Source organism: Xyrauchen texanus, chromosome 8 (genome assembly GCF_025860055.1).
Source record: "Xyrauchen texanus isolate HMW12.3.18 chromosome 8, RBS_HiC_50CHRs, whole genome shotgun sequence".
NCBI lineage: Eukaryota > Metazoa > Chordata > Actinopteri > Cypriniformes > Catostomidae > Xyrauchen > Xyrauchen texanus.
The window spans coordinates 13666595-13738683 of NC_068283.1; the positions used below are offsets into that span (position 1 = coordinate 13666595).

Below are 72089 nucleotides of genomic sequence, written 5' to 3' on the forward strand. Positions count from 1 at the left end.
ACAATGAAAACATAATATGTGCTATTAATATTGTATTAATTATTAGAGTAATTAATAATAATAACATTTATTAAAGGGCACCTATTATGGAATTTTGAAAATTACATTTCATGTAGTGTGTAACATAGATTTAAGTGAACAAAAACATCCTGCAAAGTTTTATAAATGAAAGTTCACCGTAAAAAAGTTATTGTCTCTCTAAAGTAGGAGTCGACTCTGAGTCAATGTAATGAATCGTTTTTCCAATGAGTCATTTTCCTTTTCGTTGTGATGTCAAGACGAAAAATGATGAAATTGGCCGCACCCACTCATTGCGCGCGCAGACACCAGGGAAAACTTGAAAACATCATGTTGACTGTCGACAACAAGACGCTGTGTTCTGAAGTGCATATCAAAAGCGACCTTTTTTCACTGCCCAGGGACGAGCATGTGAAGAATCAGTGGCTAGAGTTTATATTTACAACTATACCACACAAGTATAGCCCGAACCTTGTGCTGTGTTCGCGTCATTTTAATGACGATTGTTTTACGAACATGAATGCTTTCAAGTGTGGATTCATGAGCCGGTTGATACTGAAGGAAGGTTTAGTACCAAGTTTATTTGGATCAGCTTCCTCCTCCGAATCACAACCTGTAAGTATTATTAATAATTGTTGCTTTTATGTGTTTTTTAACATGCTTAATAAGTATTTGTGTGTGTTGTGTAAGTTACGCTCAGTGCAGCTTCTAGGTCTCCAATGTCAATTTTTTTGAAATATGTGAAATGTTTGTCGATGTTATTGGAGTTGTCATAAAGAATAGAGCAATAACTTGTAGTAATGCAGGGCTTTATCAATATGTTTATGCGTTGGGCTAACGCAAACAATAACTGATTGGGTGTTTACCACTGAACTTTGGGCTATGATCGCTAACACAATTCAACTCAAATTCCTTCTCTGATTTTGATTTTTTTACTACAAAGCAGTGATGGGCGTTCCGTTTCCGACAATCTCTGCACAGAGTATACCAATCACAACTGACTGGGTAAACTGTAAAACTGTTGTTGGGGACTCCCAAAACAATATTAGGAACATGCCATAAATGCCATAATAGGTGCCCTTTAATATTGTTATTATTGTTTATGCTATTTTATTTATGCAAAATTGATCTGTAAAGTTTTAAATGCTTCACATTCTTCTCTTGAGAACGCTGTTGCTTCCTGTTGAAAGCATTCTTTACACTATTGTTTAGAAACCCACCAAATCTTATCATTTATCAGGACACCGGATATTAAAGTACTGATAACTGATTAAGTAGAAAAGTGTGAATATCTGTAAAAAAAAAAGAATTGGTCAATCTGTAATAAAGTGGAAGTAGCATGTGTTATTAAGATATGTATGGTAAGACATACACTACACGTTTCCTCATGGATAATAGCAGAACCTTTTACTGATGCATTGTAGAGACCAAGCCCTTGTGAATTATAAACCTGCCCTTACATGCAGATTAAATTTCAAGAAGGCGATTAGCAATGGGCAAGGCTCAGCAGGGAATGACACATACATCAAAGCATGTGCAGTCAAGAAACACCACGAGATTAATGTTTCGCTGAACTTCCACGAATAACCAATAAACAGTGAACATCCGTAAACAGTTCTTGGGCTCTTAACAGGACAGGGGGAAGGGTGAGTGCTGTAGAGTAAGACCATGAGACTCTGCAGCTGATACTCTCTTTTAAGCAGCCCAGTGGGGTGGAGCCGCTGTGGCCTGGCCCTTTTCTCCTTTGGGACGTTCTGCCTGTGCAAACAAACAGACCCCCGGGCCTCTGGTCTAATGGGAACCAGACATACCCCAGTTCCAAGGCCCAGCAAACTCCCCTCTTTTTCACACAAATACACACGCAGAATCATCATGGGCTCCAGCTGAGGGACGCAGTCCAATTATCCCAAACAGACCTGAAACTATTCCCTTTCTGCTTTCCCACATTGCAGATCTACATGGTGTTCCACCTTTCAAGGCCACGACTCAGCCTTGTGACCTCTCCACAACCAAATGCACGTAGAGGCAGAGGCTTCATGCCCATTTAAACTGATGGCGCACATGCCCCATGAGAGTTTTGAGCCAAGTCTATTTTGAGCACGCACTTAGCCCTTACAATTACTTAAAAAAGAGACTGATAATAAAATTGACTGAAAATGCTGTTGCAGAAATTATATATTGTGGTTATGTGGATAACATGAAACCTAATAGGTTTTCATCACCTCCAAGATGTCCATGACCAAATGTCATGACCTCTTGTCGTACGTTTGGTCACGAGACACGATGAAAACAAATGAGGTTTGATGTTGTCGTCGTATGTGGCATATTTGATTTTAGCTTTATTAATGGTTTCATTTGAGAGTGAATAACAACTTAAATGTTATTTTTTTCATCACATAAAGTGATTAAATGAATTTAGAAGATTTTGAATATAGTGCATTAGTCATGTCATGTACATTTACAGTGGTTATATGTAGATTTTTAATTAATTTTTTTGTCACTATTCACGTTTATTACGTGCAAAGTGAAGCCATTCAAAAAAATCACCTATTTTTTGTGTTTAGGCCACACCCACATATTTTCATTGAGTGTCCAATTGGTAATGAAGATCATTGTAGAAACACTCAGTTTCGGTGGAGGAAAATGCCATAAACATAGCTAAATCAACATAATAATGTGGATAAGGCCTTTTTTCATCAAGAACCACAAAAAAGGAATTATTTAGCAAAATGTACAGGCTGCTTTTTTCCATACAATTACATAATATGCTGTGATGCATGGTGGGCTTTGTTTGTTTGTTTGTTTTTACTTAACATATATATAATTAACAATGAAGTTATTATTAACAATGGGGTACTGACAAGTATAATTCTCAATAATTACACCAATAAGGCAAATAAAAAGAGGCAGTGTGATCTTCTGATACTAACAAGTCATTGTAGTAGCAGTATATCGTGAACTTAAACTTGTAGCAAATGCTGAGACATTTCAAGTGATTAGATCACAATTTACATAATTAATCAGATTTACCTTTTAAGTACATCCATGTTTTTTAAGAAATATAAGCTCTCCGATCAAGGTCATCATACATTTTCTCAAAACTTTTGCATGACGTTTGGCTCAGTTGCAATTTTGCTTGGTTTATATATATATATATATATATATATATATATATATATATATATATATATATATATATATATATATATATATATATATACTGTATATTAGCTGTAAAACTGTACCTTTGGTTTTACAATTCTCAATGTATCATTTGTGATTGTGATCATTTATTCTGTTTAATTACCTATAAACACATGCATCTTCAACTTCAGGTGATTTCATGTCCCAGCAGTCGATTTTTATTAAAACAAACAGATTTAAACTTTTTTCTTTTTGCTAAATGAAGGTAACATTAAAGCTGACTTGGAAACTTTTTACCAGGCCTTCATCATTTATTTTTGATATTTTTCAAATGCATTTTATGTATTGATGTTATTGTTTCAGTCCTGTCCCAAACTATAATAAACTATGAAAATCCCTGAAAAGATACTAACTATTACTTGTTTAAAACAATGGTAATATAAACAAAGAGTGAAATAAACATAAACCCTTTTCAATATTTGTTTGCAAATGATTTCTTCAGTTTTTCATAAATTATGAATGATCATTTCCACCACACCAAACAATTTTGACTATAATAAAGTTATTTTAAAAGTTAGTACACCATTTGTGTCAGTGAAGAGCATGCTTGAAATGAAATATGAGACAAGTGGTTTAAAGAAAACAAAGAAAAATTAAGCTAAATATCACTTGAGAGCAGAACATTTTCAGCCAGATCTCATGTAATTTATGTGAACAGGACAACATTTTTGAAATTCAAAATGTACCCGCTGTATAACACATTTGGCTGCAGGTTTCTAGTGAAATGTCCAGCTGGGGGCGCCAAAGGCGAGTAAAATGGTTTTTCAATTGGTCGTAATTTCCATTCAAGATTTTGGAAGAGTGTGACAAATGTTATTTGATTGTTTTTCTGTAGGATATATAAATTGTTAGCTGGAATGATGTGTTGGAAATGACACTGTGGTGGGAGTTTTGACGACTTTCAGAAAAAATGACAAAAAGGACTTGAATCTCCTGTGATGCATGGATATACATTGTTGGACATTGTTAGTAGACATATTTAGAATAGATTAAAAATGTTTTAAGAAGACTTTACATTTTAGAAGTTCATATTGCTTAAAGTTCCCAAAGTTGAAGAAACACACACACACACACACACACACACACACACACACATAGCCTACCACAAAAAACAGAATTAAAAACTGCATGTTTGTTTCCTGTGGTCATGTCTTATCTCACAAAGCCATCATCTCTGCTATGAACTGTATGAGTCATTATAAACTAAGCAAACTTTCTATATCTACCCATTCAAACACTATGTCCTTCCCTTCATCTCATCTCTAATGATTCATCTATTTAGTTCCTGTGTCTTACTTTCTCCTTATTGTTCAGCCATCTCTTTTTCCATCTGAATTTTCACTCAAACTCTCACATTTTTCTTCTCTGCCCCCACAACTTTCTGTCTTTCGTGTTTCTCTCTCCTTTTTTCCATCCCTCTTCCCCATGTTACATGTTTCAGTTTTTCTCACTCAGCTAAACTGTGCCATAATAAGTGCTATTGTGTTTGTCCTTGAGCCAATGCCACTGTTACATTCCTAGTATGGAGGAGGCAATATGAGAGGGACTTTTAGCAGCTGCAGATAATGAGTCGAGCAGCAATCTAAAGTCTGCTCTGGATGCCTTGGGTACAGGGCAACACAGTCCATCACGAATCTAGATTATTCAGTGTTGGATGAGATGAGCTGAATGTTCTCATTGTAGAGATTGTGGGTTATCCATGAATGTCTATTCAGTTTTTGCACTAGATTTTATATGAATGGCCTGTTTCACAATAGCCTAAATCAGAGGAAATCGAGATGGAAAGTTCACCAAAAAAACAATATGCCCACACATCTGCATTTTTATGCATGGAGAGTGTTTTTTTTTTTGTTTCTCAGACAGAAAGTTTTTCAATCCATCACACGTTCTACTCATTCTAAGTGTTTTCACTGATTTTTGGTCGCCAGCCCACGTTTTAGTTTCATTATTTCTCATACTGTGTGTGGTAAGACTGTGGTAAGGTATGGCGTGCCACTGTGTGTATGAATATCCATTTCAAACAGTGCATGGTTTCTAAGAAAAAGCTGTGGATAATTTCTAAAACATATTGAGGACTTGAGGTCTAATTTCTACCCAATATGCCGTGAGATCATGTCTTTTCATTGTCTCTCCTATATCTAAGCACAGGCCAGTCCCAACAAGCTCAGATAGATTCTCTCTCTCTCTCTCTTTCTCTTTCTCTTTCTCTCACTTGCTTTCTTTCTCTGCTTTTCTCCTTGACAGTAAAGTGGTGCATATTCTGGCCGGGTATGATTTTTTTTTCTTTTGAAGCATGGTGGGAGTGGCTTAACCTAGACTCACCCTTCTGGGGAAAAGTGTGTATTTGTGTGTGTTTGTGTGCATGGTTTCTGCAGTGTCAGCGGAAAGGCTGACAGAAACTTGCCTGCCTGTAAGTGTCAAAACCCTTGAACAGAAGGCAGGTGTCTGTGTTAGTTCCTGTCTTAATTCAAGTTATGTTTGTGCAAGTATGTAAAATGTAACCTTAGAGTTTTGATATTAGTTGCCTCATTGATCTGTCGTAAAATTATTTTATCATAAATGATTTTTAGTTCATGGCTCAAGCTGATAGGTCCTTTGGACATGTAATCTGTTAACCAGTGCTCTCTCTTTGTCTGACATTTATATTGCCTCAGTTATTTGCAAGTAAGCCGATTTTACTGCAGTACACTATGATAGTTTTCTCTCTAAAACTGTCCTCCTCCCCAGCACCACATGTCTAGATCTGCTTCAAGAAATGTGTGTCTCCATGTGTGTTTAATTGTGTGGCAGCAGCAACATGTCCGTGTAAATTCCAGCAGGAGTAAGTCATCATAATTGCGCAAGTCTTAATAATTACGCAGCAGCAGCTTTAGATCTAGTCTGCCAAGACCAAACCTGCTGAATTGTCATACCCATTATAACACCTTGTGTTGTAAACTTGAAAAATAGACAGTTGCAGACAGCATATAGAGTTAGGAAGGCATAAAGGCATGGTCGAATACAATGTTTGCGTAAAATCACCTTGTCTACTAAGATGACTTCATCTGATCTTTTTGGAAGGCTTCGTAGATATATCCCTGTATAAAAAGGGCATCTGATGGAACGGCAAGGTTAGTTCGATTTCAGAGACAGAGTTACTTTATTTTTCAGGTTGATCCAGATAATGCACATTTATGTTCCAGACCAATAAGACGAGGCACTACTTTTACCAAAAAGGCGATTAGCTCTTTTGACAAAAATTTTTTTTATTCTCACATACAGTTAGTTGTCAAACACATTTAAAACAGGGGCAGGATGTGCTTAATTCATAGTGACTTGTAGCCGTTTTACTTTTACTTGATTGTTGTAACATGTCATCATTAAAATTTGGACCATGTTGTTCAGTGGCCAGATGCTCCTTTGATTAAAATGAAAGTGTTTAGAGTCCAGAAAAACAAAACAAAAATGTACACCTGAATTGCAGCTGTAAAGCGAGAGAGCTGCATCCATACTGTAGGATATCCATGCTGTGGGATCAGGGCTGGACTGGTAATCTGGCATACCGGGCATTTTCCCGGTGGGCTGACGCACTTTTGGGCCAATCAGGGGCGGAATGTCTATAGGGAGAACTGAGTGGGCCAGTGGCTCGGCCACGAAACGTGCCGAATGGTCCGCAATAAGCAACAATGAGCCGCCACGTTATGCAAAACGGACATGCTCAACAGTTGGGCCAGTTGCCATGTAAAATTCTGGGCTGATTTCTCTTCCCAGTCCCGCCCTGTGTAGGATATATAAAATTTGATTTCTGGAAACTAAACGATATTGTAAATTTGATAGGTAGAGTCTAGCTATCAGATTATTTAATTACAGGCTCTAAAAGTGACCTTAGGTCGATCCCATTATAATGCATGAAGCTACGCAATCACGTGCATGCACTGTTTACGGCTTACAGTGTTTATTGATTATTATGGGAGTGACCAAATTCTACATGATCCGGTAATGACACCTCATTGTTAACTTTCAGTTTTTGTATATACTGTATCTAATTAGTTCTGTTTTAGCTTGACTTAAAAAAATATACGCTTGTCATTTTCTTTTAACAGTTCTAGGTTGTAAAAATGCAGTTACTGGAAATGCTTCAGGACCAGACATGCGCAGTTGCATTGTAATTACTTTGTTATTGTTAACGTCTTTGAAAAGGACAGTGTTTTGTTTCAGATGAGTACACATCTTTGCCTCTCCTGATCTTAATGACTATTTGCGATTGTGCAATAGTGCCACACCAGTAATTCCTCCTTCAGATAAATATGTATTTGGCTTGACATGATATTTGTTTCAAAGCCTTTTACAAAACACTTTGCTTTGTTGGACTTGGAATGTAGTCTTTATCATTGCAATGTAATGTTAAGACAACTTTATATCTCAGTTAGCAACCTTAAAAAAATAAGCAGTTTGGATGCATAAAGGGGAAAATACAGCTTAAGGGAGTGTTTAATAAAAGTTTACTTTTGAGTTGGGGTGTTTTAAATTTCTTTCAAATTGAGTTCCAATGAATCGGACAAGAAAAGGTCTCATTCATGCAATGCAGATAAATACAAATAGTGTGCATGTGTGTGTGTGTAGGTGTGCCTCTCTCTTTCTCCATCTCTCTCTGTTTGTATGTTTTTGCAACCATAGGAGGCTATATATACAGGCTTGCCTCTTTGACAAAAATGAATGGCATGTCCCAATACTTCAGCTGGGACACAAACAACTAGATCAGTTTCGAATCAGTGTGAGTTTACTCATCCCTCAATTCAATTTGAGGCAATGGAACCCTGGCAGAAACAAATGCAACACAAACAAATAGTCTCAATCGTTGGTGGTAACAGGCAATGAAGCTCTAAGTTAGACTCTCAGTTTCTCTCATCAGCATCCTGTTAAACCAGACATGCTCCATCAGTGCAGTGTGAATACGCAGTATTATTTGTTCAGAACAACGCCTGTGGAGAATACAACTCCATGATTTAATCACATCATGATAGCATTTGTCTTCAGGCCTTCCTTTGTCATTTAACTCTCACAGAAGACTCAACCACGTCTGATTGCTGCCACATATGCAGATGCTACAGGCCCAGTGCTGGAATAATTTTCTTTGTGAGGTGAAGAAAAAGGAATTAGAATACAACACTGATGATGTGGCAAAAGTGAGGAACAACAGAGATGGGGGTTTTGTTAATAATTCACCAACACCCCAACTTATTTCCCAATGATCTAACCCCCCGAACCCCAACAGCTGAAATATTCAGGGGAGTGTGGAATTACTTTCACAAGGAGAACTTGAACCCCTTGACTTCCTGCCCAGTGATGAGGTCACTAGTCTCTGAGGGAGTGTCTGAGAAATGCCTCCTGGTCAATAACAGCCCAGCCAAGGCCAGAGAAGAGCGGGGGCTTGGACGGGGACTGGTATTGTTGGAGAGACACTTGGGAAGGAGAGAGAGGGATGGAAGGGGAGTAGTAGTGTGATTGAACTGGGCATGCTAAGGGGTGTCTGGAGTTGATGGTGTGGACCATATCATCCAGGCGCTGTCTCCACCATACTCTGGGCACTTAGCCCAAACACAGTGTGATTCTACATTATGGTGTGTTTCTGCTCTCTTATAGTTATAGTTCGCTGAAAAATTTGGTTTCTGTAATCATTTATTCACCTTCATGTGTTTCTAAACCTGTCTGACTTTCTTTCTTCAATGGAACTCAAATGGAGAAATTTGGAAAAATTTACTGATAATTTTTTTTTCAATGCTGTTACAATTAAGTATGCATAAGCACCATCAAATTATCATAAAAGCTCTATATAAGTCTTTGTGCTATATTACAAGTCTTCTAAAGCCATAAAATAGCTTTGTGTGAGAAACAGACTGAAATTTCAGTTCGCTCTTTACAAAAAGCTATTGTTTGAATATAGAAGACTTGGATTGTATTTGCTTGGACTACTTTAATGATAATTTTATGATGCCTTTGTGTCCTTTTTAAAGCTTGTCAGCTCAAGTCCCCATTAATCTTCAAAACGTTTTGGGGGTATGCACAGGATAAAAAATGTCATTCAAGTTTGGAACAAAATGAGGGTGAGTAAATGATCACAGAAGGTTCATTTTTTTGGTGAACTATTTCTTTAAACCAACAAGGGGTGTGGGGGTTTGCACAGCAGGGAACTGGAGAAAATCTTCAGTAACAGCAAGTGTGAGACCAAGTGGTGACTGACAAGAGTTGCAATCTTCCGCTATCACAGATGGGTCCCTGAATGATGGTTCACAGGAGGAAGGATCCATATTGCTGATGGATGGGCAGAGATAATAAACAATGTCGCTGCTGTATCTTGCTATTCTCCCTCAGGCTTGGGCTTTGTTGCAGATGGTGCTGGACACTTAGAGTGAAAAAAGGCAAGAATACTAAGCCTTTTGACAAATCTAAACCAGATGAAGCCCATATCTCTTGTATGAATGCTAGCAGTGTAACTATCAATGAAACAAGGCCAGTTACAGAATCACTCTGGGGATGCTGTATGGGGCAGCCTGCTTTTTGGCCCCATCGCAGCTGGGCTGATGTAGTTTGAGGATGAAGGCTGAGCACCTGGCACACTATGCCAGAGGCTGGCTTGTCTTAGCTGGGGGCGAGTCGCCCATACAAAGCCATCTTGTTGAAGCACATGGTCCAGATGGAACAACTCTGTTTGCCAAGGATACCGCTTTCCACTTCCTTCACCACAATAAAATCCAGTCTTCAAACAACTCATTAGAACAAAGTCCTACACAGACTATTTTTTTTCTTTTACGCTTTCGTATCTCTTCATTTCTTTTGTACGCTCACTGCCTCTCATGATTGCATGTTCAACCTCACACTATTTCAGACTTGTGGTTCAATGGAATAATGACGCTCTGCTGGTTGGGAGAGAGAGAGAGAGAGATTTGAAGTAACACACACACACACACAATCCCTCTCTCCCCATGAGATAGGCCTTCTCTCTCACCCCTGGGCAATAATAGACTAATGCTTTCCAGATGCTGTATTCACTGGCCATACCCAACAGTGGAAGTACCCCTCTCCCGGGACACTTAACGAGGCCCTGGGGGCCTTTGAGAGAGAAAGGTTTGAGTCTGTACTCCCCCCACCCCATCCTTTCCCTTTTTACACACTCATCTCCCACCACAATCAAGCGCTACTGAGCATTGATCAGCAAGCATGAAGGTCAAAGGACAGAAAGCAAAATTCTTTTCTCAATCTGGTTCAACTTTCGTCCAATTCTCATGCCATTCACACACAAAACTATGAAGTACCTTTTAGGACAGAGAGGGAATTTATTTTTGGAAACTGTTTTTTGTTCCTCTCAAGTTTTCTGTTCCCTCTCAATAGTTTGTGTTCCCTCACAATATGTTTTACATTGCCTTGCAATACTGTGCGTTCTCTCACAATACATTTTGCATTCCCTTGAGATAGTTTGCATTTCCTCATAAAAAGTTTTGCGTTCCCTTGCAATCGTTCCGTACAAAACCCATAAGAGGTGTAGATGTAATTGAAATTATTTTAAAAGCCTTATTAATGCCATTTCAACAGGAAAGATCTCTAATCACTAGATAAACTCATGGGAATGTGACCTGACCACATGAACTGTTTGTTTTATTAAGGGTCCAAGAAGGGTAGGTACAGATTTCTGAGCTGTGCAAAGTGTTTAGCTGCCAGCAGCTCATATTTCAGGGCTCAGATGGTGTCCATTTGCCTTAAATTCCTCCAATTCCAGAGTCAGTAACTTTTAAAAGGCTCCTTTTATTGGCCACAGCCAAAAACTGATTATCTCGATGACCATGGCTGAGTTGTTGGTGATGGATGCTGCTCTGTGTTATATCCTCCACTGCTTTCTATGGTCCTTCTCTGGGCTGTATCAGAGGCAAGTGCTGCTTCTTCCCCAAGATAGAATCCACATTATCTCCCAAGAGCAGGTTGGCTTGTCCTGACTTTTTCCCTTAGGAGAGAGAGAGAGAGAGAGAGAGAGAGAGAGAGAGAGAGAGAGAGAGAGAGAGAGAGAGAGAGAGAGAGAGAGAGATCGAGACAGTGTGTTCTCACAGGAAGAAGAGAGGGTGGGATTTAGTGTGTGAGTCTGAGAAAAACAGGCCTGTTGGCTTTAATCTTTGCCTCAGCGCAGAGCTGGAAAGGGATGCTGGGGAACAACAAACTTTCAGCCTGTTGGCATAGCATGTTAATCCTTCTGATAAAACAATTGATTCTTGAGATAATGTATAAAACATGTTTAAAATCTTAGTTTTTATTTTTTAATACTAAATTAATTTGAAATGGATATATTCGTTGACAAAGGTCTCAGCTAATGAACCTTGTAAGGGAACAGTAAATAAAACACCTTTTTTATTTACTTTTAATCACTAATTTGTGTCAGCTCCATCTGACACTCAAAAGCATGCAATTTAATTTTATCCATCCAACAAGTGTGTAATGTCTTTAATTATCTAATAATGGTGGTCAGTAAAGGATATCATTTCTTTCCTGTTTTCACACTATTCTGAAAATTCTGATTGAGTTGACAAAATGTAATATTTGCAGGGTTGGGACTGTTATTTTTAAAAATGTATTCCCCTACAGATGACAGAATACATGCAGTAAAATGTAATTTGTAACGTATTTCATTAGATTAGTATCAGTAATGTATTCTAAATACTTTGGATTACTTCTTCTGCACTGGTTGATTTTTTCACTTGTTTTGACTATAAACTCTGTCAGTACAGTAAGACAAAATACACATATTAAAAATACATTCTCTGAAAAACCTAAATATCTTATGCAGTGTTGTTTCTAAAACAAGATCAATCAAATTTCCCTTGTTTTAAGGATTTTTAGATATTTGTACAAAAGGAAAACAATAAAAAAAATATTATCAAGAATATGATTTTTGCACTAATATCAAAAGTCTTACTAGAAAGAAAGAAATTATGATCCAGCGTGAATTTTCCTGATAAAAAAATATGGTCGCACCTGGTAACATGTGCATGTAAAATGGCTAGAAATAGCATTTTAGCTTAGCGTAAAGCTGACATTTTACACAAGGTTTATTTCAATTTCTTCTGCTCCAAACTTACCTTAAACTTACTCCTCTATCTGCTCATATGAATGTAACACATCATAAGAAAGTGTTTCACTGCTGTTCAAATGCACTTTAAATCGCATCATTTATATGTATAAATGTTTTCCATCTGAAAGGACTAAATATTAAATGAAACAATTGACAATAAAATGCAAAGTAATCTGTTCAGTAATCAAAATACTTTTTTTAATGTAACTGTATTCTAATTACCAATGATTTAAACTGTAACTGTAGTGGAATACAGTTACTTATATTTTGTATATTAAATACATAATCCCATTACATGTATTCTGTTACTCCCCAACCCTGAATATTTGTCCATCTTAACCATGTGTTGTACGCTGGATCCATTTAGTTGTTTTTTTTTTTTCCTCAGTTGAAGCTGCCTCTTTAAATATCTTAAACTAAAATGTCAAAATGATTCCACAATTCTAACAGAAATTATCATAATGGCAATGACGGATTTGACATGTTGAAGCTGTGATCACAGAGACTTAAAATGTAAAAAATTGAAAATGTACCAGACCACGTGTCCTACTGTTACATCCACCATGAGCAGGAAAGGGTCCTCAGAGTTATAGCTGACCATGACATTTTAAAAAATCTGATGGAGAAACTATTAAAAAATTAATGCCCTGAGCATAAACATTTCCTTTAGATTTAATATTTGTATTATTATGAATTTCTTGATTTTTAACATAAATAGGACTTTTGTATATATTACATGTTTTGTCTCTTATCTCAAGAATCAGTGAAAAAATAGGATGAATAAAAGCAGATATATTCTTCATACAGACATATCAATATTTTTTTTTCTTAAAGGCCTAGTTCACCCTAAAATGAGATCACCTACTATACCTCTGTAGAGGTCATACAATACTTTTCATTCAAATTTAAAGCAGAAAAAAGTCATCATTTTGTTTTTCATCCCATTTTCCACCCTCTCTCTGACACTAAGAATTAAACAGACCATTATTGCCACCCCAACCTTTAATAACAGCCTCTTTGCAAAACCTGCATTACACTGTGAATAGCTTGTTAAAAATAAACGTTCTTATCTTTCGCTTGTTAAAAATAAACTTTCAACACTCCTTTCTAACATTATTATTCTTCTGAAGAATATGATTAGTGGCAGGTGTGACACACAGGCAGGAACATTACAAGGTTTGGTGGACTTTCACACATTTAATTCTATTATTATTAATTCATCACTCTTGAACTTCTTTATATGAAAAGACAAGAGTAAAACTGTACTCCTCTGGTGGCACATCTTTCAAATGAAATGGCAATATAAAAGGCAGCAATACTGCACTAATACAAAGAGATGGGCCATCTACATCTGCATACTACAATAATGTGTCCAAAAGAGGAGATAAAAAGACCACACAAAAACAGAAGTTCTGAGGTGTATGACTCAGGCTTGGATCGAGAACTGGAAAAGCCTCTGGATGAAGCAACTCTGTGAGAGTATGTCCATCTGCAACACATATGAGTTTAAAATATTGAGAAAAACAGCTCAACATGTTTAGCATCCTGAGACACATCCTCCTTAATAAGGCATTTAATTCCTGTTTTGGGTAAAACTTATCCATATTTCCACATTCAGGTATAATCTGTTTAGACTACAGTAGATAGCATGCAGACTTCAATATTTACATTTACATTTATGCATTTGGCAGACGCTTTTATCCAAAGAGACTTACAGTGCACTTATTACAGGGACAATACCCCCGGAGCAACCTGGAGTAAAGTGCCTTGCTCAAGGACACAATGGTGGTGGCCGTGGAGCTCAAACCAGTGACCTTCTGATTAACAGATATGTGCTTTAGCCCACTACACCACCACCACTCTCAATATGTACTGGAAACAGCCAAGATCTCTAATGTGAGTACTGTGAGTCCATTGTATTTCTTACTGAACACTCATGAGTTAAAAAGAGAATTGGTAGCTAAAACCTGAAAATGCTTATCATTGTGAATCACTAAGGATGATAGAAACGAATTGTGAATCAGGTCTCTGCATCATTAAGGTAGACCAAAGAAACAATAAAGACATGAAAAACTCACAGTAAAGACCTGAACAAGTCTGTGTGACAATGCTAATTATGTCCTCATGAGCCTGACCACACTTTCACAACCAGAATGGTCATCTGAGGTTCTTGTGGTTGCCGTAGCTGATGTTTTCTAAATCCTGGAGAGACTGTTAGAGGTTTGGATCAGGCTTCACTATTGGACAAACCGCCTGTTAGCAAAAGCCAAACAAACCAAATGACAGAAAGTTCATTCTTCTGTGGAAAAAGCTACCCTACTGTAGCTATGTTACTCAACTACACATACCAGTAACTGCAAGAGCATTGAGCGTTAGCTTTATAAAGCCGCCATCTTGTGTTGTGAAAATGTATTGCAATATTTTGAACAATAGGCTATTCAACCTAAAGTTCCTTATCATTATTGAGGCATCGAATGACTCAGCTTCTGCTATTTAGCTCTTCTAACGCAAATTTACGTTATATCCTCAATGTGCAATTTACTAAGGTCAGGACAGTCACTAAAATTCATAAGGCTGGGGATAATATTTTTGGACTCCTGTACATCAGTATGTTGAGAAGAATAGTTTACATGTTTTATTACGATTACAAAGGCAGCATCGCTTACCATGTTCTTCTTATGCTATACTATTCACATTTATTAGAATTTAGGAACAATATTGTAGGAAATTACATACAAATTATAATAATAATTATTATTATTTCGATTTTCTGAAGAAAATGTGAATGGTGCCTGCCTGTGCAAAAGTCGCCACCATTATACTATCTGTTCTAGTTTTCCTGGGTGTTGCAATGTGGTTACTGAGTTGTTCTTTCTTTAAAACCCCTATGTATGAATACTCGTATGTTGATGCTTTGCTATAGCAAGCACCAAAAAGTCGATGTTACAAGATTTGTATTGTTACACTCTGAATGTTTAAGTCTAATTATACTAAGGATGCAACAACACGATGTTGTTTTAAAGGGATAGTACACCAAAAATGAAAATTCTCTCATCATTTACTTGCCCTCATGCCATCCCAGATGTGTTTGACATTCTTTCTTCTGCAGAACACAAACAAAGATTTTTAGAAGAATATTTCAGCTCTGTAGGTCCATACAATCCAAGTGAATGGTGATCAGACCTTTGTAGCTCCAAAAATGAGATAAAGGAAACATAAAATAATCCATACGACTACAGTGTTTTAATCAATATCTTCAGAAGTTATATAATAAGTGTGGGTGAGAAACAGAACAATATGTAAGTTCCCTTTTACTCTAAATCTCCCAACTTTCAGATGTGAAAGTGAAACTAAACAGGCACCACATGTGACTTTCAGATGTAAAAGTGAAAGCGGAGATTTAGAGTAAGAAAAGGGCTTAAAATATTTCTGGTTCTCACCCGCACCTATTATAGTATATTTTTTTTTATATAATATAGTATATATTCATATATCAAACATAGAAAAGGTACTTCTATAGAATAGTTTGAGCATTATTTTAATCCAGGAAAACAAAGAGAGACTGTAAGGTCTTCGTGACCTTGCTGAGAGAAATCTGGGCACTCAGCCATGACAGAAAATTACTCTTCAGGGCACTGAACGGTACAGCCAATAGCCAAGTTATCTTGTTAGATTGTTATATTCTTTTTACTTTGAAAGTATACTGTACTTTCATAAGACATTTTTTATTTTTTTAAATAAGCTAAGTGTTCAGAATCCAATATTAAAAAGAAGCCGGAGAGTCTGTGAAATAACGGTGGCGAACAAAAATAATAGAAAAGCACGCTCATTGGTTAAAATGCCTATGAGGTAATGTGTGAAAACAGAAGTGTATAAACAAGTAAGCTTTGTATGAGATGATAGATGCTAGGTGATCAACTGGCATCCCGGCTTTGTTGCTTTGTTCAATAAAGTCTAATCTTTGATGTCTAGAACTCCTGGACTTTGAGAGTTTTCTTGCTAAGAGGGAAAGGCACTATTCCACGACACTATTATATCAGTTCAGAAGACATGGACTTATGGTATATTATAAGTCTTATGGATTACTTTTATTTTTACTTTATGTGATTTTTTGGAGCTACAAAGGTCTGGACAGCATTCACTTGTATTGTATGGACCTACAGAGCTGAAATAGACTTCTAAAAATCTTTATTTGTGTTCTGCAGAAGAAAGAAATTCATAAAAGTAAACACTTGCCAAAAATTGTGTGAGTAAAAAGAAAAGCACTTACAAAAGTACTGTGATATTGGCATGTACTTCAAAGAATGCCATGTTTTGTTTTTTTTGGACGTATGCCATAGAAATACCAAGTGCCCATGGGCATAACTCATATGAAAATTACTCATCATTTATCTTTTTTTCAGATAAATATCAAGATTGTATTATCTCCCAGCCCTATTGATAACATTGCATTAATCTGTCACAGCAGCCCAGTAATCTCAGTGACAGATAGTTAAATTACAGGCTACGTTATAGACATGCAGAATCTAGTAAGCAGAAATATGAAATTTACCTCGATATGTTTCTGCAACAGGGCGAAGGGCAGGGCTGGGTCGTGATTCTGCACACCCAGCCCCTAATCAGGCTAATCAAGCCTCAGAGAGGGATAAAGGCCGACTGGAAGCTGCAGTGTGACAGAGAGAGAGAGATTTACGGACAGCTGCCCGACACCGTTCTGTGTTTGTCTTTTTGTTTCAATTTTAAATTAAACTATTATTTATATTGTCAAGCCGGTTCTCGCCGCCTCCTTTCCATTAATCCCTTTACAGTTTCTTCAAATTAGAGGCAGGATTAATGCTGATATCTGGCTTGAGCAAGTTAAACTCATATGACACGATCAAGCAATTGGCCTTTTTCACTGAAAAAATCCCTTTCAGGTGCGGCCGTGATGTTCGGATGTTGAAATGTGTTTGAGGCATCATAACAGTTGGCGCCAGATCTGCAGCTGCCATTCAAGTTTTTTACGTGCGATTTGATTTGAGTCACGAGACTCTCCCTAGCCAATCAGGTTGATAGATAAAAATAAAAATCAAGACAAGGAAGTAGCGAACACAGACGGTGGGAAAATAGCACAGTAAAAGTACAGTTACATCACTTGTACTCAAGTAAAAGTATACCATTTTTAAACTACTTAAAGTACAATTATTGGTAAAAAGTAGTTCATAACAGTAACGTGAGTATTTGTAATTCGTTACCTTACACCCCTGGATATACATGACAAGTGACTGAGAACACTGCATTTATACTCCCCTGAGTTAATCTCCCCAGTTTGTCTACGGTCTGCTCCAGACGTGCAAGATAAGTGACTGTGAAACCCGAGTTGACTGCATACTTACCTGTTTGAAACTTACCTGTTATACTATGAGCCTCTTTGAATGCTAAGGAAACATGTCTTTGAGAAATCTGAAAATACTTTGTGTTTGAATTACTAACCTGCTCCTCTGTTTATGAACGTGACTCACCTTTCACCATGTCTGAAGTCGAAGTTACCTGTTTGGGCATGTGTTAAGTTGAAAGTTATCATTCATGTCTTCTGCCTTGGTTCACTGTGTTATCATAGACCGTCTACATAGACTTTGTACTGTACCTGAATGCTTGCTTACCTGCTTTTCCTGTGTCCACTATAATAAACTCCCGCATCTGGGTTCATCTCAAGCTCCTGAGCTGGCATGTCATTACAGCTGTATTTCCTTCTATTTTATTTCTTTATTTTTATAATTTATATTTGATTATTGTATAGCACATTGGCCAATAGTTTGTTTTTAATCATACTTATTACTTTAATTATGTTATAATTGTTTTTTAGTTTTTTTATACGGAAAACATTGCCCAAATTTTCCTGTATTGTAGCATTGTTCTTTCGGTTATGTGGTGAAAAGCCTTTTCTTAATTTAGGGAAGTGTCCCTATCGAACACAATTGTGCTTTATTGGGTGGAAAGGAAACTGAAATGTCATGGCATTCCCCAGCTTTCAGTTCACTGTACTCAAGAGTTTGAGGAATCCCACCAGAACAGGCCTATGCATTACAGAAGGGGATTTTATAATTTTTTTTCGTCCAGCGTGGGTGCTGCTCCTCCTTGGAAGTTTTTCCAATAGAGCTTGGGTTCATACTAGAAATCATGTGATCTCTCAGCAAGCCCACTTTATTTGTGTGCAGCCAAGCTCTTTAACATTTTAAAGTAGGGAAGGAGTAGAACCAAAAGCATCTAAATCAAAACTGTGCTCGTTCAAAAGAAAATATCGTTTGAACTATTAATTCACTTTGACATTCGCTGCATGGAAAGATAGTTTAAGCTTAGGCCAGTTGCAAAATAACTGAATCCAGTCCATCTTTTGCAGCATGTCAGCTGCCTTTATCCTTTCCCCCACAGAATTTGAGTGTTGCACAATGCAAAAACTCTTTAAAGCTATAATCTTTGAAGAAATAACTGAGTTTGAGTCTGTCAATGAAGCATATTGTCTCCATTATATTATCCTAGATAGCAGCTATGTAATGTGCAAATTGCAGGGGTGTAATTGCACATGAATTATACTTAAAGGGAGAGTTTAATCCAACATAAAAGTTGAATGAAGAAAGATGCATTAAAGGGGTAATGACATTTCATTTGACATATGAGTTCATTGTACTATAAAAACATACTGCATGTTTCAGAACAGAAAATGGGCCTGTCATGGGAGATTCATCTACAGCAAAGGGGACTTACACAGGACACCATGTGTATATCTGGATTTAAGTAGTTTTCTAAATAAACATGCACTAGAAAACGTCTTTCTTTTTATCATGCCTCTCGCAGTGCTTTTAAAAGATGCAATGTCAAGTTATATCTCTAAAAAAGGAGACCCCCATTCGTTCACCTTGCTATTTGCTGCCTTGATATTGAGCTGTTATGAAGGCATCCTGGACCCCTTTTGCACCCACCTGTGCTGTTTTTAATGGTTAGTCTTTTGTAAACATGCACTATATGGACATCTTTGTTTGTTTTAATGTATTTCGGGCAATGCGCGCTGCGTTTTATTAGCGGTACAAGTGCAACTTTATAACCACATCTCATTCTGCTGTTGCCACTGACTGGGTGAAACACATGCCGTTAAGATACCAACATATCTAGTGATCTATCGCTCTGTTTTACTGCACTCCCAGTACAAAACACTTATACAGTATACACCAGTTATTAGAACACGTGAGAGGTTCTATCCCATGCAGAAGTCACCCCTGGAGTGTTGTAGGTGGTTTCCAGGGGATTACTACTTATTACAAATGTGTTCTATGTGTATTATAGCATGTTGATATATGGTTCCTATGGTATTCTGAGTGGTTGCTAGTCTTTACGTCATTTGTAAATCTGATCGCTTCGAAAAGTAACAGTTAGCACAACTCTTTATTACAAACTGCACAATTCTGGAAGTATACATCAAAAGTTAAAATCAGCTCATATCTGTCTGTGCTTACTGAAATTTGTGTGAACATATTCACGTCAGCTCTATCTCGCAGCCATGATAAAATAGTTTCATTGTAGCCACCAGTGACAGTGTTTGAATCTGTCATTCATCTTAACGTTTTTTTGTCCCAAAATAATTTTTTGTGTTATCTTCAAGTCCTAAAAATAAGGAATCATACAGTTTGAAAAGTTGGAATGTATAAATGTAGGACTTCATAAACAACAACAACAACAACACTACATGGAAAATAACAGAGCAGAGGCATGCAAAGCTGTGGAAAACAAAATGCTGAAACCGTTGGTGGCTGTTTGGGACTGAAAAGTACACTTTATCAGTACTTTTGATCAGTTGTCATAGAATGTCCTTCAAACAGCTTAAAGGAGTAGAATAATTTTGTCCTTAAGGTTATCTCTCTATTTTTGTTATAACCTAACTCAGTGTAGTTGGTGTTTCATTATGCATAAACCCCCTTTCTGGATATCAAAGAACACAAATAAATGGGTCTTGCACAATATATTCCTAATCTGACTCTAATCAGATTTCTCATTCTGTTTAGGGGCCATATCATGAGGAATCATATTTTCTTGATATTTTGTCACATACAGTCAAGAGGTCATTGTACTATTAAAACATATTGTATGTTTTAGAACTCAAAACTTCCTCTCCACTCCAAATAGAGCATTTATGTTTCTCTGTAAAAACGAGTCATCCTGAAGTAATTTGTCCCATATTGATGTAGGAACGGGATGTTCATCTGAATATCCCGCCTCCACAGCACATGACAAGCTTCTGAGGTACTCCAACACTGAAAGTTCTACTATTGTTACTGTGATTTGCTTTTAACATCAAAAAGTTTAAGATGTCAAGTAAGGTCCCCAGACGAGGTTATGTTCCTGGATGTGGAAAAACTGCTTCTCTGAATAGCCTTCTAAAGGACCCTAACAATAGGAATGAGTGGCTTAAATTATTTAAAGGAAGTTTCTTAACACGTTACTATGGGACTGACCTAAGCTCTAAAGTATGTAATATCATAAAGGGGAGTGCACATTTTATTAATTCTACCCCAAACCAAAAACTCAGCCCTAAATCTAACCAATCAGTGGAATGAAAATAAAAATGTAATCTTAGAAGAAAAATGGAACCTCCGAATTGCAAACGCAATCACGTCCTGTTTTCAATGTGGGATGAGATGCCAGGTCTCCTTCGCAGCTGAAGCAACAGGCTTCCAGTTGTGTGACAGGAGAAAGTAAATGTGTTTGAGCCGATGCAAAAATGTGTAATGGGAGACAGCGCCTGTCAGAAACTTGGCAAGATGGGGCTGCTACCAGGGTACGAGAACATTCAAAAGCAACATGCCGACTTCCCATGTGACATGCTGCCTTGCTATTGACATTCTCATTGCACTAGACATGGACTAAAAGCCACAAAATTCACATTTTAAACTTGATTACTCATCAGTGAAGCTTGACATTCACTGACTTTTTCATCTTAAGAAAAACACTTCTGCATGTATGTGTGTTCAAGTGTGTATTTTCTGTATTGTTTTATATATTGATGTTAAAATAGGTTTTAAAACATGGTTATGATAAACCATAGACGATACAATGCAGTAAAAACCTACATTTCAATTGACAGCTTATAAAGATTGTAAGGTTTTGAAGGTGCCCCACTCCACTGAGTACAGACATAGGAAGCTCAGTTCTTTAGTGATAACTGATCCTCTCCTACATTCTCAGAGGATTTTGTGCTTTCTGAATTCCTCTTATCAGGATCTAGCCAACCATCCTCTCTTCTGGATTCTTGAGTAATCCACAGCAAGTCTTTAGACCTTGCTGGAACTTGTTTGGTAGTGCTTGTGTCCCTTTATTAGGTTTTGTTAATCAGTTTTATTAGTCACAAATTGACAATGGATTAGCAAACAATTCTGTAATTGCATGTCTGGCCAGCACTGATTTTCCATTACCAAAGCACAAACATCACAAGTTGGAAAATCTTTGTGTAAATAGGGTAGATTGAGTACAGGTTTAAGACTTTTGCGGGCGGTGGCACTGGACCCACTCTGACATGCCTCGGGGAAGCTGAGAGACTAACTGCTCCAGTACCACCATGTCGACCACTTCCACGACGTCGCGGGTTCCCCCCACCAGCAGCCATTTCTGGCAGGCGTCACAGAGCTGTTGCGTAAACGCGAACGGCCAGCCGTCCTTCCCGAAGCTTAACGAGCGGAATAACTGTTGACTCTGCTCCGGGGTCCGACCTCCCCGTTGCTGGATGGCTTTCTTCAGGTGGCTATAGTCCAGGAGGCTGGCGGCGGGAAGTTGTTGTGCCGCCAGCTGCGCCTCCCCAGAAAGGGGCAATAGGCTGGCCGCCCACTGATCGGGAGGCCAACTCCATACCTCCTCTGTTTTCTCGAACAGGTTGAGGAAGGCCTCCGGATCATCGCTTGGCCCCATTTTCGCGAGGGCAAGTGGTGGGGTGGGATCCGAGGAGGACGCAGCACCAGCCCCCTCCCTGGCGATCAGGCTCCGCTGCGCTTGCCGGTCCTCGGCTTGTGCCTGGAGCAAGGCTTGGAAGCGTTGTTCTTGCTCCCGGCGAACCTCCAAGAGGGCATGGTATTGTGTCTGCTGGATGCTGGTGAGAGCGTTGATGACTTCGGCCAGCGGTGAAGACTCCATAGCGCGGCTCTCCTCCAAACCCGGGTTCTCGGCACCACTGTGAACTGGTTTGGTTGGGCTGATGGAGGAGTCAGGAGACAATGAAGCAGGTTCAAGGTCAGTACTTTAATTTGCACTTCTGTTTGTACACACGACGGTAACCGTCGCTATAATGTAAATAATACAGGTTGCACACTCTGGCTGTCGTGCTTTCTGGACACTCTCTCCCCCTCTCTCGACACTTGGCGTTCCTTAAATGTCTCTCTCCATATCACTATAACAAGACACAGGTGTTAGAGGTAATTACAAACCAGGTGACAAGCCTTACCGCTCTCTCTCTCTCCCGCAGACTGACAAACGACCACGCCCCCCATGCCACAGTCTGTCTGTCAGTCTATCTATCTATCAATCTGTCTGTCTATCTATCTATCTATATCTCTCTCTGTCTGTCTGTCTGTCTATCTATCTGTATGTCTGTCTGTCCACTATCTATATGTCTGTCTGTCTCTCTGTCTACTATCTATCTATCTATCTATCTATCTATCTATCTATCTGTCTGTCTGTCTGTCTGTCTGTCTATCTGTCTATCTGTATGTCTGTCTGTCTGTCTGTCTGTCTAATATCTATCTATCTATCTATCTATCTATCTATCTATCTATCTATCTATCTATCTATCTGTCTATCTATCTGTCTGTCTATCTATCTATCTATCAATCTGTCTGTCTGTCTATCTATATCTCTGTCTGTCTATCTATCTATCTATCTATCTATCTATCTATCTATCTATCTATCTATATGTCTGTCTGTCTGTCTGTCTGTCTGTCTATCTGTCTGTCTACTATCTATCTATCTATCTATCTGTCTGTCTGTCTGTCTGTCTGTCTGTCTATCTATCTGTATGTCTGTCTGTCTACTATCTATCTATCTGTCTGTCTGTCTACTATCTATCTATCTGTCTGTCTGTCTGTCCTATCTATCTATCTATCTATCTATCTATCTATCAATCTGTCTGTCTATCTATATCTCTGTCTGTCTGTCTGTCTATCTATCTATCTGTCTGTCTGTTGGTCTATCTGTCTGTCTGTCGGTCTATCTATCTATCTATCTGTCTGTATGTCGGTCTATCTATCTATCTATCTATCTGTCTGTCTGTATGTCTGTCTGTCTATTTATTTGTCTGTCTATCTATCTATCTCTCTGTCTGTCATCTATTTATCAATCTGGCTGACTGGTTCTCTATCAGTTAACTCATTAACGTATTTGTCTTGTTTACTTACGTTACTTTTTATAAGTTTTCATCCTGAAAAATAAATCATGCCCACCCACTATTTTTAGTTTGTGGAGAGCTTAGATAATGACTCAGAATAACACAGTGAGTCATTGAGTACGCGTGTAATTTAGGCTTATAACTAGAAGTGAAATAATGGCAAATGTCAAAGAGGAATACATGAGTTAACTAGGACTCCCTTAGAGCGGGACATTCCAGTGAGCTGAACTGCTGGATTGCTAAAGGAATTCCAGTGACCAAACACGAGGTCACTTTCACTCTTCATCTCACGCTGGGTGAAATTTAACACAGATCTACAGAGAGAGGAGACCATCGTTTCTTGTGAACAGAACGGCTTTTAAAATGCAGAAGCGTGCGTTGTGTCTCACCACAACATATCGGATTTTCGATATTAACAAAAGAAGAAACAAAACGTTTGAAGTAACGCTGATTCGATGTTTTAGGAGTTTTCTGTACTTCTCACTTGTATCGCTAGTCGCAGGTAAGAATTTTATTGTTTTTCTCATAATTCTTTTTCTCTCTGTTTGAGATTAGTTTACGGACAAGATTATAGCGTCTTTATTTCCCTCTATTAATAAACCCGATCAACATAAACATGTAATGTTAGCCCAGCAAGAACGTTACCCTAACGTTAGTGAATGTTTGCATTTGTTGTATATATATCGTATATATTGGGGCATTATAATGGTAGAATGATGGGATTAGAAGGTTTTGGTTCTTTAATATACACTGTGGTATTGAAGTATTTTCATATTCGTACAATTATTTACATGCTACTTTAAGGTTCTTCAAAGAATACAATGGTAGTCCTCAAAAACCATGGGATTACTTTATTTATTTGTTTATTTTTTTGTCATGAATACTGAACCTTGCCTGCGGATGGCAATTTTTAATACTTAAAAACTCGTGGTAGTTTCTTAGAATTATTTCTGCCTGTCTAGTAACCTGATACTGTTATTATACCCTATCATACAAGTACTACATTGCCTTTTTCATTTGCATTTATTTAGCACTGTCCAGTTTGAAGTAAACATATTTAGACTGGCAGTCGCTTGTAAATACCGGATTAGGGCGCAATATCATTAAATCACAGTCTTCTTCTCAATGTGTTTACAGGTACAAACGGTCATTGTCCCCCTTATCAGCTCAGTCCATCGACAGTCGTGAGATATGGCGATTCTGTTTCAGTTAACTGCAGTACTTCTGTCCCTCATGATGGGATGGGCTGGGAATCCAGTGAGGGAGGAGTACCCATGACCAGTGACAGTCTGGTAACATTGAGAGTGGCAAACCTGAGGCGATGGGATTTGGTGCCAATCTGCTACATAAACTATAATGAAGAACAGTGTGTAATAGACGTACCAATCATTACTTACAGTGAGTTTCATACTTTTCACTGATATATTAATATCTGCATTGATTGCTGTAGATATCAGAGTCTTTAAATCTTTCTTCACAGAGACTCCAGGCAGTGTGTCCATCAGCCCAATAGATAACACAGTCATAGAAGGCAATCTGTATGAGCTCCAGTGTGACATTCAGGATGTGGCTCCTGTTAGAAATCTCAACGTGAAATGGTACAAAGGACAGACTCTGGTGAATCTCATTAAATTTAATGACACCACCAAGACTCCAGAGAATGTCACTGCTACACTCTTCATCACTCCAGACAGAGCTGATGATGGAGTTCAGTACAGGTGTGAAGCAGAACTGGATCTGGGACAAGAAGGACCTCAACCTCCTCCTAGAGTGAAATCAGAATCTCTGAACATTACAGTTCATTGTAAGTCTATTGATTGGTTAGCTTTAAAGCATATTTGTGTAATGCTTACTTATAATGGACTGTCCTTGTAGTATTTTGTGGCCCCCACACCGCAAGATTCAAAAACAATTGATAGATTTTCTGTCATTCAGTATCATTATTCATCAGCTCTTTGAATTAAAATCAAAACATTAGGCTTGTTAATGTAACAACTGCTTTTCTTATTATGCATTGATTAAGATGAAAGGAATAAGATGCTGTAGTTTATCCTAATGCAACAACTCTTAATGCCGTCTGTTTTCCCATACCTGTGTTTATCAAATTCATTTAGTTAAACCGATCATCGATGAGACCAAACTGCCCTCTAAAGTGCCTGTGTTTCGAGGCTATCCAACAGTGCTTGTTTGTGAAGCAGAGGGACACCCAAAACCAACAATCAGCTGGAACCACAACAACAACATTATAGTTACTGATGGAAATCTCACTATATTAGAAGCAACATATGAGAATGATGGTATTTACTACTGCACTGCTACAAATTCTGTTGCCACCACCATCAGAAGCGTAACAGTGGTTGTACAAGGTAACTAATTTATTATTTTATATTTTGCATTCAGCCACTTGACTTGATCTACTTTGGTAATTGGTGTTTCAGTTTGCTTTAGTAGTAGCACTTCAATTTCTGATGGCAAACATACAGAATGGAACTGTGGTTGTTTAAAAAAAGCACAAGATTGAACAGGACAAATGTTGTTTTTCATTAAGCTTATAACACATTATATTAAACACTTTAAACTGGTTTGGTTTGATGCATAGTTGGGTTGGATGAAATGAGAAAATATGACTGAAAACACAATTTGACAAAGTCTAAGATGCATGTGATTGTTTGCCTATGTGCCTTTTTACTTTTACAAATTTCACTTGTCCATCTTCAAACAATTGGCAAACTCCTTACAGATTTAAGCATAGATTCTTTCTTTGCTATTACAGTGCTTTGGCCTGTCAAACAGTAGGTGCACCTTTGGATGGTGTCGTTTGGCTTATTTTTGTGGTAATGCTCCGTTTGCAGACTTCATGTCAGATGATGTGTAACTGTACGGAAGACAAAATTATCTTTTGATGTTCCCAGCGTTATTTGTATAATTGCATTTTTACTAGGAAGAATTCCAAGAACAGTTCTATAATCATTTTTTTCCTAGTAGGACTTTCTATTACAGAGCTTACTTCCAATTCAAGAGCTCTTCAATTGCATTTTTAATAGTGAAAATGTAATTTACAGAGCTCTACAAATGAATTAAGAATTTTCATGTTTACATTGACTCCCATTTATTTTTAATTACAGAACTCTGCAACTGCTTTCTTTCTAGTAAAAATATCCCAAGGGAGCTCTGTAAATATAATTCTTACTAATAAAAACTGTATTGTAAATCTAGTAAATAATTACTAATAAAATGCAATTACAGAGGTATGTATTTATTTTGTATCTGTGAGGACCAACAGAACTGAAATATTCTTCTGAAAATCTTTGTTTGTGTTCAGCAGAAGAAAGACATAAACATCTGGGATGACATGAGAGTGAGTAAATTTTTGCGTAAAAGCGTTATCAGGATACAGATGTAACCTTTGATTCGCACAAATAGTTCTTATGGTAGAGCAGACAAACAAATGGAAAGCTTTTTGCTTGCTCCCTTGGATATGTAACAATTGTTGCATTAAGGCTCCAACTGTTCCTTAGAGCTGCTGCAATGATTTTGACTGATTTACTTGTATGCTTTGTTTCTTTTGACGCAGAGAATACTAGCCCATAATAGCAGCAGTTATTGTTGCCATAGTGGTGGTCCTCTCAGTCATCATTTTCTGCATCTCCTTTTTCTACCATTAAAAAGGCCAAGAAGGGTCATAAAAGCCCAAGGAGTGCACAGCTCAATGCATAAAATGGAGAAATAGCACAGCCAGCACAATTACCATGAAGGAACTCTCTCAGATAGATCAGTATCTCTTCTTTGGTGATGATTTCCTGGGGTTGTTCCATCTGCTAAGCCCCACAACAGTCAGAGCAGCTTGTGAGAGTATATATATGGAGTAGTATTACATGCACTTCACTCTATGATCCAGCTGCCATTCACATCTGGCAACTTAAATGTATCTGCATTTTAGATTTTATCTTTTCCAAGACCTGCTGTTAATTGGGCTGGTTTCCTTCATATTCCTTTCATTAGGAATTTAGGGTCTTGGTCAATGAGTAGGTTGATCAACTACTGTAAAAATGTGTGAGTTGCACACTTTTTAGGTTTGTATTGCATTCTTGGATATTATATAAAGCATATATATTTTTATATGCATCAGGCACATTGTTCATTCTGAATATTTATAAATTGTTTCAATGTTTCATGTTGAGAAAGACACAGAAGTTTAGCTGAATATGTGTTTAAAACACATTCTTAGTTGTTTAATCTTTTTCATTGATTTTGATTTATAAAGTCCACTTCATTGGCTATAATTTTATAACTTCATTGACTGTATTTTAAACAGAGGCTGTGAAGACTTAGGGATCGCTTTTTGTGATCAGTAAAATTGTCTATAATGAGAACAGACTGAATTTGAACTAAGCCAGTTTTGCAGTATGACTCAAGCAGTATGCATTGAATCTCAGTTGTTGTGTTGAATGGCCAGTACCTGGATGGGAGACCTCCTGGGGAAAACTAAGGTTGCTGCTGGAAGAGGTATTAGGGAGGCCAGCAAGGTGTGCTCACCCTGTGGTCTGTGTGGGTCCTAATGCCCCAATATAGTGACGGGGACACTATACTCTAAAAAGACACCGTCCTTCGGATGAGACGTTAAACTGAGATCCTGACTCTCTGTGGTCATTAAAAATCCAAGAGCACTTCTCGTGAAGTGTAGGGGTGTAACCCCTGTGTCCTGGCTAAATTCCCCCCATTGGCCCTTCTCAATCAAGGCCTCCTAATAATCACCCTCCACTAATTGGCTCTATAACTCTACTCTCTCCTCCCCACCAATAACTGGTGTGTGATGAGCATACTGGTGCACTATGGCCGCCGTCGCATCATCCAGGTGGATGCTGTACGCTGGTGGTGGTTGAGGAGAGTCCCCACATCACTGTGTAAAGCGCTTTGAGTGTAGTGTCAGAAAAGTGCTATATAAATGTAATGTTCATTCATTCAATCATTCACAGGAAGAGATCCGTGGGGGAGGGCAGCTATGCATGGGCAGACTAGGCAGTGCTTTCCTGTGATAAATGAATGGTCTGAAATGGTGTGTATTACCTCTAGAGCTGGTCGACATAAGAATTAAACACTGTTAGCTTGTGGAAAAGCAGTGTTGATCCAGCACAGCCAATATTAAAATGAAGGTGCGGTACGATTGGATACTCTTCACATATTTAACTTTGGATCAGCTGTCGCTGCAGTATGCATTGAATGGTAGGACATTTAAATAACTTGTGTTGTATTTTCCAACAAAGCAGCAAATTTAATTATAGAATTATAATTTAGTTTCGGAAGCGTTTTTGGTTTTGAACTTGAAAAGGGATGTTTGGTACATCATAAACTGACCAAAAAAAGCTTTAGCATTTCCTTTCCTTCACTGTTTTGCACTTCTTCAAAGATTTAAGTGTTGAGTAACAATCTTGTAACTGGCGATAGAATAACGTTGTCAGATAAGATAAATAAATGGTCTTTGTTAACATTCACTACCTGCCTTTAGCGGTCTAACCACAGTCAGCCATACTCAACCATAAGATTAATCGGTCATCAACTACAAATATGCTCAATAGAGTAAGTTTTCCAGTAAAATAACACAAGGTCTTCACAAACATATGCATGAAACATCACCAGATGTTTTCTGATGTACACAAGTGTGATGTCTCTAGCCCAGTAACTCTTTGTTCGTTAGGCTATTAAAGGCTATTACAGTCAGGTACATTTGACCCGTTTAAATGGTTGATCGTTGAATTCTGTGATTAGTGATAGAGCCTGCAATCATTGTTGTTTTTTAGATTTTAGAGGTAATGAACCTGTGACGTGAACCACATCTGCACAGCCCACTCACTTTAACTGGAAATTCCTCAACAACAACAATGCTGACAACACTAAATAAGAAATTAACGATTTCACCGAATAGGAGCAAAGGCCAGTGTGCTGTTACAGATTAGTTGGGTTTGATATTATTGGGTAGCTGATGCATAATGTCCATGAACAATTAAATTTTTTTGAAATGTCAAATGTGATTGGAAATGGCACTCTCTTTTCTGAAGTCGTTATTTTGAATAAGCATTAAGCATCTTAATATGTTAACAAATTTTGTCCTATAACAGTTGCAATACACTATATCACTATAAGATCTCGGGGGCCTATTACCACATGTGTTTTTTATTTATTTATTTAAAACAACCTTCCATTATTATATCATTTCACACAAATTATGTTTCTCCATCAATATTAAATAAAAATATAAATGTTGCTGGATATATATATAAATCAGATAGTTTCTAATGTGTTGAAAGTGGTTGATCTGTAAATGCATTTTATTCAAATGTTTCAGCATTTTCAACTATTCCATTTATGCTTATGTCTTCCAGATATTTCCATCATCACTGTCAATCACACAGGACCAATGATTCTGGGCAGTCAATATGAGCTCCAGTGTTGCATTCAGAAAATTTTTCCTGATCAGAGTCTTGTTGTGAGATGGTACAAAGGACAGACTCTGGTGGATCTCATCACTGTCAATAGTGCAAACAGGACAACGAATGTAACTACTTCACTCTCTATCACTCCAGTCAGAACTGATGATGGAGTTCAGTACAGGTGTGAAGCAGAGCTGCAACTGGGAGCAGAAGGACCTCAATCTCCTACTAGAGTGACATCAGAATCTCTTTATATTGCAGTTCATGGTAAGAATGGATTTGATCAGCTTTAAACAGCTGTTGTCATGCAGAAAAGTACATTTAACAGGCATTATGTTGGCTCTAGTTATTGCCATATGAAATAAGAAACATGATAAGGATGTGTGGCGTCTTGCACTGTCCCTATTACCTTAACTTCTGGAAGTGTGTAACTTCTGCAATGCTACAAAAATTACACACTTCAGCTTTAAAGCTTGCCTGGCATCCCGGCTTCTGGCATTCAAATTTATATGGAAATGGACCATCCAAGCTGTTATCAGTATTAGGTCCAAAAGCCAATTTATATGGAAATGGACCATCCAAGCTGTTATCAGTATTAGGTCCAAAAGCCAATGTCTGTATGGACCAGGGGTGTGCATATGGCATGGGCATGGGACAGAACCATCTTTTCCAGGGACGTCCCTGCATTTTCAATCAGGACAACTTCAAACCACATACTGGCCGGATTGCAAGTGCATGTCTGTGTAAGCAGAGAGTGCAGGTGCTAAATTGGTCTGCCTGCAGTCCTAACCATCTCCAATTATGAATGTGTGGTGCATTATGAAGCGTACAATCCAGCTACAAAAACCCTGTACAATTGTGCAGCCGAAGAACTGCATAATGGAGGAATGGGGGAAATTTTAGTAAACCCCAAGTAGCTAAAAATATTATATCTGCTTTCTGTTTTCTAAAAATAATTAGCAATTTTTTAGTTGTCTGTGAGCTTGTTAGGCTGAATAATGGTTTCACATACATGTATCCTCCATGAGCGGGGCGTGTGCTGCGCGGTCGGGTTGGGCTTTCACATTGGTCGCGTCTATTCTTTGAGACACAGCTACGGCTCTGCGCAGAAAAAAACAGTATCCCGCATCTTTTCCTTTGCTAATAAATACTTGTATAATAAATGATGAGGGTTGTCCAACACTTTGTAATTCTCAACCTCCACAATCAATCTGGTCTCATCCATTGTTGTGACGATGCAAATTCGAATGAGGTAAATTGTTGCTTCAACGAAAACAGCAGGCACTCATGTGGATTTGTTTATGTTTATCAGTGAACATGGTCGTGATCGGTTAATGTCATAAAGCCCAAAGCCTGCTATGTCCCTTAAACAGACAAAAGCAATGCAGTTTATTTATTCATTCTTTTATTTAGTTGTGTTTGTATGCAGATTGTAATGTTGTAGGCTCGGCTTAAATATTTTTAAATGCTCTTGGTCTTTTTCTACACCCAGATGCATGCAGCAAAAATAGTATCAATGCCTAAACGATCTGCTCATTGACACTTATGGGATGCTTCACCTCACGACTCATGCTTGCAGTGTGAAGGGTGTAATCTGTTAATATGGGCACGAAACGAAAATGCGCTGCTCACGACTTGCTTACGGAGGATATGTTAACTGGCGTTAGATATCCAGAACAAAATATGACATCCATCACAAAAAGCATGATAAATGTACACTGTGTCCCAATCACCCATTCACACACACACATTCACACTCACACTCATACACCAATGATAAACAAATCATCAGAAAAATATGTTTTTGACTATTGATGATAAAATGTTACATATCATCACAAAGGGGAGGATCACATAAGATGAGCTTCTAGTTCACTCACAGGCTGAGAACTTTTTTTGCATTAAGTCCACAGTATGTATAAATGGTGAGCTTTTAAATTTGAGTGTGAATAATTTAGTTTAACAGGTTAAGAAGCTGTAATTTATGCCTATGTACCTCTAATGCTCTTCCTATACCTGTGTTTATCAAATTCATTTAGTTAAACCGATCATCAATGAGACCAAACTGCCCTCTAAAGTGCCTGTGTTTCGAGGCTATCCAACAGTGCTTGTTTGTGAAGCAGAGGGACACCCAAAACCAACAATCAGCTGGGGCAACATCACTAATGTTATAGCTGATGGTGGAAATCTTACTATAACAGAAGCAACACCTGAGAATATTTACTGCATTGCAAACAATTCCGCTGGCACCACCACCAGAAATGTAATAGTGGTCTTAAAAGGTAATTGTTTCAGTTTGCTTTGCTTTAGTATAACTGACCGTAGTACTTCCATTTCTGTGTAATTACAATTATTAATTGGACTGAAACCGTAACATTCCTTTTAATAACTGTTTAGGCTGTTGATTCGTTTTCTATGATTGTGTCTGATTTTATGGTATTCTTTGTTTCTTTTGACACAGAGGATTACCTGCCTATAATAGCAGGCCTTGTTGCTATCACCGTGGTATTCATCTTGGTCATCTTCATCTTCATCTACTCAATCTACTACAAAAAAGCCAAGATGGGCCATTATAGCCCGAAGGATGCAAAGCCTACACAAAATGGAAATATAGCACAAAATGGCAAAGACAACTCAATTCCCATGAAGAAACTCTCTCAGAGCATTATCCCTGCTTAGGTGATGAATCCTGCGTTTGTTCTGTCTGCAGAGCCTCATCATCCACAGTCTTCTCAGTCAGAACAGCTGGAGAGTAGCTTGTGAGAGTTTGCGAGATCACAGTGGAAGTCATGAGCCTCTGCTCAATGGCTAGTTTCTTCAGTGGGTTCACTTTTTTTTTTATTCATGGACCAGTGTTCCATTCACGTCACTCTTAGATCCATCATCAACTGCTAATTAAATCGCAATGTTCACAAGATCTGCTGTTCAAGTCAGTGGACTTGCAGATTATATTTGACAGAACAAATGTTGTGGTGGTTAAAAAGAAGTGCTGAATGTATGTGTAGCCACAGGTTATAACTGAGGTCCTGTTTCCTGGAGTGGAAGTTTTCCTTAAAATAGCTTTCATGAGGAATCTGATATTCTGAGTAATATTTGCTTGGTACACTGATTGTTACACTGATTGTTAGGGAAAATACAGTAGCACAACAGTGCCTGGACACTTTTTTTAGCCACCTTGGTTCTGGAAGTATTTTTCCTATTAATTTCTCCCTTAGTGATTAACATGGAGTGGTGGTGGCGTAGTGGGCTAAAGCACATAACTGTTAATCAGAAGATCGCTGGTTCGATCACCACAGCCACCACCATTGTGCCCGTGAGTAAGGCACTTAACTCCAGGTTGCTCTGGGGGGATTGTCCCTGTAATAAGTGCACTGTAATTTTCTTTGGATAAAAGCATCTGCCAAATGCATAAATGTAAATTGATTAAATAGCTGTATGACTAATAACTATTTTATGAAGAATTTAATGAAATGGGAAAAGGAAAAATACTTCCAGAACCAAGGTGGCTAAAAACGTGTCCAAGCACTGTTGTGCTACTGTATTTTCCCTAACAATCAGTGTAACAATCTTTGGTTTGAAGCAAAAAATATTTGAAAATCGGACCAAGACAAAGGTACAAGACTGCGTGCTTAACGAGGTATTGAACAATCCCATTAAACACTGTGAATGATGTAATCGAATTATGGTGGAAAAATAAAAAAAACTATATGAAACTTGAAGTTGTTGATGTATATAAGTGTGTGTGTGTATATACATATATATATATATATATATATATATATATATATATATATATATATATATATATATAGGTATATGAATGCACACAAACTGGCATCCAAAAGTTTGGAATAATGTACAGATTTTGTTGTTTCGGAAGGAAATTGGTTTTCAAAACCCAGCCTTTCCATTGACAAGCTACTTTTTTGCAACAAGTTGTGCAGAGTGACAAAAGCATGCTTATAATATTGCGCACAAAGATTTACAACTGAACAAGTTAAATAGACACAATAATCAACCACGATTTCAAATGTCCTCCAACTCTCATATGTAGCAATGGAAAATCTGATTTGTTTTAGTAAATTGGTTCATTAGGGCATTTCAATTGGCTCCAAATAAATAAATAAATCATAATTTCGGTTTTGGATCTATTTATTACAAAATATAGAGTTAATCCCTGCCATCACTTATGTTTATGATCCAGTTAAAATCTAGTTTTTTTGTAGTAGTAGTAGTCCTAAGTCACCCTAATCGATATTCAAAACCCTCATTTGGCCCATTTATAGTACATGCACACCAATGCACTGATTACTCTCAAATATCATCTTATTTAAACAGTCCGACAAAGCAAAACAATCAGTGTTTACATGAAATTTGAAATGATCAGGTTATTCTCTGTTTTTGATGTCAAGCCATGAAAACACTTGTATACATTGGATAAGCTGGTAAATACGCTGGTTAACGTGTTTACATGTGATGCGAAAAGGGTGTAACTTGCAAAAAACTACCGCGTCGATCAATTTATTCTAACGCCATTTATTGCCTTACATTATGGAAAGACGCTTATGCATTTACATGACAAACACGTTGACCACTTATTAAACGTATTAGGTGTAAGAACGTGCATGTAAACACACTTTTTGAAAAAAGTATTGCTTGACTGTTGTTTAACTAGGACTATTTTAAATCATTAGTTGCTTGTAGCTTGGCAAGCTTAAGTTTAAAAGTAGTTTCCCCACGATTGTTGGCCACTTTCTATTATTCAATTCTCCCCCGACCCCATTTCTTATTTCTTAAAGGTACCAGACCATAATCAGTATCACAAAAGGCAATCAAGACTGCTTTGTTCATCTGTGTGTATGCCTGTTTCCTTTTGTGGATGTTCCCCTTCTACATTCACACCCTCAACCCCCCCCAAAAACACTCTCTACCATAACCCCCACAACTGTCACACATACAACCGATGCATGCGAGAGACATATGTGGGTCAGGTCTGCACAATGGTACAGTGTTATCCCGAAAATCTGTTTGTCTAGAATCTGAGCACACATACGGGGGACACACACATCTCTTGATAAAGCAGAAGAATATGAGCATGGGTGGGGTTTGCATGATGGTGGAACAGGAGCAGAGCTGTAGAACAAAGCAAATGTGATTTCTCTTCCAGGACCTTTCATTAAAGGATACTTCCTATGTGCAGACAACAGCAGATGATTGTGAGAAAATTGCATGTGAAACTTGATCCACACTGGTTGAGATTGAATTCAGTGATTCTGCTACACGCTTAAAACACTGAACTTTCAGTTAGATGATTCTGCAGTTATATATATATTTTTTGAGGCCTGTGCCCTGCTGATGAATGATGAGTTCTCATGTTTGAAGTTTGTTTGGCGTTGAAGGCAGTTTTTGGTCTAGACATGCCTTAACCAGCAGCAGGTTCTTTAGAATAATGAAGTAACATCACATTAGCTCATTTTCTAATAAGTACTAGAGACGGTGCGACCGTGACTGTGGACTCTAAATTAATCCTTCCTGATGCTTTTAATCACCTCTTTGAGGGCCCTTTACTTTGATCTTTGATGCTATAGTAGACATTAAACCATAGGGGGTTAGGGGGATGGCAGAGAATCTGTCACAATCTGAATCAAAATGGCTGTGCTTTTAAAAGTGGAGAGGCTGTGGTTGACAAGAATTGACAAGGGTGAACGTTTCTGTGAAAGGCTCAGAGTTGTACGCCCCCAACCGCCTCTCTGCCTCCTAAATCCTTCTACCCCCCACAAGGGCTGGGCCGTATAGCTAAAATATTGTATCTCTACATATTTCCAGCCTTTTGACAATGCTCAGTATGCTTTTTAATATTTAAGAAGCCTATTTACTCTGAAATTGCTTAAAAGGAACCATCAATGAATCCTTTTGACCAAACAGCAATTGAGTGTTTAAATACACACCAATACACTGAAAATCTGACCATGCAAGAAACCACGTTTACTTCAGATTTGAAATTGCAATTCTCTGCTTTTGATCAAAACGTCAAACTGGCATGCACACAACACTTTTGTACATTGGATAAATTGTTAAGTATGCCAATAAATGGGTTTACATGCTAAACTAAATATTACTTGTACTGAAAATTGTACTTGTGTTGATCGGTTTATGCCTAAACAGTTTATGGTCTTTTATCGATAAAGCTAAAGTGTTTAAAGCAGTTACATGGCCTTGCACGTGGTTGGCTTATGAGGCATAATCAAATCAAGATCGTGCATGTAAATACTCTCAAAGTTAAGCCCAAAGTATACTTCGGTCAAATGTGTACAGGACGCATGGCGCAAATCTCATCATCAGCAGCGTACTCGGGCACTGAACGCGTGCAGTCCGATTTTTCGAACCGCGCATCTTTGAACGTGCAGGATGCGCATAGGCCTGGAAAATGTACATGCATTAGTGGATCCACAAGGTGGTAATACTCACATTTGAGCTGTTGCTGTCACGAAGAAATGCTAGAAGATGACGTAACTGCGGGTAAATAAGAGGAGACGAATGTAAAAACAACAACAATAAATTTTGAAAAAATAGAAAGCTAAAAGCATCAATTCAAGTTTACAATTGTGCAGAATTAGCTGCAAAATAAAGAGTATTTTGGTGAGGCTTGCTTCTGTTTCACAAATTTGTTTATTTTATTATCTGATTAGTTCAGTGACCCCTTCTGGAAATGTCACTAGGTGTCAACAAATGAGCGTCTTATGTGCTGAGAGTGAGTCAGTGAATCATTTTGAGTCCTTCATGACCGAAATCTACCAAGAGACTTTATAGTGTTTAAGCATTAAAAGAACAAAGCAGATCTAAAGTCTTCCTTCAGTCGGATAATTATTTTTCATCTAAAAAACACAACAATAATAGTGAGTTTCAATAACGTCGTCCTTCTCCTTTATTAAAACTTCCATGGCTACAAATCTACTGACTTCAGTATAAGAATTATAAACACAAACAGATCTATGGTATTATTTTCCTACAGTAGCCTATTTAAACTGCTGTGCATGACTTTTATCAGAAAAGACCACAAAAACAGGCAAATAATAATCATTTTGAGTTTCAATAATGTTCTTTTGTCATTGTAAAGTGCATTTCACATGAGTTGAGTCGAGGTGTCAACATGACAAGAGTTGCAGAAAGCATCACAGAGGGGCGAATTTATGAGTTTGCCACGTAAAAAAGTGGGAAGTGTGCATATTAAACATTGAAAACATTCATTTGGAAGAGAGAAAAAAGCTTGCAGTTGCTTTGATAGCAGAAAGTAATAAAAGGACTCGTTTATGTTTAGGTCTAAGAGTGTTCTTGGTGAATTTAAATGAGTTCAATAACTGGGGTCTCTGATATTCTGAAACGATAAGGTAATATTTAATTAAAATAAATTATGACACATGTCTCTTCACAAAGTTGGACAGTTTTTAAATATTTCTTGTTGCTTAATACTCTCAAAGACATTATTGGCGATGCAAAAACGTGTGTGTGTGTGTGTAAGAAAACCCTGGAGTTTACTCAGTAAGGATTGGTTTTCTTTGGTCCCTCTATTCATAGTTTGTCTCAGTCTGCATTAGTTGAGTTTGCGCCTCCGAACCTCATGAGGGAAGAGAAACAAATGACAACTATACACAGTGTATCAGTTCCTTCTCTTGCTTTTTTATTGTTCAAGCACATCTTTATATATCATTCAGTAAAGCAGTATAAGCCAGTATAATTTAGCAGAATAGTTTCTTCCACAAAAGAGGAACAAGTAAGAAAAACAAAAACATGTTGTTCAGCAGTAAACCTTGTACAAAAATACAATGTCCCTTATATTCTTATCTCTCACATTGCCCCTTTGATCACGGAGAGATTTTACTTGACTTATTCAACATCGCAAACCATGGACATTGGAGCTCCTCATGCTCTCACTCTCTCATTGCAGTGTAACGTACAGCTGTGGTTACATGCGTTCGGATCATCTTCCTGATTACTCTATACAGGGCCATAGACAAGAAATTAATGCAAATACAACAAGTATGATTATTACAATCAATACAGCGTGTTCAATTTTATACTGCTAAGTACAAAACCAAGAAAATAAGTAATAGTCTTCGTTGTGATCTTTTAACTATTTCAGAAATGTTCTTAATTCCTAATTCTATAATTCCACCTGTTCCATCCTCTTCTGGGATATATGTACAACATGCTTCACCTACCATTACGCATACGCCACCTTGAGCAGCGGTCAATTGGTCGAGGACCATTCTATTCTGGAGTGCCATTAAACGCAGAGCTCTAAGCTCTTGCTTTACACTTTCCATTACCTTCAGTGTATCATTCATGAACATTACTAGATCAAACCTATTCATTTCTACTTGATAAGAGTCGCAACACCAACGGGAGCAAGGAATGATTGAAAACATTTATCAACTCGAGTCCATATTCTTTGATCGTCTGGTGTATAATTTGGAGAGGTAATGAATGACCAGTGTCTCTTTTTCTTCTTTTGTGTGATGCGTGATTAGTTTGTTTTCTGGTCCTGATGATCATCACAGATCCAGAGCTGTTCACCAGTGCGCATCTTCCAGTCCATTGGGCAGGTGGGGAGGCAAGGAGTTTATGTCCGCAGAGCCACTGAACTCCTTGTACTGCTTTGGTACCATCAGTATTGGGTGTCAGTACATGTGAGGACTTGGCACAGTATTGGGAACAATTTCTTCGCGCTTCACTGGTTGCTCTGATCCAAGCGTGTGATGCTGCTAGTTGGGTATTCTTTAGGGCTGTACAATTATCAGATGTATATTTGTTGTAGTTTATATAGGAACCCACAAGTACTTTCATAATTGTAACATTCATTTCCCTGGACATGCACCATTGGCAGCAGCCAGTAACTCTATCAGTACTTTCGTAGATGCTCTTTTAATGTTCTTTCGGTATCCAACCTATGGATACCGCCTTAAATACATTACTGGACTGCTCATGGCAGGTTCAATTATATGGGGTTGATATTACTACTTCTAGTATGCCAGTATTCTTTGGGTAAGCTCCCCAAGCCATTGTATGGTCTGTTTTTTTTTGTTGTTTTTTTTTTATTGTGGTGGATTTGTAGTGAGTCGATATTTCTTTGGTAGGAATACTTAACTTATGCTCATTGCTTGTGTGTGCTTTGCAGTAAACAGTTACTCAGAGCTTTTGGTTAGGCACTGGCGCTGCGTGTTCAGCTCCTCCAGCACTTTCACTTGTTACGTCCTAAGGGACATATATTATATCATTGTGATAGTGATTATGTTTAATGCGGTTTATTGTGTGTTGTGTCTCCCTGTGTATTTCTTTGTCCCTTTCGCTCTCCATTTAAGCAGGATAATGAGGCCCACCTGTTGCTCATCACCCATGATTGGCTCAGCCCAGGAATGGAGAGTATAAGAGGCCCACAACTCTCTTCACCATAGAGAGACACACAGAGAATATTTTCTCCTGCACTAGTCATTCTATTGCTTGGTCCCAGCTTTGCAATTGTTGTGTGCTGATGTGAGTAGGACAACAGTCTTGTCAGTTGTCTTTAAGTGCATTTATCCTTTATCTTTCGTTAACTTGTAGTTGCTTAATGTTTATTTTCCTTTGGGTAATGCCTTACAGTTGAATGTGTTTCTACAAGTTTATTATCCCAGTTTTATCTTAAAATGGAATCTATTTAAGTTGTTGTGTTGTGGGATCGTTTTAGTTGGGAGGTGGATGCCATTTACTTTGAAGCATTCTGTTTTCTCTTGGTTATTTATAGAGAGGGAGTTAGGGAAGTGATCTGTTTCTTTTCCTTTTTGTTTGGAAAGTCACTCTCTAAATCCCTTTTAGGAAGAATGTCTTCTGTTTGTTATTTTGGCTGTTCCACTCCTGAAGTTTTCCATTTCTCCCACTGTTTTTCTTTAATAAATGTTATGTTCTTACTATTTTGGGTTGTTTGGCTCTGGAGACAAACAACTAATTTTTGCACACTGTCCAAAAACATTTGTTTCTCACCTTCCCATACCCCTTGACCAAGGAAGATGTGCTGTAAAACCTTGTTCTCATGAGTCAATGCGTGTATCCACTGTGTCTGGAGATCCGCCAGTCCTGGTCACTGTTGGGAGGCCCAAGAAGTTTGGTTCTCCTAGCTTGGTTGGTTTCTGGCTCTTCACGTGGACCTGCTGGTTTGGGATAAATGGGTGAGTGAGCTTTTCTGTGGGCATAGGTAGAGCAAGAGAAACATCACCATTAATGCCATTCAATGTTTTGATTAGGGAATCCACATTCCTCATTCACCACCTTTGTGTCACCTGTGGAGAGAAAGCCAGCGAGGCCTCTGACTCACGGGGTCGCGAAAGGCCTACCTATTAGGATCTCAGTGGAGGCAGATTAGGATCTCAGTGGAGGCAGTTAAGTTACTTGATGGTGTCAATCAGTTTTGGGCAGGGCCAGATGACACTGCTTGTCTCGTAACAAATTACTCTGATTCCAGTTTCACTTAATTCAAGGCCCAATGTTGAATATCAGATTTGGATGGGTTTGCCTGTAAAAGTTTTGTCAATATCTTTTACTAGAGTTTACTGCATCATAGAAACCGTTTCTTCAGCTTTATTTAGATCTGGGCTTACCATGACTTCCTTTTGAAGCCAACTTTGCTGCTTAATGAGCCAATCTGTTTTCTTTGGCCTCCCCTGTTATGTGGCCTGTGATCTTTTATAACAGCTAATTTCGATGGGAGTTGTGCTGCTCTTGAGTAATTTTGCAACTTGATTTTTGGTGTGATCTGGGTTTTCCTTCTGACTTGATATCCCTCTCTTCCCACATTTTTGCAAAATCGTGCACCACCCCATATGCAAAATACTTTGGTGTAAATTGGCGTCACTTCATAGGCTTCAATTTATTCTGCAGTGCTGGCGGGAGTCACGTGAGAGACCCTTAAACGCACTCACTTTTGCACATTAATCATTGCTCTTCACAGTCACAAGTGACCATTTAAAAATGGTGAATTTTGTCCGAAAGGTGAGGTTGGATCCCTGAGGTTTTTATTTAGTAGTGTAAGAAGTTCTGAACACTTTTTGAAGTTGACATTTTTCACATTATTAATGTCCTGACTTTACATTGTTATCAGGTGAATGCCACTTTGGTGGAAAAAATAAAAATAAAAAAAGTACCAGTATCTTTCCATAAGATCAAAATCTGTACATTATTCCAAACTATTGGCCAGCAATGTGTAAACACTTACATTTATGCATTTGGCAGACGCTTTTATCCAAAGTGACTTACAGGGACAATAGATAAAAAAAAAAAAGTTCATTTTAGTTTTTTTTTTTTTTTTTCCCCAGTCAAAATTTGCACTGCAAAAAGTTACAGCTGTAACTAATCAATTCCATGGTATAAGCAGGATAATCCACGGCTAGGTGTGTACGATTTTTAAATGCACTTTACGGAGGCACTCTTTTTTTTTTTTTTTTTTTTAAATGCACTTCTTTGCCTCCACATCATAACACACACCTAGCCGTGGATCATCCTATGTATGTATGTGTGTATATGTGTATATATATATATATATATATATACATATACACATACAATGCCCTCTTGGTTTTCTTGTTTATCGGAAACATTTGCTTGCAGTTGTTGCTGTTAAAGGTGGCACAACCAGCTATTAATTTTAAATGGGCAATTTGTTTTTCACATGGGTTTTTGCTTCAATAAAAAAAAAAATCTATATTTGAAAACAGTATTTTATGTTTATTCAGGTTGCCTTTGTTTTGTTATCTCGTTTGAAGATTTTTAGTAAGGGAAAAATACACAAAAATAGAAGAAATCAGGAAGGGGGCAAATATTTTTCCACAGCACTGTATATTGCTTAAACATTTATTCCTGTATTTTAATTTCGAAAATCTATTTTCAATAACAAATGTTGCTATGTTCATATTTTGCAGTGGTGTTCATCACAATTTGGTATAATCACACTAAATAAACATTTAGGTACTAATTAATGATTGTGAACCGCATGTATAGTAATTTATATATTGCAGGCAGTACTGTGTAATATTCATTTATTTTGTTTTTTGGATAGTTTTCCTGCTGGAATATCCAACCACAGTTCATTTTAAGCATTCTAGCAGAGGCAATCAGGTTTTGATATTTTATCAGTTGGTATTTGATAGAGTCCATGATGACATGTATCCAAACAAGATGTCCAGGACCTCTGGCAGAAAAACACCTCACAACGTTAAAGATCCAGCACCATATTTAACCGTGGGCATGAGGTACTTTTGCCTCTCTGTGTGCACCAAACCCATCTCTGGTGTTTGCCGCCAAAAAGCTCTATTTGTTTCATCTGGGAATAGATCCTGGTCCCATTTGAAGTTCTAGTAGTGTCTGGCAAAATGAAGATGCTTGTAGCACAGAATTAAAGCTCTCAGCATTCTTTGCTCATATTTACCAAGGGTGCCAATATAAATTTTATGGCCATCGTGTACTAAGCAAGAGACATACAGTAGTTGTGACAAAGTTGTGTTTTCTTCATACATTTTTATTTCTTAAAATTGCTTTTTTGTTATAAGGTTACATTAAATCTGTCTTGGATTTTAAAAAAAAATTTTTACCATGCATTTGTCATTTATTTTACAGACAATTTTGCCACTAATAAAGCTTTGTCAAAAGTGTGTGTGTGCTTGCTTAACATATGAGAGAGGAGCAGGCTTGAAGAAATCAAAGAAAATTAAATATCACTTGAACAATATTTTAGTGTGCGTCATTTCCATTCAAGCTGCGATTCTGTCAAATTATGAAAAAAAAAAAACATTAAAAATATAAATTCCATCTCTGTTATTTCCACCAAGAAATTCAAAAAACCAAATGGTGGGAATGACACTGTGGTAGGAAGTTTCATGACTTGCAGAAAAAAGGTTAAAAATTGATATTTTTAGTAGACAAATTCAATAAATGAGTGATAGTGTGAAAAATCTTTTAATAAGACCAGAGTTTAAAGTGCAGATGTTGAAGAAACCCCCTTATATTCCAGATACGGCACTATTTTGGGTGTCAGCCGTTTTGTAGTGTTGTCAGCCAGATTTGACATCATGGACATTTTCATTCACTCCTCCATATAGTGTGTGATTTCACTTTAGTTAATTGTGAATGAGGAAATAAGACTTCATACTGAGTGTTCAAAATAGCACACTACTCTGGCAAGCCGTTTTAGCTTCTAATGCATTCAGAGTTACTGTGATTGTATTTGTACTAGTAATATTTAAATTAAAGATTTTTACAATATATTTTCTACTATTACGACTTCCAATTACAGAGCTCTCTATTTGCATTTCTGCTAGTAAGAATGCAATTGCAGAGCTCTACTATGCAATGGCATTTCACTAGTAACATTTTCAGTTAAAAAGAACTATAACTGATTTTTTACTAGTGAGAATTATAATTACAAAGCTCTGTAATTAAAAATGAATGGGAGTCAGTGGAAACATATGACAAGCAAATATTCCATTAGAGAACTCTGTAATTGGAATTCTTACTAGTAAAAATTAAAATATAATTTAATCTAGTGTATTTATGACCCAATTTTTTAACTCTAATATTAGCTTTAGCAAGACAAAATAGTGGTCTGTTTTATTTAAAAAACATTAAAAATATAATTTCCATCTCTGTTATTTCCACCAAGAAATTAAAATAAACACAATGGAGGGAATGACACTGTGGTAGGAATTTGGAGAAAAAGGTTTCAAATGGATATTTTTAGTAGACAAATTCAATAAATGAGTGATAGTGTGAACAATCTTTTAATAAGACCAGAGTTTAAAGTGCAGATGTTGAAGAAACCCCCTTATATTCCATATACTGCACTATTTTGGGTGTCATCCGTTTTGTAGTGTTGTCAGCCAGATTTGACATCATGGACATTTTTATTCACTCCTCCATATAGTATGTGATTTCACTTTAGTTAATTGTGATTGAGGAAATAAAGCTTCATACTGTGTGTTCAAAATAGCACACTATTCTGGCAAGCCGTTTTAGCTTCTAATGCATTCAGGGTTACATTTACATTTATGTATTTGGCAGACACTTTTATCCAAAGCGACTTACAGTGCTCTTATTACAGAGAAAATCCCCCTGGAGCAACCTGGAGTTAAGTGCCTTACTCAAGGGCACAATGGTGGTGGCTGTGGGGATCAAACCAGCAACCTTCTGATTAACAGTTATGTGCTTTAGCCTACCATGCCACCACCACTCTCATACTTTTTTTAAACAAGGGTTACTTGTTGTGATTGTATTTGTACAAGTAATATTAAATTAAAGAGTTTTACAATATATTTTCTAGGGATGAACCGATTCAATACCTGGATCGGTATCAGGTCCGATACTGACGTTTTTAAATGGATTGGGTATCGGTCCGACGTGCCCGATCCAAATCCGATACTGTGTGTTAGTCATGTTCGTTACTGTCAAGCTCAAAAAATGACATAAAAGAACCATAAAAACACAATTAAAGTAGTTCATATGCCACGTGCATTTTATTCAAAGCCAACTGAAGACGTGCGATAGCTCTGTGAATCACAAAAGGCTGTTTAATAAATAAATATATAAAAAAGTTTATCTTGGTCTCATCAGACCACAGGACATGGTTCCAGTAATCCATGTCCTTAGTCTGCTTGTCTTCAGCAAACTGTTTGCAGGCTTTCTCGTGCATCATCTTTAGAAGAGGCTTCCTTCTGGGACGACAGCCATGCAGACCAATTTGATGCAGTGTGCGGAGTATGGTCTGAGCACTGACAGGCTGACCCCCCCACCCCTTCAACCTGGCAGCACTCATACGTCTATTTCCCAAAGATAACCTCTGGATATGACGCTGAGCACTCAACTTCTTTGGTCGACCATGGCGAGGCCTGTTCTGAGTGGAACCTGTCCTGTTAAACCACTGTATCGTCTTGGCCACCGTGCTGCAGCTCAATGTCAGGGTCTTGGCAATCTTCTTATAGCCTTTGGCCATCTTTATGTAGAGCAACAATTCTTTTTTTCAGATCCTGAGAGAGTTCTTTGCCATGAGGTGCCATGTTGAACTTCCAGTGACCAGTATGAGGGAGTGTGAGAGCGATGACACCAAATTTAACACACCTGAGACCTTTTAACACTAACGAGTCACATGACACTGGGGAGGGAAAATGGCTAATTGGGCCCAATTTGGACATTTTCACTTAGGGGTGGACTCACTTTTGTTGCCAGCGGTTTAGACATTAATGACTGTGTGTTGAGTTATTTTCAGGGAACCGCAAATTTACACTGTTATACAAGCTGTACACTCACTACTTTACATTGTAGCAAAGTATCATTTCTTCAGTGTTGTCACATGAAAAGATATAATCAAATATTTACAAAAATGTGAGGGGTCTACTCATTTTTGTGAGATACTGTATATAAAAATATTCAGACAATTGAAATGCATTACATTACTGTAGCAGAAGAGTTAATCATTGATAAGACAATACAAAAAGCGGCTTTAGAATACAATGTATTGTTTACTACCATATTATTAATCATAAGTCAACCATTGGCACACAGTTCACAGCAATCCATCGGTTGGAGATTTATTATGAGGGCTTGTTTAAGGGCCCGTCAATTTACACCTACGTCAGACTTCTCATGTGTGTTGCACCATAAACATAAAATGTTTAGTTCACTGTGTCAAGTTAAATATAGTTTAACACTCAATCTTTAAACACATCTTGAGATCCCTTAAATCACATTTGCGCTCCTTCGAGCGTTTTGAACGCAAGAATGTAATGTATGTTTGTGTTCTTCTGCCTACTGAAGTGTTTTCTTCACTGTATAAATGTTGCATTGCTCATGCAGCTGAAGTTTCACTTACTGCCCTCTGGAGTGAACAGGTGGTACTACAAGCTTGCATTTCTCAGGAATCTTCCTTATTATGGTCCGGGGGCATTGCGATTAATTGTGTTAATTTTTGTAACGCTTTATTTTTTGTAAAATGAATCGCACTGAAATAACGCATTATTAATATTATAGTTAGGTTACTTTAGTCAAATTTAAATAAATATTTTCTTAATTTCTACCTAAACATGAGGACTATCATCTATATACAGTACTCCTATATTGTGATTGGCAGGTTTAGATGATCATGCGCCTCCCAAACTAATTCTATTAGTACATAGTTGTATAGTTGGACTTCAGAGGGTCACGCTGAAACCTGATTACTGTATTTAAAATGAAGTCTTATCCCAGATAGCAATAAGTCGGCGGTCCGCCGGCGGCGCGCCGGCGGCAGTAGAAGCGGCAGAATGGCGAGATCGCAAACACGTTCGACGGCGGTCCGCCGGCGGCAGCCGCTTTTTAAAAGCGGCAGCCGCCTTCCTACCGCCTTCGTTCCGCGGACGGCCCGCTGGCCAGCCGCCGCTCCGCCGCCGTTATATCGAAGGCGGACCGCCGGAGGCAAACCGCTTTTTTCGAGCGATCTGCCGCCGCTTATTGTATATATATATATTTATTTATAGCATGCAGTTTATCAAGAATAATGATTGATCAAAGCAGACATATTTCCATTTGCCGCTTTTATTCCACATTTCAAATTACAGTAACTGTCATTGAAACAATATGTCAGATCACTGAAATATAAATAACATAAAAATACAAACATATATACACCCAAAGAAAATGCAGGTTTCCAATTAAATTTTGGTAAAAACAAGCAAAAAAAAAAACACTTTTGTAAAAAACACTATTGTAACACAACAATTGTAAATAATATAAAGAGGTCAGCTCTGGGATGAAAAGAATTACCTTTACACGACCTATATACATCATTGTTTTGTTAGAAAAAAAACACACAAGTTATACTTAGTCTTTCTAGATGTAAAGCTTTGGCTAACTACTGTATGTAGTTAATAACATTTCTACATGTAATGTTACTAGCAACATTGCTTAACCTCAGTGTGTACTGTAAGGAGGGCAAAACAGCACGTGTTAGCTAACACTTTCTAGCCACTCTAGCTACTGGACTAGCAGCATACTGCAAGAACAATGGTGACTAACTTAGATATTTTAAAAACAATGTAAACATAATATTGCGTTACACAAAAAGGAAACATGTACTTACTTAAACGATGGTAGTCGATGACTTTGCTAACTGTAGGCTGTTGAAACTAGTACTGAGTCTGACTGTAACTCGTGATTGAATGGCAAACTGAACCGAATGTGCTCTAGTCATATTGTTACGGGAGGGGCCTGCCTCGGTGGGTCCAGTGCGTCATCGAGCCACCGTTTTAGCCCGCCCAAAAGAATCCTGAACACAGCACTGGTGCAAAACTGTTTAACGGTTTAACTACACAATTCAGTACTTCACAGTCCACAGTGCAATGTGTTTTAGCAATAAATTTTTACCATGTATAGTGTGTTTGGATTATTTAATTTTTATTGCCTTTACAGGGACTTTCACACTTTCTTAAACATTAGTACAGGTCGTAATTGCAAATGAATCCCTTACCTGTAAAAGGTAAAATAACAACAAAAAAAAAATCGAGGTTGGAAAAAAATTACAGACAAACGAAATTTCTGCGCAACTGTGAAACCAGGGGAGAAAGCTTTTTCATTGAGTTTATCCTTCACGTCAAAACGGGGACAGATGTCTTTCACTGTTCACTGATAGTCAGGCATTGGTGAAAAGTCTAACTTCATCAATTTATTCTGCTAAATTTTTCATACCCTGTATTAAATATCTATTTTTAAACCTAATCAGAATCAGAAAGATATTTATTGCCAAGTAAGTTTTACAAAAAGGAATTATTCTTGGTTTATTGGTGCATGTCTCAATGTGCATCAATCAAAGAAATATAAACAATTTTCACCTAAGTGCATAAATAATTCAATATATTTTACATATATTACTGTATAATCGCTTCAGAGTTTCAAAGTAATTTAAATGTCATTTCCTAAACCTTACCTTATCATGGAATCAAGAGTCAAGAATCTGTTATAAACCCTAATGGCTTTGGAGCAAAAAATAATAATAGCCAAATGGCTGGTCGATTTTGAGAGTCAAGCTGTGACTGTATTTCAAAGCGGCTTGCCGCCGGCCGGCCGCGGTCGAATTGCCGCGAGGCAACCGCCAGAGAAATGACGCGGGCGGCCCGCCGTCTGACCGCCGGTGGCATCTCGCAAGAAATGGGCGTGACGAATTCGGCGGCAAACGCTGGATCACCGCCAGTGGGACGCACCTATAGCCGACAGCTTGGGGACAGCGGCAAAAAGAAGCCGTGCGGACATTTTTTGCTATCTGGGATTTTGTGTGCTCATTTTTAACAGTGACATGTGGGACTTCACTCTGCCAAAACTTTCTGCAAGCAGAGTGTTGGCATAGCAACTGTGCAACAGTGATGAGCTTAAAAGCAGCTGGCCAGTACTCTACAGAGTCCAACATAGTTATTTAAACCAGCGAAAAGTGAAAGGAAATTCCAGAGCCCTTATTCACGCTAGTGCCAGCTTTGAATTTTAATGGGAATGATAATGAGGCTGTGAGGGATAGACTTACAGTCTCTTCAGTGGGCTGTACTGCAGTTAAAAGTGTTTTAGGATCGTTCTGTGGAAAGAATATTGATAAAATATTTGTACAAGAACATTAAGTGTACAAAGTACTCCTGACAACATGAGTTGTGGAAAATCAGATGTGATCTATGAGCAGTATACAGCTTTAACCCGTTTGTGCCTTTGAAGAGACTGTAAGTCTATCCCTCACAGCATTGTTGTCATTCCCATTAAAAATCAAAGATGGCGCAAGCCTGAGTAAGTTCTATAAGCAGTCTATTTTAACACAGAAGTAAACATTCCCTTAAAGGGATAGTTCACACAAAAATTCTCACATAATTTACTCACCCTCATGCCACCCCAGATGTGTATGACTTTCTTTCTTAAGCAAAACACAAACAAAGATTTTTACAATAATATCTCAGCTCTGTAGATCTATACAATGCAAGCGAATGGTGACCAGAACTTTGAAGCTCCAAACGCATATAAATGTAGCATAAACGTAATCCATAAGGCTCCAGTGGTGAAATCCACGGGAGGACGTTGATATGAGTTAACCCATTGTTCAACGTCTCCAGGATGCAAGCAAGGTCCGAGTTGGGGTGGCAAAGCTTATTTTTAGGGTGGCAGCTGCGACCAAATGCCACCCTTCTGGTACCACCCCTGCTGAGCTAAGATATATTTCTAATTTTCTTCAAATGTGTTCTGGTGAAGAAAAAGTCATACATATCTGGGATATCATGAAGGTGAGTAAATAATGAGAGAATTTAAATTTTGGGGTGAACTGTCCAACTACAGTGCTCTTTTCTTTCCTAGACAGTTTTAATGTGATCTTGATAAATAATAATAATAATAATAATAATAATAAATATCTGTTAGTTTTCAAATCAATGACTGGGACACAAAAGTGCATGAAAGTTGAAGCAGCACCCTCATAGCCTTAAAGCTAACACACATGAACTAAAAGCCTCAAAACATTTCCTTTGATTTCAAGCGGTCTTTTTAAGTAGATTTTATCTGGTACTCGTCACCCAGGATTGCATGATCACAAAAAACAAACTTACTAAAGTGACCATTATCTTCACACTTCACTAAGGGCCATGTTGAAGGGACCTTCATGAAGAGCTTCTATTGCCATACTAGAACAAAATACAGAAAATACACAAAGGCTTTGCGACCCCGTCTGGCCACAAAAGGAAGTAAATTAAAAATACAACAAATGAACTGTGAAAATAATTGCAATTCAATATAAAATATAGAGTGGCAATTTAAAAAAAGCTAAATTACACTATATATGTAAGAAAAGGAAAGGGAATCAGAATATGATTAACAAGCAAAAAAGTGATTTACTAAGAATAAACGAGTCATCGCCACAAAAAATTAAGAGACTTTACAATTTGTCATATTTTCAAAGATGACACAACTAAGATGATGGTCTGACACTCAGACAAAATAATAAACCACAATAAAGGTAGAATCAGCAAACAAGAATAGAGATTTATAAATGATGAATAATGGATTTAATTAAAAGATAATTTGAAAGAATATTTGGTGAAGTAGGTAAGCAATATATGATGTGATAAATAAGTGGTATACTAGTGTGTCAGATGCAGAGAGCAAGAGAGAGCGTTAATGTTAAAAGATTATAAAGCATTTATATAAGCTATGTGTGGGAGAAATATCATTCAATGAAAACTGAAGAAATATTTTACAACCATGTGAAAATCTCCATAATCAATACATGACTCATGATGATACATTTAGCATTTAATGACTCATATGAATTTGCTTAGACCAGGGGTCAGCAACCTTTTTGACATGGGGTGCCATTTTTTATTTTCCTGGTCAATGGCTTTGCATTCAAATAGCGTGAAATCATTTATTATTCAGGTCTTTCGAACGTCACGTGGCCAATTTTAGTTGCATGTCACAGTATAATATACATAGAGTAACATTATGTAGTAAATAAAGTAAAGTGACATTTGCAAAACATTGTTCTATGCCAGACAAGAGAAAGGGGTCACATTAAATTATTTAGCTCTTTATGGTCTCTGTAGCTTGTTTTGCCCTTGCATAAATCCAACGCAAGCATCTCTTTGATATTTTATTTTTTCCACTCCACTGTATTACACAGCATATATGTATGACAATGTGAAGCCTCAAAATTCAGTGACAATAATATCCAGTTTATCTCTAAGACTGAAAAAAGTCACACATACTCATTGGCCATAATCTGGAATCAGGTTATTTGACTGATTGTCTTTCCAAAATGCCTAAGACATAAATGTGACCACATTTTTATTAAGTTTCTTATTTCTGTTTAAAGATGCATTGCAAGGGGGCCTGAGTACCTCAGCGAGTATTGACACTGAATACCACCCCTGGGGTCACGAGTTCAAATCCAGGGTGTGCTGAGAGACTCCAGATAGGTCTCCTAAGCAACCAAATTGACCCGGTTACTAGGGAAGGTAGAGTCACATGGGGTAACCTCCTCGTGGTCGCTATAATGTGTGATTGTTGCGGTGGGGCGCATGGTGAGTTGTGCGTGAAGCCTCCACACGTGCAACACCTCCGCGGTAACGCGTTCAACAGCACAAAAACACTAGCTAAGTGATATGGGGCATAACACAGATCTTTACACTGCTGCTGCAGAGGCTGAAGTGAAACAGATGCAGATGGTCTCAGTAAACATGTTCCACTCCTCATCAGAATTGTGTTTATATGAACTGAAGCTGCAGTATGTTTTGTTTGCATTTACAGTCTTTCATATTCAACCTTATTAGTTCACAAATGCAAAGCATCATAATATCTTGTACTGAATAGTACAAAGTATCTTGTCTAGAATAATTCAGCGTTCTCACATTTTTGACCAATGCATTTTAATGACTTTTCTAGCCATTCAAAATGACTGGATACAAAAAATAAAATAAAAATTACATATTTTATATAGATTGCACTCATAAAAAGCCATTTTCAGCTGATAAAATATTTTAGAGTCAAGCATAACTAGAAAAATATATATAATATATTCACACTACAAATTTCCATTTAAATATTTAATAAAACATTACAAATTTCCTTGACTTTTCCTGGAAACCACAATTTTAGTATTCTCTGATATTTGTAGGTTTCCCACTGAGGGAATCCATGCAAATTAATTATTTCAATTATTTATTTTTGTTACATGGTTTGAATAACCATTTAGTTACAGATCAGTACACTGAACTTTTTCCTATTTTTAATATATACATTTTTTGTGAAATAAAAGTATTGATTAATAAATCATTAGTTTGATCATTTGTAATTATTTACCACTGTATAAAAAGATATAAAGATTGGGGGCAAATGCATTGTCCATAATTAAACAATAGGATAACAAACCCGCAAATTGCAGATGTAAAGTCATTAATTTGCTACTGAAAAAAAAATGTGTTTTGCAATATACAGTGTACAATATTTATTTAAAAACAAATAGTAAAAATAATAACCATCACATAGTCCACAAATATTGTGGAGGCAGCGTGAACACAGTTACAGGGATATCTGTGGAAAAAATAGAAATATAAAGAAAACATTCTTGCAGATAGAAAAATAGAGATTCATGATAAAACAGACAAATGTGTTTTAAGTGCAGAACACCTCTAACTCAAAACCATAAAGTTCAGTGTTCAAAAGGGGAACAAGGAACACTTTAGGCATCACAGAAAGTCATAAGGAAGTCAATAATTACAAACCAGGCTGGAAAGATCATATGATTATGGAAGTAAATCATGTCCGTTAAAGGGATGGTTTCCAAATATAAAAATTCTAGAATTATTTAGTCACCCAAACCTCTATGAATTTGTTTCGTCTGTAGAACACAAAAGGATTTTTTTTTATGAATACTACAGTCCATAATTTCAATACAATGGCAGCTGATAAAGACTCAATTATAGTTTTGAGGTGAACTAGCCCTTTAACCCTACATCACTGCAGCTTTCGAGTACACAGTGCAAAATAGTGTTGTGTATTCACCATAAATTGAGAACTGCTGAAATAGAAGAGAATAAAACGATTCCGTAACACATTCATTCGTCTGAGGTTCTCTTAGAATATGCTACATAATTACACATTTTGTCCATCTTTTTGGTAATCGCCAACAAATAAATAATTTTAAAAGAGTCCCTAATCTCCTGTCCCCTCAGTAGTGGCCATGAGTTGTTCCAACACCAGTGTTACCATGAATCTCCCATACTGTTCATTTCACCCAATCAGTGCTCTCACCGCATTGTTCCATATCCACTGTACACAACTGCCGAATCAAGAGGAAAGACCATTCTCCTCTTCCTGTATGGTGTGATGGCTAGTTAAAACAGTCTCTATCTTTCTGCTTCCATGACAATACTAGCATGCTCAGTGGAGGGTTGCTGTGTAACAGCTGCTGGCCAGCCTGGTGATGCCGTTTGTGTGGCAAGCTGACCCAGAGTCCATCGTCCCTGGTGACCAGGGGTTGCCGGAGGGCTCATGGCCCAGTTGACATGTGGAGCTGGTGATGTAGCCATTGAAGCGATGGGACTACTGTTCCCGAAGCTCTCAGAGGCTTTCAGGCAGGAGAACATGGATAGGGCATCAGGGAAGTTGGGCGGTGTTGCGGGTGTGTTGGATGGAGTACACATCTGGAGTTGAAACACAGACAGAGCTAACTTAAACAATTGCTGGAATCATGCATTACCACACGTTTTAATACCAGAAGTTTTCTTTCAGCAACATAGCAATGTACACTAGAAAGGAAGAGTTTGATTATTTGCTTAACAAAGCCTTGTCTGGATGTTTACAACAGTAAGTAGAAGGTTAGTTTGAAGGTTATATAAGCCTTATGAAGTAAATATACTTGGACAGTTGAAAAAAAGATTTGAAGTTTGAAGATATGTAGTTAGCCTTGTTATGTGGTTGGAAAGATCTTGTGAAAGGATGAGTGGATAGACAGACAGACTGCAACAGGTAGACATTTTATGAAACATGGAAGTTGCTTAAATGTGGTGGTGACTAAGGTTGTAGACCTTTGGACAAACAGAAGTTGATTCAGTAATGATTGGCTCCCTCAACTGAATAAACACCAGACCTGATGCACTGGCACAAATGTTGCTATAGCAACGTTGTCTTTCAGAGCCCAGAGTTAACAGATAATCAGGGTAAAAACAACATTTGTGCCAAACACCCGTGACATCTTTTGACAATCAACAGTGTTTTTGTGCTCTGGTTAAAATCAAATACAAATATAAAGAATGTTACAAAGCCTATTTATTACCTTGTGACCATGGAGAGAATTCAGTTTATTATAAGTCTATGTGAAATACTTTATTGGCCATACACAGCATAATAGTATAATTGACCATTGTTCCAGGGAACCACTTTTGTACATAATAGAGCTAGTTTCTAGTCTCACTCTGCAGCCTCTTTTTCTCAGATATTGAAATTATTTCAACTTATATATTTTTTATCCATTTATTTTTTAAGTAGCCATTTAAAATGTGGGATAATGTAAAGTAAGCTGGTCATTAGATCACAAAATAAACCCCTTCAGTGTGATATTATGCTCTTACTGAGCAACTTAGCCTAACTTTAAGATCGAAGAAGAAAAAAATGATAAAAAAGGTGTTAAATTCATTTTGATTGTAAGGATGTAGAAAAATAATAATTCAAAGTCTGAAATTCTTGGAAAAGACCCTGAAGTAGATTTTCTTTTTTCATGAAGAAGTGAAGCAAATGTGTTTTAAAATATGTTTAATACTTGAAATAATAATAATAATGCCCACCAAATCAAAGTCAGAGTGTTATACCCTACATGCTTAAAAATGTTTGAAAACATTTTTGAACATAACTCAATGAAAATATACGACCCCCATTTGGGGGCCGGGCCCTGTCAGTCACACATAATCATATCGTATGTTACTTTACCAGCTAAAGTATCACAATTACACACGATAGTGTGTTAATTCTTTACACAATTTGTCATAGTGGTTCTAAGAAATTAGCCATTCCATTTGTTGTTCTGGAAGTGGTGGAAATAACTGATGGATGAACAGGGAGAAAGCTCAAATGGACTTACTTGTTAGCCAATACATTCTTAGCTTGATGTAAAAAAAAAAACAACACCGTATAAAAACAGCCAATACAAACTGAACAGCTTTAAATTTGAATTCCATTATTCTATTTGAATGTTGGTAACATAAAATTAAAGATAGTGTATCGTTGAAAAGACTATTTACAGCAGCAGTTTCATTATTACAGCAACTTCAGCCCCTCTCTCATGGTAAAGAGCAGCACAAATGCAGATCACACACACACCAGTTTGATCACACGTCTTAGGGATGTGATCAAACCATGAACAAACCAATCTGGGCTGTGGTTCCTAAAAGCATTGCAAGTTTAAGTTTTGGGAAACGCAGCCCTGATCATAAGTGCGAAGTTACCAACACCATGCATTTGTAATTGGAAAAAAATAAATAAACGAGTGCAACGTTCTTGATTTTAATAGAAACAGTAAATCTGTAAATGCTAAGATAAAGCATTTAGGTTAAATGAAGTGACACTAACCCATGTCTTTTCTGCAGAAGCCGTGGGATGTGTCCGAAGGGGTTTAATAAAGTTGCTGGTGTTTCCCCATTTGGCTTGAAATCTTTATAGACATTCTCGGTAGATGGGTTTTCCAGGTCTCATCAGGCAAAACCCAAAATAATTATGAATTATGTTTTTTAAAACTCTTCTCACTGTCCAAATTTTGATTTAAATCCATATTATCCATTAGGAGACACGACTGCCAAATGAAGATGATGGAATTCAGATGTGTGTGTGTTTGAAGCATGGGAAAACAACTAATTGAAAAATAAACAACACCATATAAGGGGCAAATTCTAAACAGTATTTTGTGCTCTTACAGAGTACTGCATGAAGAGGATGCCACTTGAAAAGACTATATTTTTAATGTTATTGAAGACATAGGTCTAAATGAAGGATTTAGTGAAAATAATATTTACAACCGCACATTCAATATAACTTACGGTACACCATATTAACGGTACTATAGTTTAAAAAAAAAATACTGTGACACCAGTATACTGTGCAACCTTAGTTAATTGACAGGTGATGTCTGTATCTAAAAGGTGATTGGCTCTTTTATTGTAAGGGACTTCCTTTCTACATCTGTTGTCCGTTGGGCACACAGAGCTTCTTGGTTGAATGTTCCAATTTCTCCCACTCATTTAATTATAAGTGCCCCGTTTCCATCCACTTTTAATGCCATTTTGTTATCGACAAAGTGAAAATGCGTAATTGCGGTCTTCTGCCCGTTTCCAATCGAATGGCCTTTTATTGATAAAAATGGCGTGTGTGATGACGACATGCCTAAAACACTTTGTCGCATACGTTTTGGTTTATCGCAAAAGGAATCTGCCCTTTAGCATTTCCATACAGAAATGTGTGTTTATCGCTAATTGTGCACATTTCGCCTCCCAGATGTCCCTCATTTTTTTCCTCTTAAGTTTTGGTAAAATGCGGAGAGTATTGAGACAATTCATTGAAATTAGACAGCTTACTGTCATTTTAATTTCACAAATAAAAGCAATCAAAATGGAGCTGTTACCCTTCTGATAGGACTGTAATATTGGTCCGGATGTTGCGCCTATCGCTGTTTGCCACCAGTTCCGACCCCAAACAAATCTTCATGCCCCTGTTCAAGCTGACAACCTACACCAAGTAGTGGCAGAAACTTTTGGTCTTACTATGAGGATCATCCATCGATGTGTGCACAGCTATTAAAGAACAACTGATGCGGTGCAATATCAGGATTTTCATACGATACATTCCTGATATTCAACAGGCTATTTTGAACAATCATCTAATCTAAAGCATCACCATCACAACTGCATTATGTCCTGTATATTTCTCCATCAACTTTTAATGACCAACTTTTTGTGTCATAATGCAATTTACATTTTCTGAAGAAGCTCAGCAAATGCAATCCGGGGTAAAGAGGGTTAGATTTAAAATATTGAAACGTTTTAAAATGTTCAAAAGCTCGTTTTCGGAAAGTGAACTCATTGGACAAATAGTTCTGATGAGTTCTGAAAAAATGTGCATAACGTTCTGAGCATGACATTCAGCCGACTGTTTTTGTATTATAGGCTAATTCCATGACTGCCGTCTATTATTTTCAATGGTGTGGAAAAGCAACTTTATAAAATAAGTGGATGGCTACCGCGATTAAATTAATCACATACAGTGGCCATTCATTTGTTCTCTGTGCACTTGTCGATGTGCATGATACAAGATATTTGTGTTGGCACTCCTGGAGTGTCATGTTTGCAGCATCAGATCTATATGCAGTTAAGGTCAATCCATAATCACTTACAATAAATTGGCTTTCAAGCATGCATACTGTCGTCATTACTAACACAGGCTAATGATTGGGGTTATTATTATCATTTAATTCGTTTTATGCCATATCAGCAACCGGGCTATTCACATGGCAAACAAAGGTTCATCAATAAATATTTACAATATTAAATAAGACACTTAAAATTTATACAAGATAAAAACTGTACGATTTGTTCAGATGGTACTTTTAAAAATATCTATTAAACAACTCTCTGTATAAAAGTGTTGTCTGATACTTCCAAATGTTTTACAGTTCAGAAAAATGTGCTTGATGGTCTGACGATTGGGGACCGTTCGGTCATGTGACACTACATTTTTGCGTTAATGCCAATTTTCTCGACAAAAAGTGTTTCCAAACGACATTTGAAGTATTGACAAGGAGTTAATGCACTAGAGTTAAACTGGAAAATATTATATTTCCATCTGCTTTATTTTGATGCGCTAAAACTTTGTTCGCAAAAACTCCTATGCAATATAGTTCAAGTTATATTGTATTTTAATTCTTAATATCTTATACTAATTATGTATTATTTTATTAGTGTGTCTACACGTTGCTTTTGTTGTAGGCTATTCCTACAAGTTTTAATTAAATAAAAATATTATTTACAATATTAATTGCTATATAAATATATATTTTTTTCCTTTTGTCCTTTAAGTCTGTAATAGTCCACATCTAATAGTAGTGCAATTCAATTAGAGTTGCACCTAATAGTAGTGATATTCAAACACTTAAACAATTCAGACTTTGACTAAATGTAATTTTTTGGTGTTTGAATTGCACTACTATTAGGTTTGGATTGTCTGAAACACACTGGCATTACACTCACTAATGCCAGTTGTTTTAATGGTCCCATACATTAGGGATATCCAGAAATTATTAAACGGAATCAGTGATTGCTGTGGTGTTTTCCAAGGGTTAACTGAATTTGATTCGCCTTGCATGTGACCGGTAGCATTACTACTTCTGAATAATTCCAGCCACTCTTTAGCAGAGACGGACCACCTCTATTAAAATGGAAGAAATTGGAACGCCCAACCAAGAAGCTCTAAGCGCCCAACGGTCAACGGATGTAGAAAGTAAGTCCCGCCTTACACGTAATAGAGCCAATCAACGTTTAGATACAGACCCCCCCGTCAATGATCTCGAGAACGCGCATGCGCATTAGCTATACAACCAGGGAAAATTACGTTTTTATCGTATTTTTAGGTAAAGAAGCACAATTTATGAAACCTGCATTGTCAGATGATTTGAAAATATGCTCTACGATTGTAATCTTGACCAACCGATTTTGAGATTTCGGTCTTTCCCCATTCAACTAGATACGAGCTGCACAGGCATGACTGGAAATAGCCTCCAGAGATTGTTCCAAAGATGGCCAACAGTGGACTGACTTGCTAGAAAGACTTTGATAATTCCAAGCAAATTATTTGAATCTTAAAATATCTAAGCAACAAACGTGTTTATTAATCGTTTTAAATCAGCGAGGATTCGAATTTCTTACTGGCTATATTTTGTTCCAAATGTCAGGTTTTTATTGTTATAAGAGGGTGTAAACACGCAGCGTCAAACGCGTGTTCTCTCGTTTTCCTGGAATCACCCTCCCCCACAACTTTGGACACGTTTGCAAAAACGCCAACTCCACGAGTACAGACTATTTTAAAATCTTTAAAAATAGCTAAATTTAATAAACTGCCAACGGGAGACAATACGAACTTCAAACTGTCAAGTTGATAATTTAAACGACATAAACGTAGCTTTCGAGAGACACATGCCAGTCTGTGTTTATTTTTGTCCAACTCGTGTTTTCAACATGGCGGAAGTCATCATAACAGACATAAGAAACTATTAAGACACAATGACAAACACGACAATCATTTATACTTACCATCTGATGGCTGTAAGGGACATTAGCTTCTTGGAAAAAAGTACTAAGAGCAGTCTGTAAAAACATAAGAAATGTATCAATTGGTTATCATTAATATATATGAGGAAATACATATTTTTTGAAGGGCTTTGATCATAACTTAATGAACCTTTTAGACCTTCAATTCATTGAACAGCTAGAAAGCAACGTTACTTGCCCAACTTAAGATCTTATATAAAATATTTGGAAGTCCCATATGTAAAAACGCTTTTAAGATGCTGTTGCAGCGAGCTTCCTTTTTTATGTTTGTATACAACATAATGACATTATATACCAAAACAAAAGTTAGTCGTAGTGAAATCTGTTCATAATTCTTGTCCCACATTTGAAATTGAGATATACATACCTCAAACTGCCAGTGTGAAGCTTGTAGAAGCTGCTTTGCTTGATCTGCCGCGCATCCGGCAGTTAGAACAAACTGGTTTATCATAACTTGATGCCTTAATTCTTCCATATTCAGTCAAGAAACCTATGTGATCTCCTGAGATAAAAGATTCAGCTGGCAGTCTTTCAAAAACGACGTACGCAAACATCAACTTGTCGATATGAAACCAAAAAGTGTTCTTTTGAGTCGAACAGTAGCGCCCCCTGTTGGGAGATTGGTTCAGAGAAGAACTCTGGGATTTGTAGGCAAGTATGCAAAAAAAAAAAAGAAAAAAAAAAGGTAACGATAGTTAAAGGTGCACTCAGTAATTTTTCCTAATTTAAAAAAGTTTTACTTCTAAAGAATTAATTGTAATTTTGACACCTATGTATGAGACGTGAGATGAGATGAGGACTAACATGTCAGTAACCTAATAAAAGCTGTTTTATTCTACATGGAGAGGGTCCGCACATGGGGGCTGCCATGTTAGGATCACATGACCAGCCAAATAATTCTTGCTTAATCTCAGTAACTGCTCTGTTATTGGAACCTTTCACTCACTGATTAAAGTAATCCTGGCCTGAATAGTGAATTTCTAAAAATGGCATCTATAACTGAAAATGATTGTGTTTGAATGATATTGCATCCACACCGCTAGATGCTGCATTCCACTCAACTTGGAAAGTCTGAATTTCCTAGTTCCTACCTAACAGAAAGCCACTTGAAGTTGAACTTCCAACTTGGAAACTCGTGCTGAAATCCTCAACTCAGTTTTTGCAGAGATACGGTGCATGACGTCACTCGAACATGTCGGCAAACAGGGAAATGCACAAAGTTAACTATTTGGGCAAAGTTCCTACATTAAAAGATAATAAACCTTGTTTAGCATACATTGGCTTAAAAACGGTAAACTGTACTCTCTTTTGACAATCATACACCTAGAGAACAAAGGCTATCATTGCATAGCATCGTTTATCCTCCTCAATTCGTTACGAGGAGATATCTGTGTTGACAATCGAACAACAGCAAAGCTAATGGGACTATTGCAGTTTTGTTTCCTTATACATCATCTTCCGAGCGTATGGTAATGGAATGCCTTTATGGTTGGAATAACCCTCTTGAATGGAACGCAGCATAAGTCCAAGATGACATATTCAAAAAATTACTGAGTGCACCTTTAATAACAAGCTAAAAATGAATTTCTGGGTGATTTAGGTTTTATATGTTAAATGTCATCTTTGAATCTTTTATTATTTGCAAGTAACAGCAACATTTTAAAGAGAACAGGTTCACTTGGAACTAATTTAAAAAAGCTACTCTGGTAGGCCTACTACCATGGCTTTTTGGTCATGCAGCATGATATTCTTTGAAGTACCATGTTAATACCTTGATAGATGATCAAGACATCAGTCAGCATGGTTTATATCAAAGTACCATGATATTTTCATCATATACTTTCACAATACCATTGTTGCATCACAGTATTTTTTGTAAGGGTGGTAATTAATCTACACTGTTTCTCATTTGTCTGCATTACTTGGTTCATCCTTAGTGTATGCTCTACGAACAGTAGGGTTGGGCGATGTCCCCTAAATTGGCAGTTGACGATGTTGACAGTAAAACATCGCGATGGACGATGATATCGTCGGTGGGGTGGGGCGGGGCGGGGTTATATAATTTCATATAATTTTCAAAAATTATATGACAAATTATAATTTCATTATTTTACTAACCCAACTAACGACTCGTCGGCGCTTTATCAGTAGGTTGCACGACATGTGAAGCATTTTTTTTTTTAGCTTTCACTTAAGAAGAGTTGTGCACTTTTTATTTTAATATATCTCTTTACATAAATACTATTTTCCACTTAAAAACTATAATTTCGTTATTTTACTCACTGATGAGCAAAAATTCGAGGCAGAAATGACCATGTACCTGCAGGAAATGGCCATTGATGGGGAAGAGGACCCGCTGACTTGGTGGAAAACGAACGACAAAAGGTTTCCGTTCATGGCAAGAACATGGCGGAAATATCTGTGCATATGTGCTACCAGTACTCCATCAGAGCGGGTCTTCAGCACAGCGGGTAGTGTAGTTACTCCAATCCACAGCTTATTAAAACCAGATAAAGTGAATATTTTGTATTTCTGTCCAGAAACATCGAAATTTAAACATGGTCTATGGTGAAAGATATTACACTTCTTTACGCATTTTTCGCCATCCGTTGTGGAGCTTCGATTTAGCATATTATTTTAAACGTTCATTTGTGTAGTTCATATGACCACTTTACAATATTTCAATAACATAATTTATATTGTAGCCTGTGCTGAAGTTAATTGTGCTGCTAATTATAAGTGAAATGTTAATGCCAAGTTTCGGTCTGAGTGTTGTTCCCGTTTTCTTGTTCTTTATTTGTTGTTCTTCTATGTTTTAATAAATGTGTGTTATTCATATTCACCTTGTTTCTTTCATTTGATTTGACATTATGGATTTATGGCCAAGGACATTTTTCTTTAAGAGTATTAACCAGACAAAAGTGATTTGACGTTCGCTGGTCTGGGTTTATCTTAAACTGCCGCTTCAGTGTATACAAGAGCTATGTGACAATGAGCAAGATTTTCTGAGACACTACAACTACTAATAATTAATTAATAAAGGCTATTTTCTTGTAGCCTACAACATAAAATATTTAAATCTAAATGTACAGTGTAAGATATGTAAAAAAAAAGACAAGAAGCTAACAATGTCAAGATCAATGTTTGTGTAGCCTGCCTGACACGGTATTTTCACAGACTAACACGTCACGTCTCTGGCATATACTACAGTATTTAAAATAGCATATATGCATTAGTTATATTCTCAATTTAATTTACAGAGCAATCCCTGCAAAGTTTTTAGGTTAACTATAGAAGAGACTAGGATTAGTGAATCACACTAGCAAGACTCGCAAAAGGGGGCGTAGCATCACGATGGTGGCTCTACATCGTGATGTTGGTCAGCCATCACGATGGACGATGATATCGTCCATCGGCACAACCCTAACGAACAGCTAAAAAAATAGCAAAAGACTCCAAAGGATGTGCCAACAAAACTATAAGAAATCTGTGATTAAAATACTCTTTCTAGGTGGTCAGCTGCAAGATAGCATATATAGTAACCTACATTATTCCAATCTGGGTAAATGGAAAATCCACCCTTTTTAAATCACCAACTGTATTTTTACACATTAACAAGTGACTAAACAGATTTTTTTTCGCCAAACGTGATGTTTCAGTATTTAATTTGTTTGGTATTTTATATTTTACATCAAGATGATGGCCATGTTTATCCACTTTGGCCATGAAATATAGCAGCACCAGCAATTGAACACTCCTCCCAAACACTTTTGGTGCCTCAAATGGTGTGTGCTGTTGATCCATCCCCAAATATCCACATATCATCTATACATGCATAAAAACCATGGTCAGAAATTAAGTTTTACATTAAGAGGCCATTTTTGCTCGCTGGATTTGATTTTCAGGAGCATTTTGTTTTACCTTTATCAGTGCATTTTTTTCTAACAATTTAAAACACCTTCTCACCCATTTCTTTAAAATACGTTAATATAAACAGTTAATTAATACAATTCTGGAGATTGAGAATGTATTACCTCTTACCCTAATTAAATGAACATCAACTGGAATGTATGCCATAATATGAATAACTAGGACCATTTATATTTATATTATACAATTATATTAAGAACTATATAAAAAGTAACAAATAAAAACAGAAGAATTCATTAAAAGGGAATTTTTGACCCTGATAAAAACCTATTTAGACCTATATATATATATATATATATATATATATATATATATATATTCCACTAATATGGATTATTGGATTATTTGATTATTAGGAGCGGCTGTGGCTCAGGTGGTAGAGTGGGTCGGCTTCTAATCGCAGGGTTGGCGGTTTGAATCCTGGCCCACACGACTCCACATGCTGAAGTGTCCTTGGGCAAGACACTGAACCCCAAGTTGCTCCCAATGGTAGGCTAGCGCCATGCATGGCAGCTCTGCTGCCATTGGTGTATGAATGTGTGTGTGAATGGGTGATTGGGACACAGTGTAAAGCGCTTTGGTAACCTCTGAGGTTAGAAAAAAGTGCTATATAAGTGCAGACCATTTACTATTTGCCGATTCCCACATTTTTAAGCTTGTTTGAATGGATGAATACAGAGTTTACACGGCTATCTCAGCCAATGGCTCAAAAAGGTCCCTTGATTGGATTAAAACAGACTTTTCTTAGCGAGCTCAGCCAATGTTGGTGGCGAGATGACGAGGTCATCCTGTGAGAGCATATATGAGTAAGCATTCAAGATGCTACAATTGTGAAAGATATGGAGATATTGCTAAAGTATGCAAGTTCAAAAAGAGATGTGCATGTTGTGGAGAAGGACATGACTATGGGTAATGTAAAGATGGTGCTGAAGTTAAGTGTTGCAATTGTGGTGGACCACATAGTGTTGCTAATGGAGGATGTGAGATCAGAAAGAGGACAATTGCAGTGCAGAAAGAGAGGGACAACAATAATGTGTCATATGCAGAAGTGGTGAAGTCAGTAGAACTAAGGAATAAAGAGAAGGCAAGAGAAAGAAAAAGTGAGTACTAATGCAAACAAAGATGTAATTAGAGCAGCAGAGGGGAGAAGGATTACAAGAGATACACTGATTGTGAATAAGAAATACTTTTTGTTATTTATGGCAGAAGTCATTAATTGTGATGTTGATAATCCTACAATGGAATGCCAGAAGTCTAGCGGCAAACGGACTGGAATTTAAAGGATATGTTAATCAACTGGTAGAAAAAAACAGATGTGATATGTTTACAGGAATCATGGCTCAAGCCTAGGCTTGATTTTGTCTTGAGAAAGTATACAGCTGTGAGAAAGGATCGTGAAGAGAGTAGTGGTGGAGGGTGTTACTTTTGTTAAACTGGGAATGCCTTATAGAGTGGTGGGAAAGGAAAAGACAATGGAGGATGTGATGATTGAGGTGTGGGAAGAAGATAAAGAGTTATGTAATAATTAACTTTTATAATCCTTGGCAAAGATTGGCTTTAAGCGATTTAGAGCTAATAGAAGGCCAGCGTGTTGAGACGGTAATCTGGTGTGGGGATTTTAAAGCACATAGCACTTTGTGGGGTGGGGCGACAGTGAAGATTTGATAGACATGAAGAATCAAGTTTGTCTCAATGATGGGGGTTGTACAAGGGTAAATGTGGCATCAGGGCTGGAATTAGCTTTGGATTTAACACTGGTATCAGTTTAGCTCGGAGGAATAACTAATTGGAGCGTTTTAAGGAAATGCACAGTGGGAAGTGATCCTTTTCTAGTATTGAATTTTATTATAAATAATGTTCATGCAAGGTTGAGGAATGGGGGAATGATTGGGAAATGGGTGTACGAAAAGTCTAATTGGGTAGAATTTATGAGAATGAGTGAAGAAGGACTTAATATGATTGGGATTAAAAATGAGGGAAATTTTGAGAAGATCAGTTACAGTCATAAAAGCTGCAGCGGATAAGAATATTCCCATGAGTAAATATAGTAGGAAGGCAAAAATGTTACCCTGGTGGAATGAGAAATGTGATAAGGCTATTAAAAAGAAAAGGAAAATGTATAGGAGTCAGAAGATCTCTGACAAAACTGATTTATTGCAGAACTTTTTGTAATAATATTGGGAAAAGTACACCAGTAGAAGATGTTCGGAATATCAATGATATTTGGAAGAACTTTGAATACCCGGTTTTGAGTATGGGTGAAATCATAGCAGTTAAAAATGAAGACAAAGCAGATATGTTCCTAGATGCATTTGTAAAAGTAAATAGTTCTGAGAATTAGTAGGAATATATGGGGAAAAACCCTTAAAGAATATCCACAGTTAAAAGGTAAGAGAGGAGTTATGAATAATTTGTTGAATGTCAAATGGTTATTGCTTGTTTTAACCATTTGAGAGTTAAAACAAGCAATAAGGAGAATGAAAGTATCAACTCCAGGTCAAGATGGAATAAGATGAAGCATTTTAGTGACAATGCATTGGTGGAGATATTATAATTTCTTCAACAAGATTTGGAAAGAAGGGACTTTACCCCAAAGTTGAAAAGGAGTATTGGTGTTGCCCATAAGGAAGGCCGGGAAAGATTCAAGTATTCAACTGAACCACAGACCAATTGCTCTCAAATCTCATTTATGTAAAGTAATGGAAAGAATGATAACTGATAGATTACTGTATCATTTGGAAAAAGAAAGACGATTATCATCATATCAGAGTGGGGTTATGAGTGGGAGAGGTATAGATCCAGTAATATGTTTAGAAACTGATATCAGGAAAGCACTGATAAGTAAAGAGTCAGTGGGTGCAGAGTTTTTTGATGTAGAAAAGACTTATGACATGTTGTGGAAAGAAGGATTGCTGATGCAGTTGGGGCAGCTGGGAATAGGAGGAAGAATGTATAATTGGATTCAAGATTTTCTTATGCAAAGACAGATTAATGGTGTGATTGAGAACGGCACACCACAAGGAAGTGTCATTAGTCCTTTAATGTTTATAATAATGATAAATAATAAACTACGTCTTTTCAACAGTAGATAAGGGTGTTGGCAAATCATTATATGCAGATGATGGAGCACTATGGTACAGGGGTATAAATAATAAGCATAATGTACAGAAAATGCAGGTAGCGTTATATGAAGTTGAGAAATGGGCAAACAAGTGGGGATTTAAATTCTCGGTGGAGAAAACGCTGACAATCTTCTTCACTGTTGAGAGAGTGGATAAGGAATTAAAGTTGAAATTGTATAACAAGATATTAAAATGGGTCCCTACAATACAATTCCAAGGGATGTGGTTAGATAATAGGCTTAAATGGAGGGAACACATAGAGAAAATAGTGGAGAAGTGTAAGAGAGTTTTGAACCTAATGAAGTGTTTGTCAGGATAAGAATGGGGGGCAGACAAAATGGCCTTAAAATCCATACACACAGCAATGATCATATCAGTTTTGGATTATTGAAGTATAACTTATGAAGCAGCATTAACATCTCACTTGGTTAAATTAGACAGAATTCAGGCGCAGGCAGTAAGAATTTGTTGTGGGGCTTATCCATCAACTCTAGTTTCAGCAATGCAGGTGGAGGTAGGTGAAATGCCTCTCCAAATGAGAAGACACCAATTGACAGCAGTTTATTGGACAAATCTTAAAGAAGAGTATGCAGGATCATCCCACACTAAAAGTGATAGAACCATGTTGATAGTAGGGGAAAAGGTAATGTATAGTTATAGATGGGTTGTAGGGGATATAGTAAATTCAATGGGTTACTTGTATGCATCAAGGGTGAATGTTTCACCAATTCCTATGTGGATTCTGCCCCAACCAATGGTGGACCTGACATTGTTGGAGGCTAGGCAAAAAGAAGGTCTGAATGAATAAGAAGTGGTACGGGTGAGGGAGTATTTATGGTTGCTTTATAGAAATAATGCACTCATATTCATAGATGCATCAAAGTATCACAATATCGGACAGGAAGGATAGCATTTACCATTCCAAAGTTGAAAATTGTAAAGAAGAAATGGATATCTGATCAGTTATCAGTGTATACTGGAGAACTTATGGCAGTAATGACAGCAATACAGTGGGTGAGTGAGATAAATCCACAACACGCAGTAATTTGCTCAGATTCAAGTTCTGCTCTGGTAAATCTTGATGTTCGGCAATCTGAAACAAGGCAAGATGTTATATCGGAAATTCTTTAGCTTTTATATACATTACAGCAATTAAGAGTGAAGGTACAGTTTGTGTGGGTCCCTGACTCCCTGCACATGTGGCAGTGAAAGGGAATGAGGAGGCTGATAGATTGGCTAAACAAGCACTGGAAAGGAGTGGAAATGGAGATCTCACATGGTAGGTCAGAAATCAAGTCATTAATAAAAAGGAAGATATATCAGAGATGCAACAATACTGGGATACAGAAACTAAGGGGAGACACTTAAACTCAATATAGTCAGTAGTGGGGAGAGAAGTCATTAGCGTTTTTAGCTTGTTTGGCACCCTGGGCAAAACCCACTTCAACAGGCCCCCAAAGTTGTTGACCAGGGGGGTGGGGGTGTCGATATGTGATTGTAAATGTGAACGCACCCAAAGATGCCGCCAGGGGAGCTGAACACGCAGCTCTGTTTGATGAAGAGGCAGGAGGAAGAGGATAGTTACAGGAGGTTCAGGGATTCTGGTCCATGCCAACAGTAGGTGGCGGTAATGCGCTGTTAAGTTGCGATCCGCCATAAAGACGAAGAAGAAGCAGAAGAGGAAGAGGAGCAGCAGCTTAATATTGTTGCGACAAACATTGAACGATAAAAGTGGACAAAAGACGGCGAAGACGTTTTCTCGCCAGTCAGGGTTGACTTATATGTGCTGAGATACCGGTTCACCTCTTGTTTTATTGACTATTCGTTTGTGGCAGACGAAGCAACTGCTATCTAGTGTCAAGACATATTTAAGGGATCGGACTAAACTAAAGAGAAATGTCCATTAAACTCTCGTCATGTTTAACAGTTGATTAGCTGACGTTGGAAAGCGCTGATCGTGTTGACATTTCACAACGGATAGTTTGTTTTGAACGGACTGTGTTGGAGAAAATGGGTGCAATTCTTACTCGAAGAATGGCCGGTGTTGAGGATATTGACATCCAGGCCAATTCTGCTTACAGATATCCTCCCAAATCAGGTAAGACTGACATTTGCACCGACCTGCTTGTTGTGAGGAGGTTTATGTTAAAATCAGAGTGTCGGTGGCGTCTGATTGTCTCTTGAGCTTTTGCTGCCCTCAACATTAAACTAGACAATAAAATAAATAAAACGGTTCACTACTGTCAACAAAACCACGTTAAAGGGATAGTTCCCCAATAAATGTAAATTCTCTCATCATTTACTCACCCTCATGCCATCCCAGATGTGTATGACTTTCTTTCTTCTGCAGAACACAAATGATGATTTCTAGAAGAATATTTCAGCTCTGTTGGTCCATACATTGCAAGTGAATGGTGACCAGATATTTGAACGCTCCAGAAAGCACATAAAGCCAGCATAAAAGTAATCCATTAAGCTTCAGTGGTTTAATCCAGTGGTCGGTTCCAAAACTTAGTGAGCTGCCTCGCTGTCCCCTGCCTACATAGGCAGCTGTCTTCTATGGCAGCATCCTTACTGAAATGATGCTTCGTATGAAAGCAGCCTTGACGATGGGGCGTGGCAATACGCCTCTTCCGAAATTCAACCGCAGAGCTTATTGACATACATAAATCATGATGTCACTGTATTACTGAATGATAATAAAGCTCAAAAAGTAAACAAAGCAAAAGTGCAAAGAAACTGCGCAAAGTTTCTCTTAATTATAAGCAAACGTGACGTTCAGAGCAGAATTCTGAGTTATATTAGTGCAGTACCTGTAACTGAGATTCTTAAGTGCGTGCATGCCTCTTATATTTGTGTCCCTTATGTTGATATCAGACACACTGAATCATTTCGTGAGGTTCTTATGCATGTACATGCATTCGCTTTTTAAAATGTTCAGATCGTGTGGTTATTTCCCTTTTAAATCCTCACGTGATCTGCAAATTGTAAACTCTTGTTTCATTATGCAGTGCTCCACTGCTGTGGCACAACGAGCCCAATGTCTTAATGTGTATTAAGTGGACAGTACAGAAAAGCCACAGCTCCAGCTGACTATTATTATGCTGCTAAATTTTATTTTGAATACCTAAGGTCACAGATATGCATAGCAAATAAGGGTCATAAGGTTATTTAACATCAAAACCGTAATAATAAAATTTTCCATATTTTAGAGACTGCTGTCTGCAAACTGGAAAAGTATCAAGACTAGTCAAGTATATCAAAAACTATTAATCTTTGTTGTATACACGATTCTGTAGTGAGAAAAGAAAGAATTTCTTTTTTCTCACTATGGAATTGATTTGACTAGTCTGGATAATTTGTCAGTATACAGACAGAAATCTCAAAATTGTTGGCAAGATTCTCTAGCTCCACACACCTGCAGGAATTTTCAGTTTTTGTGAGCTCAACAACTCTCTAAATATCTATAAAAAATTAAAAGTTCCTACATACTGACTATACATATTTAATTATAAGTTAAATGAGGGACACATGGGATGAGTTAGCCATAACTTTTTATTAGCACTTATTCTAAAATGCAAGTGAACTTTATCATTTTATTTGGCATGCAATCTAGTGGACATCATCTTGTAGGCCCTATGCCACTTGCTGCTGCTGGAGGAAAACAAAAATGTACCAGCAACTCTCCTCCTACCCCTGTGTGCGAGTTTTATCAACTTAATATAGCTGCCAATCTTACAACATGCCTCCTGCTGCTTACGTTCAGAGCTTCAGAGTTCTACCTTGCATCTGAAACCAAGTACTGTCAAAGTATGTACTGTATTTGCTGGTAAAACCGTATGCTCTTTTGGTATGTGTGCGCAGTATGAATAGAATTTGGACATATTAACATCAGGGAATGTACGCATGGTCGCGTGACCAGAATATATGACATGACAACAACAACAACAACTGTGAAAATAATCCACTCAAGTTCGGTTAAACAAGCGGCATTCAAGCACAATGAGCAATGTTTCTTGTATATTGCTTCTGCCCTGCAGTTCTCCGCAATTTTGTTTTAAATATAGCACTTTAACGTGACATCTCCACAGCTCCTGATGCATTGTGGGATAGGAAAGTGTTCAACCGATCCACACTTTGGATTCCCACTGGAAGTAGTCGGACATCCAGGCATTTCTCGCCTACTGTCTTATGAATACTATGGATTCGGACATACTACCACTTGCATACTATGTAGGGATGTATGGATATTCGGATGCAGGGTTGGTCACCATTCACTCAAGGAGCTATCCTTCTAAAAGTCTTTGTTTGTTTTCTGCAGAAGTAAATCATTCACATCTGGTTTCTCATGAGAATGAGTAAATGATGAGAGAATTATAATTTTTGGGTCATAAAAATATCCCTTTAAATGGGTCATAAAATGCTATTTTTTTAATAATAATTTGTTATCTTCCACACATCGACATGTACATATACTGCATGTTATATGTTTTTGGCTGCATTGCGTGTTATTGTTCCAGTGTCATTATTATAGGCTGTTGTAATGTAGTCTGTTACAATAAGTGCAAAAGAGGTCATAATCAAAATATAATAAATTATATATTGTCATCATTATGTGAAGACTAGCTGGACAATTCATTGAAACAATGCTCAGAACGCAGGTCTCTGTTCTTCCTTCAGGTTACCGTAATAAGCTTAGCAAGTGTGCACTTCTGTTTCTGAAGCGTGTATCTGCAAACCACGGTTGGCGTGAGAGATGCCATTACCATTGCTTTAATTCAGTGTGATTAATTTTATTAAAAATAACATGTTAAAAAAATTAACGCAATTAATCGCAATGCCCCCGTACCGTAATAAGGAAGATTCCTGAGAAATGCAAGCTTGTAGTAACACCTGTTTACTCCAGAGGGCAGTAAGTGAAACTTCAGCTGTATGGGCAACACGCAGTTTATACAGAGAACAAAACAACCCTTCAGCAGGTAGCACAACACAAACATGTTACGTTATCATTATATATTGAATTATTGTTATATGAGGGGCTTTTTTAGCAAATATTTGTATATGCGTTTAATTGTGATTTCATTAATCGGGACACCATGTAATTAATCGATAACATTTTTTATTCGATTGACAGCCCTAAAAAAAAATACAATAAATAGCTAAAGAAAAATCAGTATTGAATGTTTAGGATCAGTCAGTTGCTGACCATTAAAATAAAGAATAAAACTAATAGCTAAATAAACATCAGTACAGTTTAGAATTAATCTAATGCTGACTATATTAATACTGCCAGTCATTTAGAGGCTGTTTGTAAAACAAGAAGCAGTCAAGAGATAAACAGCAACGTTGCACCATATTCTGCAATACAAGTTCAGGGGAAACGTTCAGTGGTGGAAAACCAGACTTTTAAATATTACATATTATAAATGCAAAAACTGGAATTGTTCAATCGAAGGGTGTACCAAACTGTGAATGCTGAACAAAACGGTTTGCAGAGCATTGCGTCTCACAACCTATGTAACAACATAGCATGAAATCAACACTCAACAGACACAATCCACCACCGCACCATTGTCTGCTGAGCTGCAATAGATGATCTGATGTTTACCTTTCAATCTGCTGCGTTACTGACTGCACTGACAAACTATAGCTGGCTAACATAGCAAACGTGATAAACATGAGGGACAGGGTAAAACGTTATATTAGTTATATTGAAAAGCAAAAATTATCGGGTCATTGTTTATTAACTTTCTAGTATTCACAAACTAGTTAACAACTTACCGAGAAGACACCACTTAACTCCGCACCACTTAACTCCACCCTGTCTGCAGAGCCACCGTCAGCTCAGAGACAGCTCTGTAAACAATGGAGTCAGAGCACGCTCTGCTGGACAAACTACATTATGACACCAATTCTTAAGCATTGTTTTCTGCATTATATGTTCTGAAAAAAGTTTTCATATCTGCGCATATCAGTAAACATATACACCGATACCAATATATCGGGTCGGGCACTATT

The 72089-nt window shown here is 37.4% G+C and overlaps 3 protein-coding genes across 5 annotated transcripts in view; 2 read left to right on the forward strand and 1 right to left on the reverse strand.

The window, feature by feature from the left end:
- Window positions 1-6211: 6211 nt before the first annotated feature.
- On the forward strand, window positions 6212-33858 carry LOC127648036 (inactive tyrosine-protein kinase 7-like). 2 transcript variants are annotated; one of them, XM_052132610.1, is made up of 7 exons: window positions 6212-6332; window positions 24855-25115; window positions 25198-25521; window positions 25832-26083; window positions 30098-30412; window positions 32185-32427; window positions 32607-33858. In XM_052132610.1, the coding sequence occupies exons 1-7, from the start codon at window positions 6320-6322 to the stop codon at window positions 32822-32824; spliced, it is 1626 nt and encodes a 541-aa protein (XP_051988570.1). In that variant the 5' UTR covers window positions 6212-6319; the 3' UTR covers window positions 32825-33858. The 2 variants fall into 2 exon arrangements, with proteins under 2 accessions (XP_051988570.1, XP_051988569.1); XM_052132609.1 differs by lacking the exon at window positions 6212-6332 and adding an exon at window positions 23733-24219.
- A 16703-nt stretch (window positions 33859-50561) lies between these two features.
- Window positions 50562-59593, reverse strand: LOC127648052 (UBA-like domain-containing protein 1). The gene is made up of 3 exons (XM_052132642.1): window positions 59387-59593; window positions 59002-59055; window positions 50562-53355 (listed from the first exon to the last, which is right to left on the reverse strand). Exons 1-3 carry the CDS (start codon window positions 59492-59494, stop codon window positions 53059-53061), a joined length of 459 nt encoding a protein of 152 aa, XP_051988602.1. The 5' UTR covers window positions 59495-59593; the 3' UTR covers window positions 50562-53058.
- Window positions 59594-67736: 8143 nt separating this feature from the next.
- The window catches only part of LOC127648037 (E3 ubiquitin-protein ligase MGRN1-like), a 16524-nt gene continuing 12171 nt past the window's right edge, over window positions 67737-72089 (forward strand). For both annotated transcript variants that reach the window (XM_052132613.1, XM_052132611.1), the window contains exon 1: window positions 67737-68169. In XM_052132613.1, coding sequence (XP_051988573.1) covers window positions 68082-68169 — 88 coding nt within the window. In that variant the 5' untranslated portion in view covers window positions 67737-68081. The remainder of the gene's footprint in view (window positions 68170-72089) is intronic.

Coding starts and splice junctions, on each gene's coding strand:
- LOC127648052 (XM_052132642.1), bottom strand. CDS start 59,494: ATGGAAGAATTAAGGCATCAAGTTATGATAAACCAGTTTGTTCTAACT. Junction 59,056..59,386: donor CTTCACACTGGCAGTTTGAG/GTATGTATATCT, acceptor ATGTTTTTACAG/ACTGCTCTTAGTACTTTTTT. Junction 53,356..59,001: donor TCCCTTACAGCCATCAGATG/GTAAGTATAAAT, acceptor TTTCAACTCCAG/ATGTGTACTCCATCCAACAC.
- LOC127648036 (XM_052132609.1), top strand. CDS start 24,081: ATGCAGAAGCGTGCGTTGTGTCTCACCACAACATATCGGATTTTCGAT. Junction 24,220..24,854: donor ACTTGTATCGCTAGTCGCAG/GTAAGAATTTTA, acceptor ATGTGTTTACAG/GTACAAACGGTCATTGTCCC. Junction 25,522..25,831: donor TCTGAACATTACAGTTCATT/GTAAGTCTATTG, acceptor AAATTCATTTAG/TTAAACCGATCATCGATGAG.